Genomic DNA, 72,089 nt, shown 5'->3' with positions numbered 1-72,089 from the left:
ATCAGATCAATGTAACTGGAAGTTCTACATTTTGGGGGAAATAGGAAACATGATGATGATAAAAGCAGCAAAGAGTCTTGCGGCACCTTATAGACTAACAGACGTTTTGGAGCATGAGCTTTCGTGGCTGAATACCCACTTCATTGGATGCATGTCACTACTCACATGCATCCGACGAAGTGGGTATTCACCCACGAAAGCTCATGCTCCAAAACGTCTGTTAGTCTATAAGGTGCCACAAGACTCTTTGCTGCTTTTACAGTTCCAGACTAACATGGCTACCCCTCTGATACATGATGATGATAGGCTGTTCTTTTTAAAACGGCAGCTCTTTGGCCTGTTTGGATAAGTCCCAAAGGAGATGGATCAGTTGGTAAAGGGCTAGTGAGACAGTCAAGGGTGCAGGATAAATCACTTTATCAGATGGATCATATAGTTACCAACTCTGCATGGCCTTGATCTGGCATTAAGGTGCTGGTTCCCTCTGGCCCCAATCTAGCCAAGCACTGAGTAATCTTTGGGATTCCTCACTTGCTGAAGTGCTTGCTGGATTGGGGCCAGACTGTTCAGCGCTTTCCACACTCAGGCCCCACATGAGGCCTATATAAAAGTTTAGGGACTGATCCATCTCACACAGATTTTAATTGGCTTGGATCAGGCCCTTGAGAAGTAAAATAATCCACAGAGAATGTTTTATTCAGCACATGTAGCCTCTTTTTCTGCTCATTCAGTATCAGCAGCGGATAATGATTTCCTTAAATTAATTCAATCTTCAAAAGTATTAAGTCAATTTTTTAAATCGGGATTGATTGTGACCAGTTCTCCGTGACTACTCAACGTTCTAGCTACTCTATGTTGGCTAGTCGTGAATGGTTCGATTAGTCGCATGGTATTGTTTGTGTTCCCTGATGAGATAAATGCACATGCAATGCTGACATGAACACTTAGGCGTATGATCTGAACGTTTCGTCTCCATGAATCATGCAGCTTTGAAATTTGCTTTCTAACCTTCTGAGAATGCACAAAATGTTTGCAAAAAAACAAACTTCAAAGGAATGTGCATATAACCAAAGTAAAACTGAATTTAAAACTCAAGTGAATACTAATTGGGAAAATATAGGGGTGTGTGTGTGTGTGTATATATGTATAGTATATCTGAATGGATGAACATAGGAGTTAACATACTGCATCAGACTACTATAAATAAGCTATAGATGTGTGTGTACACAACTTATATATACACACACACCTATATATACACACACATATATAATTTGTGTACACACGTTTTATATATATATATATAAATATATAACATGACAAATATGATGAAAGAAAAATAAATCCTTGTGCAATAAAATAAGGAAGGAAGGAAGTCTGTGTGATAATGAAAGATGTGACCTGATCTAGCTGTCTTTGCTCCTTCAATAAGCGACACCAAAAATGAATTTAAATCTCATCAATGGCAACACTGATGCACACCTGGGGCCTAAACATCTGGGAAGTGCTGTATTAGTATTGCCATCCCTTAGCTTACAGAGGAGGCCGTGTGGATGAAAACCAAAAAGATACGCCACCTGGAATTTTAAATAGCTAATTTGGAAAGATGTGTTTGTGTCATCCAGTTTCAAAAGCAAAGTACAAGCTGTGTAGTTGTCATTACCGCTGTGAATCTAACATAGTCTCATCTCAATGTACAGGGATTTATGCACGTTCACTGACTCTCTGTCTTAAGATGAGGCACTACACCCCTCAGAATGCTCTTAATTCCTAGCCACTTGGGGTTATATTCTCCTCTTGATGTGCAAGGATTTATGGCCATAACTCCCTGGAATGCTCATGGGAATGCACGCATGAATCGCCACTCAATGAGATGAGTCCTTACAATGCTTAGATTCTTGAGTTTTATGTTTCTTTTTCTGCTTCTGTTATTTATGAACAAACCCACAATCTGTTCCCAAGTTGTCTACCTTGTTCTTGTTGATATTAATGATGCTCTGAGGTCAACTAAATACCTACAGATTCCTCAAGACAAAACTGGGTTCATGTGAAGTTCAGGTTGTAGGCACATGTCTGTGTTTTCAGCCGATATTACCTTTCATGTTTGTTAAAGGGTAAATAAAAAAGTGGCCCCTGTGACCATCTTGTCTGTCCTCCTGTATAACACAGGCCAGAGAACTTCCCTGAATTAATTCTTCCCAAGAAATTCAGTGTTAAAGTGACGCTTCCACAATAATCCATAGAGTCGTATTCAAATCACCACCACAACCTTAACTCTGCCCTAGAACAGAAAACAGAACCAAAACGCACGCTTGGGAAGCGGGTTGCGGGAGGGAAAACATCATTACATTGTCATAAAACATTGTCAGGAAGGGCAAGTTAAATGGCTGTAAGGGGGCAATCGGGACTGGACTGCTTGCAGAGTAGTTGGAATAGACTTAGTTCAAATGGCACTTCAGCACAGAGCCACTTTCCAGACACATATACAAACCTTTACATTTGCACGTAGGGGCTTTCCCTGTGTGTGTAACCCATCGAGGAGTGTGGGTGACAGGTTCTCCTCTGTGCCTGATCCACAGAGGATATGAGTCCGTGAGAGCCCCTACCTACAGTGCTCATGCAGCTCATGCTTTTAGCTCCGGAGGTCCCTAGTTTAATTTGCCACTTTGTTGGCCAAGATGGCACCATCACACACTCACTGAAGTCAATAACAGTACATTAGTGCCTGCAGGATTGAGCCATAGGGGTAAAGGTATTGAATCTTTAACCCAGACAGCCTTTCTCCCAAATGTTCATTAGACAGCAGAGATAAATAGGAATTTAAAGAAACAAACAAAAAAAGTGCTTTAAACAATCTCTCTCAACATCCCTTTTACTTGCTTTGCCTTCAGAAGCCAATTCTCAGTAGCACGAAGGCCCCTTTATGTTGGTCTGAGACTTTGGAACTCACTGCCAGATGAAATAAGAACGACCATTATCTGCACTATATTCCGAGCTGGATGCACAACCAGCTTCTTTGCACAACAGTTCTACAGCAAAGCGACTGTCCTCTTAAGGGTAGTAAGGACAAGTGGTCAGTCAACATATGTTCCATGGTGTGTCCCTTTAAGATTCCTGGGACTTATAACTTGGATGAAGATCTAAGGAAGGCCAGAAGTAGGTGTTGGGAGAGAGGAGAATGTTCCCAGGGGAATAGTTAATGCCTGGGGGAAACCCAGGCTACACTTTCTTTAAGGGCCATGGGACCAGGAGCCTTGTAGAGTGGGTGGGGCAAGGCTCCCCTCTCTTTCAGCCAATCAGGACGTGATTTGGGAAGAAGGCTGTATATATTCTGTCTCTTCCCTCAGAACAGAAGAGACAGGAGCAGAGGAAGGACTGCTACCTGTGCACCTCTTTGAGCTAAGGGAAAGAATGACAGCGAGACCTGCTGAAGGGTTCCTGAAGGAAGATGCTAAAAGTGATGCTGAGAGCCCAGAAACACAGGTCCAAAGAAAGGAGGATTGTGCATCCCTGAAACTGAAGGGAGAGACTACAGACCAGGGAGATTTTATGTTGAGTTTATTTGGACTTGTGAACCCCAGCGGGGGAATTCATTCTGATACCTTTTAGTCTGTGTGGAGTTCTTAAGGAGCTCTGAGAAAGAGGGAAACTGAGGCAGGTTGCCACAGAGCCATCCCAGGCCATGAAGCAGTGCTCAGGAGTGGTCAACCTTTTTACAAGTACCTTTCACTTTCATACTTACATGTATTGCTAATCAAAACCCAAGCCTGCCTCTTGTTATGGGGGAAGAGAGAAATACTGTAGTCACTTTTACTGGTAGGAAGCACTCAGATACTAAGAACAAGAACGTAAGAACAGCCATACTGAGTGAGAACAATGGTCCATCTAGCCCAGTATCCTGTCTTCCAACAGTGGCCAGTGCCAGGTGCTTCAGAGGGAATGAGCAGAACAGGTAATCATCAAATGACCCATCCCCTGATGTCCATTCCCAGCTTCTGGCAAACAGAGGCTAGGGACACTTCAGAACATGGGTTTGCATCCCTGCCCATCCTGGCTAATAGCCATCGATGGCCTCATCCTCCATGAACTTATCTTGTTCTTTTTTGAACCTTGTTATAATCTTGTCTTTCACAACCTCCTCTGGCAAAGAGTTCCACAGGTAGACTGTGCGTTGTGTGAAGAAATATTTTCTAGAGAGTTAAGTCACATTGCAGTGCTCTTATATCCTGATGAGACGAGTGCTCGAGCACTTTCAGAGCGAGTAACTGTGTGCGCAAATCTAAAATTTGGTTTTCGCAAGTACATCTTTTTAGGTCCTTATATTGGCATGCATCACTTGGCATGCATATCTAACTTTGAAATTTGCTCGGCCCCAATTCTTCTGTCAGTGGGGTGAGGCTGCATGAATACGCCCAGAAATAGAACACAAAAGACTGCAACAAATTCATTTAACAATTTGAGTGAATATTTAAATTTTGTCTTTGCAATATTAGACGTTGCCTTTCTACAGCTGTGCACTCTGATGCTGAGAGCATGTAAGTCACAAACCTGCAGGATTAACTGACCAGGTACCATGCCTTAAAACTTCAAATGATGCGCGTCCAAGTAGGGAGCCAGTAATAGGTAAAAATTCTGGGAACTAACCAAACCATGTCCATTTACTTTGGCAGGGGATTCACTTACCGTGTTTTCTTGTTTTCCCCCTGATATTCAAAACAAACCCATCAGGGATGGAGGTAAGGGAATTTGGAAACGACTGATGTTCAAAGGCCTTGTTTGAAATGGACCTATGCTAATGAGCAGTGTCTGTGTAAATTGGGACAACATCTTGCATATTCCTAAGGAAACAGCTTTATCAGGAAAGGCCGCATCTCACGGAAACGCCGATATAAATATTTCATTGGGCTTCAGCTTCTTTAAGTATTGTCAAAATCTTCAAAGTGAATTTGGCTATAACTAAGCCAGTCTTTGGCCAGAGGAACACATTCTTCCCAAGAGACTCATCCACTGTGTGTGTGTGGTCTCTCAGCCATGATCTGAGAGGTTATGTTCATTACAATGTAATTAAGTTTAATTGCTACCTCCCTGACTCTCTTCACACAGGGATGTTGTGTTTTAAAAACTAAGGGCCTGATTTGCCACAACTACTACTCCAGATTTATGCTGGTGTAACTCCATTGTATTCAACAGAATTGCACTGGTGTAAAACTGGATGAATTCGACACCTAACCTAGTTTTTACCTCTTGTCTGTTTTCTCCATGTATCCTAATGGGATACTGAAAACAACTTTCATTAAGAAATGACATGTGACTGTTACTACAGATGTGCAAAATAGTTGCGACGATATGTAAAATTAAAGGATTCTGTGACCCATTTCAAAATTCAGTTTTGCAGCAAATTGTACTGAGGTACATTCATTATTGAGACAAACCAGGCACTTTCCACTTTTTCAGAAGGGGGAATTGAAAATGACCTGTTTCTAACTGAAAGGAGGTAAAACAGGGCCTATTTTTTTAGGAAGGATGATTTTCTTTGGAAGCAAAAATACCCATTACTTTTAAAGTGCCAATAATGTAAAATTTGGGGGATTGTAAAGTGGTGGGAAATGGAAAATTGAGTATTTTCACATATAAGTCCATCACTCAAGCCTGGTGAATGCCACAGAGCTCTGAGGGTCCAATCCAAAGCCCGGTGGAGGACTCCCTTTGATTTCAATAAGCTTTGAATCAGGCCTTATACACTCTAGTTTGTTTATTTTGAGAAAAGGTCCCATCATTATAGAGGGAATGTCAGCTGGATCATCTTCCTGGAGAGTGATAGGTAATAATATGAGATATACCAATCTCCTAGAACTGGAAGGGACCTTGAAAGGTCATCTAAGTCCAGCCCCTTGCCTTCACTAGCAGGACCAATTTTTGCCCCAGATCCCTAAGCGGCCTCCTCAAGGATTGAACTCACAACTCTGGGTTTAGCAGGCCAATGCTCAAACCACTGAGCTATCCCTCCCCCCGTGATGGTGCATAGATACTATGGTGAAGGGTGCGTGAAGGCCAAGCACTTATAGTGAAGACTGGCAGAATTCGATCACTGATTTAATGACAGTAGATGTTGAGACTCCAAAAGTTAAAGCCCTATAACCATTAAAACACAAACGGTCCACGTCACATGTCAAAATATACCAAGTAAATATCCTTAAATCAACAAATTGTACTTGTTTTTACTATTCATTCACCAGTCTATTTGTAACAAGCATCATTCAAAAATCTAAATCACTGGAGTTGGACTCTAAGACGTTCTCAAGCAGCATTTTTCTGATCTGCCTATGTGTGCATTTTGATTATGATCGATGAAAATATTTTTTGTCGGTTTGTGTATATGGGGAAATCTACATTTACTGGCATTTACCGATAAAAATCTAATCCTTACAAGCCTTCTTATGGACGGATAGATGTAAAATTGACATGAGTGACGGCTTTGTTGCTGGTCATGAGCCATGGACTCAATTCAGATTATTTGCTACAGGGAGACACACTGTTATGGTGGGGGAGACAGGTCGTGGAATAACGTGCTAACTTCACAGTATACAGAAAGTGAATATAGCTCTGCGTACAAGGTGTGTACTTAACAGGGGAGCCCTTCAGCTTTGCACAAAACAAAACATACTCAAATAGGGAGTTGCTTTTCAGATTCATACAACTTAAAGTCTCTTTTGGTTCAGGGGTGAGACATAACTTGCAGACCAGTCAGTAGAGCAGTCTGATATTTTTCCATCCAAATGTAATTTTGATGGGAGAAAAAAATGATGAAAAAGCAGAAACCAAAAATCTTTACCAAAAATGTTTTTTTAATATTTTCAGCTTTTGTTTTATTTTTATTTTTTTAATTGAAAAGCAAACAAAAAAATGGTGGGACGTTTCACTTTAATTTTTTTTTTTCAAAATTACTGATGAAAACTAATTGACATTGTTTGACCAGTTCCGATAACCAGGCCCATCCACTTTCTTTGGGCCATTCTTTCCTCACAAAGTCATTGGAATTCACATTGGTGTCAGACTTTACAAAGAAGCAGTTCCTGGAGGAATCTGTTCAAAATGGCAGGTGGTAGCTCTGCTCAACCCTTCCCCCCGCTAGGTGGAACGAGAGAAAGCCAAGGGTCCCTCTTAAAGGACCAGTAAGAACTTTCCGAGTGAAATGGAATGATCGTGTAGTGGGCCCTCGCTCTCCTGCTTGGAGGGAGGCCACTCGTTCCAGTTGCCTTCAGGCTTGTCTGGCCAAGGTACCAAGCTGCAGAACAGTCTAGGGCTCTTGTCTCCACCCGAGGTGAAGCAAGACCCCTCAGGTCCTCTAGTTCCCAGCCCCCAATAGGGCCGGGCACCAGACAGTCATGGCCAGGCTTTAGCCTGGGCTTGGGGGAGGCTCAGGCTGCCAGCAATTAAACACTGGCTACAGGGGGCTGGTTTCGGCCAGGGTGGGGCTCCGGCCGCCAGCAAGGCAATCACAGTCTATGGAGCTGGGTCGGGCCTGGGCTTGAGGAGGCTCAGGCTGCCAGCAAAGCAACAGTCTATAAGGGAGGAGGGAAGGGAGGGTCCTTCTTCAGAGCAGGAGCTTCCCTGCACAATGTAGGGAGTCGGCCACCCCGGGGTGGGATGGCAGGGGGACACAGGCCCACCCTACTCAACCACGTCCTGGCCCAGGGCCCTGGCAGGGGCAGGATTGGCTGCCTCTGCGTCGGCGGGGATCCAGCCACAACATGCTGACTGAGCCATACCTGGCCCTGCAGCCGGCTGTTCCGTGGCTGCCCCTGGGCCACTTCCTGCCCCCCCGGGGTTTGGTACCTCTCGCTTCTGGAGCTCGTCGGGCTCCTCAGGGTACACCGCAGCCGGTAGTCCGGGCCACTCCTCGTCGGGGTCTCCCACTACCGTAGCTGTTGGACAGCCAGGGGTAGGTTCTCCTCCTGGGCACAGCAGTATGGCTGGAGCATCCTTCTCCAGGGATTCCACCACAACTGGGCTACAGAGCCTTCCTCTTATACTTCCGGCCCCGCCCCGACACTTCTGGTGAGGGGGCGGGGCAGGCTAGGCTCCGCCCACCAAGGGGAGTGTAGTGGACTCTCGCTCTCCCGCTCGGAGGGAGGCCACTCGGCCTCACTACAGATAGCTGGAAGAAAATAGATAAGTCCTGCGAAAAGCCCATCGAGCATCTTTAGTGCATGCTCTGTTTTCACTGTGCAATGAGAAGCTTCTCTATAAGACGTAGTTTGTCTGATTAATGTGTGCCCAGCATTGACTCGCACCTAAATTCTACAAACGAACTTCAAAGAAAAAAATGATTTTCTTTTTGATGAAGAGCAGTGCTGTTCTTTTAGCATATGCACTATAACGAGCACCACAACCCTGGCTTGCTAAGCTAATTGGTCTTTGTTTCAGAACGGATCAAAACAAGACAAAACCAAAATTTCTGATAAGGTTAGAAAATATTTTGTGTCTTTTCTGTTGTTTGTCTTGTTTTCTTCAGTTTCTCACAAGCAACAACAACGTCCTAATGTGTGTGAAGTAGAATTTGCACTACCAAAAACTTTTCTGCTGTGGCAAATAAGTGACCTTTTTTTACACTCAATTAACATCCTCAAATGACAATATTTGCAATTACTTGGGGCCCAAATCAGCAACCCTTATTCATTCCAAGAGTTGTTTTGAATCCACTGGTGAATAAGGGCATCACAGTATGGCCTGAGCCAGATGATATTGTGGTATTTCCTAGGAGTCCGAGTCATAGATCAGGACCACGTTGTGTTCAGTGCTGTGTAAACACAGAGCAAAAAGCCCCTGCCCCAAAGAACTTATAAACTAAGTATAAAATAAGACACTACAGGTGGATACTGACAGATATGTGGGGAGAAGGGACCACAAGGAAACAATGAGATGACATTGTCAGTATAATTAGCAGGGGTCTCAGTGCACCAGCAGCCTCACCCTTGTCAAGTGTTTGCACGGGATATGCCCAGTCGCTGCTGTCGTTTTAGAATCTGACAGTTCTATAATTTCTAGGGGAGGAGGGAACGAGAAGCGTTTGAGAGCCTTTGTGACGTTTAACTCGAGGTCAAGGATTGAACAAGGCTGGAGACTGAACTATCCTCTTGAGCGTGGGGGATGCATCCCACCCTTCCCGGTGAGTTGGGTCGTAGGAGACACCTTTGGAACACAGAATTAGGAGTGTGAAATCTTTGGGACAAGGACTGTCTGTTATATTTGTACAGTGCCAGGTATAACGGGATCGGGGCCTCTGGACAGTATCTCCATGCAAATGAATGGCCACTGCTCGCCGAGGGCTCTGCCAGCCCCAGAGCTGGGTCCCCCAACCTACGCGGCTGTTACTGGCTGCGAACAGTTGAAGGGCGGTGGGGAGCAGAGGAGCAACCACAGCCCGGGGCCCCAGGCACCAATAGCAGCAGCAGGAAGAGGAGAGGAGAAAATGCAGCAGCCGCCTCGCACTGCCCGGCTCCAGCTTCTGGCCTCCAACCTGGCCAGGGAGCGGAGCCTCGTGGGGGAGAGGAGGAGGTGTGGCCGGCACTTACCTGAGGAGGAGCAAGGGCGGGGCCACAGAGAGGGGGATGCAGTCACCCCCTCGCCCCCAGGTTTCTGTCTAGCCCACTTCATCCCTCCTCCCCCGCCGCTGGGAAGAGCCTGGCGCTGCCACTGTTGGTGAACGTGGACAGTGCTTGTCGTCTTGCAGGAGCAAGCCCTGAGCTGCAGAGAAGGCCTGTGCCGCAAGTGTTAGAAGGAGCTAACCTCAATTCTTCCTAATCTCTTGGGATCCGCACAGTTATCTCCCTGCTTACTGGAATGAATGGGAAATTAGATAAAACTTTGCAGAGCAAATCTTTTAGCAAATGTGATACCCAAGTAAAAAATGGGCTGCAGACTCTACATTGTCACAGCTGCTCCTTTGTTTTGCAGAAGTGTATTTTGAACGTAAGTCCTGCTTACACTCCATCCCTATTAATTCTACTGTACATATTAAATGTCCTCTTTTCAGTGTGTAAAACCAGAAGGGAGACTAAAAACAAATAGCATGTGTTTAAAATGTTTTATAGGAGATGGCACCAATATTTTCGGAACAGCTGCCTGGTTTCAGGGTGCAGCTTTATAACCCAGGTGTTATTGTTCAGGGCCAAACTTGGAACCTAAAATCAGGCAGGAAATGATGGAAGAGAAGAGAAAGAAATATGCTATTTGGCCCTGCAAGAGCCAAGAGAAGAAAAATACAGACAAAATAAGGAAAATGGATAGCTGACTTATCTATAGGACCACTTCCATCTGGGGCCACTGAAGGTCCCCAAATATCAACAACTGATGCATGGAACTCTTTTTTTTTTAACCTTTATCATAACAGATGGGAGTCGTGCCATTGACTTCAGTGAAGCCAGAATTTCACCCAATAGATCTAACACTGGGTAAATTTGCACTGTGGTCTGTGGACCAAAAATTTTCCAAGAGAGGTGGGTGCAACATCTGCCCACCTCTGTGCGCTACTATCTGCAGTAATGTTGGGTTTTGTGGGCCTAATGGGTCTGATCACAGTTTACACGGATGCCCTTGGCACCCACAGTTGAAAATTTGACCACGTAAGTGTGGGACCCATAATGACACTCAGGCTTCATCTACAAAGAGTCCTTCTGTAATAGCCTGCAAATGTGTCAACGTGCAATAGTGGTACAATTGAGCAACGCTCAGAGCTCGCTTTCTCCTCTGTCTCCTCCATGGAAGGGACTGATAAAAGGCAAAGGAAGTAGCTATGGAAGGTCTAACACACATCCACTTCTTTTAGGATTCTTTCTAACAAGTCTAGGTTCTTTGGTCTACATTCTCCTTGCATTAGAGCCACTCTGTGCTGAGCCACTGGAGCAAAGCAGTGCTAAAGCTGGCATACATGGCAATGGGAGAGTCATCCCGATGTAGAGGAACCTTCTGGTATCACAGTGCCAGTGTAATGGCTCCAGTGCTGCCCTCTCCCTGCAGCCTGCAGAAGAGCTATGGCCAATGGAAAGGGGACACACACCCCACTGATCCCTGGCTGCTATAACTTCCCTTTGGGGCCGTTAGTGTAATTTAAATCAGCTCTCAGGCTATTATATTCTGCACTGGGTGAACCAACAGGTGCACACAAGGTCAGAGGAGTGCACCGAAAGCAGCACCATGAGTTTCTAGAATGCAGCTGAGGATCTGGGCCTTTTCATTATTCCTCACATCCCAAATATTGCTTATCATTAGCTGGAGGATACTGAATCTAGATAACAAGACTGTAATGGAAGGGAGGGAACCACTGAGTGGGGGGAAGTTTGAGGTAGCCAGCCAGTGAGTGACTGACTCAGCACAGGAATCTGGGGCCTCATAGGGTAATGAATGTGGGACTTTACATAGACTCAGGATGGCAAGAGAGAGCAGGCACTTACTCAAAATGGCTGCCACCGCATAGCCAGTAATCAAATTACATTGGAGAAAGGGATTCACGCAAACACCAGCCTGCCGAATTCATGTACGGATCAGCTCCAAACTGGAGATGGGGCACCTCCCTCCTCCCTTTCTAATTACACCACTGCCCTGTTCTGAAAACAGGTACCAATACTGCTAATCTGTAAAGAAAGTAATTCTGTGGGTTAACCACAGAACCTGTACTGCGAGGAGAGAAGACCCCTTGCTGGTCTGTGAAACACCAGTGCTGTAATTCAAGCTGGTTGAGAAATAACAATTGTTTTTCATAGAAAATTTTAGAAAAATTTCCCACAGCTTATATTTTTTTTAAAAACTGAAACTGAAAAATGCTTTTCAAAAAATGAACGTGTTTCACTTTTGGTACTAATCTTCAGTTTTAGGAACTCCCCAGCACAAATTTTTACCACAAAATTACTGATTTTCAAAAATTTGAAATGTTTTCAGTTTTTGGTTTAGTGCTGGAAAATGTAAAAGGAAACATTTCCCCCCCACACACACAAATTGACAACTTTTAATACAGTGTCAATGAAACATTTTCAGCCAGCTCTAGTTGTGATTGATTCCCAGCATTCTTCCCACGCATACCCAAAAAACCTGACAGCTTCCCAAATCTGGAGTGAAACACCATCATGTGTGTTAATGATTCCCTGCATGTGCTACCAGTGAGGTTTGAACCTCTCCCTGTCCCTTGTAAAAGCATGAGCGTCTTCTAGAGCTAAAAAAGTAACTCCATGAACTGGTAGCTGTAGAAAACTCTTAACCTCTTGCATAGACCAGCCCCTAGAGGGAGACATTCAGCCAGTGGGAGTTACATATGCACAGCTGCACGTGTATCACTGCTGATGCATTTGCATTAAGTGCCAATTGTTTTTAGTGTGACTTAGTTCGGGCTGGGCTGAGAAGAGGGATCTATTGGGGAGAAGCTAAGCCACCAGGCCATCCAGGAACTTTTTTTCACAGTGACTCCAGACCTGTCTGTTTACAGCCCAAGCAACCCCCCTCCGCCATGGTGCCACCCACTCATTGCACGTTATATAGAATCCAATTGTGACATGGAGACAGGAGAAGTAACAGTAAGGTCTTAAGCACTGAACCTTTGAAGGGGGTTTTCACAGAGTCTAATAACAGAGAGCAGTCAGCAAAAGTGCTGGCTAATCAAGGTGAGCACTGCCGTGAGTAAGATTCAGTGTGATTGTTGCTATGAAGTGATTCTAAGCGTGCCTCAAGAATCAGTTTTGTGTATCTGCTTTCAGATGTCACCAGCCTTGATCAGAAGAAGGAGGTGGAAGAAGAAGAAGAGAAGGGACTCGTGAGTAATGTCATCATCTGTGTCACCACATCCATCAGTCAATGACATGTCTGTTACCCCACGATGGCCAAGCTTCCAGTCTGACCCATTTGTACGGCTCAGCTCCAGCAAATCTGCCAGAAGGAAACATTGCCTGATTCGTTTCTCAAAGGCAGAACTGAAACTGTATTTTCTCCTGTTGCAGATAGGGAGGCCATGCTCATAAACAAAGTGTTCCCAGCAATGTGGTTTTCTTTCAAATTCTCCTTCTCTCCAGCTCCCATGAGTAGGCCAAGAAAAAACTAAAGTGGCAACAAAAAGATATGGCAAGTCCTTTTGTTGAATTTGGGATGGAGGGCTTGGATATTAGAACAGCAGTTCCTGGCCAGTGGGAGCTGCGGAGCTGGCACTTGGGGCGGGGGCTCTGTGTGGAGCTAGAAGCTGAGGGAGGGACATGTTACCATTTCTGGGGAGCTGTGAGGAGCTGGGTAGGGAGCCTGCCAGCCCCGCCTGCCTCCCCTCCAGCACCAGTGGGGGTCCCGGGCTGCTCCCCCTGAGCACCTGTGGCACCCCCAGACTCTCCCCCCAAGCACCAGTAGCACCCCCTGGGCTGCCCCTCCCCGCCTCCCTGAGCACCAGGGGCACCCCCGGGCCACTCCTCCCCCCCACTGAGCACCAGCAGCACCCCTGCCCCTCCTGCCCGCCAAGATTTAGTCTGGGGTATATAGTAAACGTCATGGACAGGTCATGGGCCATGAATTTTTGTTTACTGCCCATGATCCGTCCATGACTTTTACTAAAAATACCCATGACTAAAAAGTAGCCTTAATTATGGGGCACAGAGAGCTGTGTTAATTGATTGTGGGTGGGGAAGCAGCACCAGTGTTAACTGTTGGGGAGATAGTGAGGCTAGTCTGGTGCTATGAATTGTGTGCGACGCAGGCAGGCAGTTTGTGGGGAGTGGGGTGGAGAGCATGAATTGTATGGTGGGCTTCACCAATTGTAGGGAGGCCAGCATAGACTGAATGTGAGGGCAGTCTGGGCAGAGAACACCCTACCCTTAAACCTGCCTCCCTCAGGCACCTCATAGAATCATAGATTATTAGGGTTGGAAGGGACCTCAGGAGATCATCTAGTCCAACCCGCTGCTCAAAGCAGGACCAATCTCCAAATGGCTCCCTCAAGGACTGAGCTCACAATCCTGGGTTTAGCAGGCCAATGCTCAAACCACTGAGCTATCCCTCCCCTCAGATGGCAGTGGAGCTCTGCGATCAGGCCCCCAAGGTGGCACTCCTGTGTTTGGGTGTATGTCACACTGTACTGTGGGCAATAGACTGTAATGTTACTTTCAGTATGAAGCCTGTTCTTCAGACTGTTTTCTCGGTCTGGGGTGCATGTCGGTGTGTATGTGAATCACATGAACCAGTTTTACAGTCTGTAGCAGGATAGCCACCCCAATGAATGCATCTCACATTGCCAAGGTCGTTCATTTGAGTCACATAATGTGAAAACATTCTTAAAAACAGGTTTGATGCTTTAAAAAAATCCCCCACCTTTACTATCCGTTACTTATGGCACGATGCACGACAAAATGGGGGTAGCCCACATTCTGGCCATTTTCAAACAGTTCAGTGGCCTGTGTTGCCAGTTTTGAAGGCTGGGAGTTATGTCAGGGCATCAATGAGGCATTTCTCTCTCGCTCTCCTCATCCCTCCTGCTGAACACCCCAGATTCCTTTTCTGAACATGTGCTGCCCACAACAGGACTGGCAGCCTATTCGCAGCTCGGTGCTTTCTCCCATGCCTGACAAAGGTCTCTTTCAGGGCTGTAGACGCCATTGGTGGCCATCGATTAAAATGAGCGACCCCCTCTCCATCTGCATTATCCCAGACTTCACGCCTTACCTTGGAGACAGCTGACGGAGGAGCCATGCAAATCCTCCAGTGACCTGCAAACCCCCAGGGGAGTTGGAAAATTTCTTTTCGAGAAGAAATCCTAGCGTCGCTGGGATACAATGTGTGTGGCGAGCAACCAGGCATTAAGAGTGACATGAGAGCCTAATAGGTGCGAAGAAACTTGGAGAGAACCACAGATTTCAAACACTGCAACGGAAAAGGAGGAAGGTGGTGAGAACTAGTGGAGAGGGGCCTGGTAGAAGCTACTCATTCCGGTCTCGTTAGCCGGCCCCCTAATAAGAGATCAAAGGGAATACTTGAATGGCAATACATTTAGAACCAATAAAAGAAAATACTCCTTTAAGCAGCGCAGGGAATCGCTGCGTTAACTGCTGCTGTCGGGCTATAAGAAAGACTGGATCTCTTTCATTAACTCTAACTACGATTATGTCATGGAGGTCACGGAAGTCATGGAATCCGTAACTTCCATTGACCTTCATGGCATTTTCTGCCCCAGGGCTGGAGCTCCCAGCCAGCCCTGCCCCTGCAGCTCCCAGCCCCTGCCCTGGTGGGGGGACCCCACATCTGCCCAGCCACGGCAGGTGGCAGGGGGCTGGCAGACCCCGCAGCTGCCAAGCCATGGCAGGGGGAAACCCTAAAGCTGCCCAGATGTGGCAAGCAGTGAGGACCCCTGGCAGCTGTCCAGCCACTGTGGGGAAACCCTGCAGCTGCAGCTGCCCCATGGGCAGGAGGACCCCAGAGCTCCCATGCATCGCAGTGGTGGGGGACCTGGGAGCCTTAGCAGCACTGGGTGCTGAACCCACCTACCCCTTTTGTCAGGGGTATTTTGAGTGAAAGTCAGGGACAGGTCATGGGGCTTCTGTGAATTTTTGCTTATTGCCCATGATCTGTCCATGACTTTCACTAACAATATCTGTGACCCAAACTTATCCTTAATTAACACTAATAAAGTTTGTGGCTATGCGGGGTGAAGTCACCACTATGATAACCAGAGGGTAAGTTTCAGGGCATAAAGAGTTTTCTGCAAAGATCAGGAAGGAATCCTGAAGGCCTGATTCACAGTCCCTTGAAGTCAATGGGAACCTTCTACTGGTTTCAGTGGACTTTGGCTTGATCCCTTAATTAGCTGCAATGCCACTTAAAATGATCACATGGCCCCATTTGACTGGATAGTCCATATGATATCCCAGGGCCGGGCCCTAAGAATGGCTTTCCAGACACCTTAAAATGTTCCAGTTTTTTATGTCCTCAGTCAAAACTTTCTGATAAGTACAAAACGTTTGTTCACATACCGGTGCACAAAGTAGAGTTTGCTCAGCGTATGCCAATGGAATGAGCGTTCAGTGTAATGAATGGTGCTTGGAGTGACGAGGGAAGCTGAACGAGCACAGACCCGCTCAAAGCCGCTCGCTTGCTCAGAGTGCATGTTAATGACACTCGCTCCGTGTTTCACAATAAATGCGTTCAGAATATTCATATGCTGGGACGAAGCCTCCCATTTGACTTGAGAAAGGTGCACTCATTGCTATTGAGTCAGAAGCCAGCAAGAGTGATGCCAGCTTGCCTCGTTAAAAGTACACACGTTTTTCTTTTGATCCAGTATTTCACAACCTTGAAAAAAAATCATTCCAAAAGTTTCTGTTGTTGAAAATAGGGTGAGCTTCATTGGGGAGGCAGTGTGGCCAAGTGGCTAGCGCACTGTGCTAGGCTGCAGGAAACCTGGGTTCCATTCGTGGTTTGGCCTAAGTAAGTCAGTTCACTGCCCTGTGCCTCAGTTTATCCCTCTGTAAAATGGGAATAATGACAGTTATTTTGTAAAACACTTTGAGATCTAGTAAGGAAAACCACAATAGAGGAACTAGGTAGTATTATTTAATCCTGTGTGTTTTCACCGTCCTCGTCTGAACATCTGCTCCTATTTGTGCTGTCACTGTGCTTTCAGGATTATGGCTTTTCTGTGGGGTTGGAGTGAAATCCTCCATATCTCTTGGGGAACTCTGAGGATCTTCCCCATTTCCATCCACTCCCCCTCCGCCCCCTGCCTGTTATTATGGCCTTTGGCCCCATGTGACAGCCACCGGCTTGACAAATGGAGACTGGACAGCGCTGACAGGCACTGGGCCACAGTTGAACATGCCTTCTGCCTCAGCACCTGAGCCCCAGGTATTCAGTGCTCCTACTTACTGACAGTTCAGGAAGGAAGAGGTCAGACTGGAATTTGAGTCCAGCTGTCCCTGAGCCACCCTGTGTGCCTTGTGCATTGAGAGAGAGAAGATAACCTGCCGGTGACATTTTGGCAGACCAAAATGCCTTGTTTGTTTATTTTTTTTAAAAGGTAAGTACCTCATTTCCTTGGAAATAATTCTGGGAACCTCCCACAAATTCTGCCCCTGCCCCTTTAGAAGCATTGTGGCGTGGGAGCAGGAGGCAAAGGGGATTGCTGCATTTTGCCGACCATGAATCCCTCTGCCCAGTTCTGTGAAGCGATTCTGGGTGATCTCCCAAAAAAAAAAATCATTCTGTCAGATGGCTAATTAGCTAATTTGAACAGAAACCTGAGTGCCAGGGATGCACAGCTGTGTGTGTGCACGCCACGCCTAATCCATCTGCAGAAAACGCCACATGCTAGGGGGTTTGACTTTAGGGTAAGTTGGGATGGGAGGAGGCCCCGCTAAGAAAAGAGAGTCCATCCTTACATAGAGAGCCTGGCTTTTTCTTCTTTCTCTCTTCTTCTCTTCTCATCATTCACACGGCTTCACTTATTTTCATAGAATCATAGAATCTTAGGGTTGGAAGGGACCTCAGGAGATCATCTAGTCCAACCCCCTGCTCAAAGCAGGACCCATCCCCAATTTTCTCCTCCTTTATGGCATGGTGATGGTGCTTAATGATGATGAGACACTGGTTTGGTCCAATTGTTTGTTTTCCCTGCTATGATCAAGGCATCATTTTGAAGGGTGACGATGATGCGAGAGGGTATTTTGGTGGCACATGTGGCCGAGTATGTAGCATCGTCACAGTTTGTCTCTGCTTTTGTCGGCATTGGGCAAGTCACTTAATTTCACCTCCGTTTCTCCCCTCTGAAAAGTAGGGACAATAATACACACACCCCTGAGGCATGGGAAGGATTAGTGGGTGCATGTTGATAAGATGGCAAAACGCTTTATAAAAGTGTTCAGTGCTATTATTTCATGTCTTGTTCCTTTCATTGCCACAAAGGACCGATTTCTGCATTGTATTGGGCTGGTTCTAATCTTTGTCGTGTGATTTTTGGCATCTGAATTCACAATAGCACTTTGATATTATTCTCTGCCATTTGTTGAGTTAGGGGCTAGGTCGTTCCTCCCTGGTTGCTGTAAGGCAGCCTGGTCACAAATGAATAAGGAGCCAGCCAAAAAACTAGCTGATGGAAAAAGGAGTAGTAACATATACAGCTATATTTTACTGAATGAATGGGACATTCCGATGTGAATACTTCTCTCTTTTGACAAAGCACTGGGAATGTTCAAATGTAACCTTTCTTCATTACAGCCTAAGACGGTAATCTTATGTCTCCCCTCAGATGGCGCACCAGGGTTCATTAATGCAAGTGGTGCCTGGGAAATCTCGTGATCACCCTCAACCTTTGGACAAAACTTTTGGTGTTATATCACAGGACCCAGTAATCTCTTGCATCCTGTGACTCTAAGACAGAGAAAGAACCTCCTCATAATATTTTACATATTCCTAACCTCATTAAAACACACACACACACACACACACACACACACACACACACACACACACACACACACACAGAGCAGTGAGTTTAACAGAGTGGGAACTGCTGACTGACAAAGTGTGCAGTGCAGTACAAAATTCTTTCTGGCACTCTAATTATCCTTTCCTTCTCGACTCCAGTATCACATGTAGCCATGTGTAGAATCATAAAATAATTATGCAGTGTACAAGCTTTCTGGGAGCATGTACCACTGTTTTCCTAATTCTTTATCGCTCCCATTGATCGTGGCGTGTGTGCATTGATCCAAGTCGGCCATCTGGTTGGGCAAGATAAGCGTGCGAGTGTCTTTGCATTGCACTGTCACTCAGGGAGGGGGTACATTTTGGCTGTAGGGAATTACAGGGGTAGGATTAGCCCTCTTCCTATGAGTAAACTGAATTTTAAATGCAATGTTGCAGCTGCATGGACCATGTTGCTAACTTCTGGTTTTGCCCATGGACTGGGTAGATTTCTCCCCCCCTCTTCCTGTTCAGACTGTATTCAAAGATAGAGAGGTGGCTTGCATTAAATGGAGCAGGGGGGCCCGGAATGTCCTTTTTAGCACATACTAGATTTGTGTATTATGGGATTTCTAAATGGCAAAACCAGTTTAAACACACACAAGGTCCCGCTGAACTGAATGCATTTTGAAATAAGAATCATTGGTCCAAAAAAATGAAGTTATCAGCCTATGACAGGAAATAAATATTGGCTATTAAGTGAAACTTTTAATTTTGTTTAAGCAAAAAAATCACACATTTATCATTGTGGGGGTGTGCGTACTGCCTTATCACGGCAATATAATTATTTTTTTTTGCTTGCCAGATTTAAATTTGCAGTGTTGTGTAGCTGTGTTGGTCCCAGGATATTAGAGAGAGCAGGCGGGTGAGGGAATATCTTTTATTGGACTAACTTCTGTTGGTGAAAGAGACCAGCTCTGGAGCGACACAAAGCTCTTCTTCAGCTTTTAATGTCGCCATTTCCAGGGTTAGCGATCATTTGAACTTAAGCGTCGTATTTTCTCTTTTTTTTGTGGGGGCGAGGGGCCCCACGGGTCATCCTCTTGTAAAATTTGATCACATCCATTGTTGGCTCATATTCTGCAAATGTATGGAGGGGTGGCTCTAAAGCCTTTCCTCCAAAATTGAACAATTCTGTCAAAAAAGATTAGTTCTATTTTGTCTGCCGCTTGCTGACTATTCATGAATGTAAAGAGAGAGGGCTGGGGTAAGTTGCTAAGGTGGCTGCATTTCAGCTATTGACTTGAGGATACCAAACGAGCGCCTACAAAAGAGCAGCCAGAAGGAGAGGAGAGAAATGGTCTGCCATGTGTTTCAGCTCTACCTTCTTGAGCGGCCTATTTATTTCTTTTGTCGCCACAACTTTTATTGTCATACAGTTGAAAAAAATGTCAGACACAGGCTTCAGGCAGCACCAAGCAGAAAAAAGGATTAGCTTATCACTGGGATCATCTTACACTGAACCAAATTCTTTTCAGGATCTATAATTAGTGAATACAGTTCTTTTTGGAGCCTATGGACAGAGAAAATTAGCTTAGATCTCGGGGTAGGATATTCAAAGAAAGGACAGAGAAAGCTGACCAGTTTGGAGGTGTTATTTTTAGCTATTTGCATTGCATAATATTATATTTATGCCTACGATTCAGTGCATCGCAAGCTGATGCCACATTTGTGAAATGGCAGGATTTGTCTGCTAGCGAAAAACATTCTAATGTGTTTATAACATTTATATACACAATCAGCCTTCAACTTTGTCTCCAGAAAAAAAAAACCACCCTGACCAAATAGAAGCTAGACAGAGGTGAATTGTTTTTTTAGAGTTGGACTCGTGACCTGAGCAGCTACAGATATGAAGTGTTCCTTTGTCCATCACCTCTGATAACTGTAATATGTTGCATTTTTTCTCTTCATTTGCTAGGGATAATGTGCAGTGCACAAGTGCAACTTCCCTCTGCCAGTCATGAGTTGAATGGTCACACTCGATTTTATTAAAATAAAAATGGATTGTGTTGTTCATTGTCGTATGTTCTGTCTACAGCTATATAATGTAGCTATAAAAACATGGATACTATTACACTGCTACTGGTAACTGCCTAATTCTTTAAAAAAAACAGGAAGATAACATTTTGATTTTGAAATGAAGGGACGTTTTGAAAGGATTTAGCCTGGTTTTCAATCATTACGAAATCGAGACTAAAAGGAGTATAGCTATACGATGTGTATTTTTGTACATTATATGCATCTGTATATAAGCGGTGGAGAGCACAGATGTGTAGGTTGTAGATTTAGCCTTTAAAATGTCCCTGTGCTGTTGCAACTACTGAATATTTGACTAAAATCCATTATTTAAACCAAATATGTGCCACAATATGCTTGCAATATCTGCAGATGAATTATTTTGAGTAGAAGTGCAGTTTTGTATGAAAATTAGAATAAAGAGGAGCTATTTGACCTGCATGTTGGTTTGAAATGCACAGACATCAAGATGTCCATAAATCCAAGTCCAAAAGTCTGTAGCATCATTGAACTGATGTATCTGAGCCCACAGTAAGAGGATATTTAAACTTAGTGTTCTCTGCTCAGTTCTGAGCAAATCTGAAAACAAAAATATACAGGGGGAAAATGCTGCTGCTTTTGCTACTCGCAGGTTATGATTTCATTGTATTTATTGTCTAGTCACATTTTACAGTATTCTCTTTTCAAATTGTTCGGGTCGATTATTCAGTCAAACTATCCACTGAATGTAAATGTTCAGAACCCTTGTTGCTTAGCTGAAATTGATCAGATAAATCACATGGTATTGTTCCCATTCTCTGATTGGAAGAGAAAATATTCTAGTATGGATCCTTATATGCCCAAATTTAAAATCTGATTTTACTGAAAATATTTTCATCAGTGAAATTCAGTCACTTGAATGTTTATGGTAGGAAAACACAAGAGAAGCATAAGAGAAGTAAAGTCAATTAAAAATGTGAAGACATTTCACAGAAAAATGTTGCTTTATTAACCCAGCTCAATTCTTGCTGTCTGATCAAGGTGGCTTGATTATGCTGGCATAAAAAGAGGCCACTGGCCACCTTTCTTTTGGTTGGCTGTAACACGATGCAATAGTCGTCAGCTGAAAGAGAAAAGTTATGGGCTCAGATCCCAACGCTGCAACTGGATTTGCATAGGTTTCGGATCTCCATTGATCTTATAGGGGCCCTGCACCAGCAGAGGGGTCTAGTTGCAGGATCGGGCTTAAGAGGGAAGGAATAATGGGTGAATCAAACAAATGAGCTCTCTTTTAGGTATTTATTACTCAATTGGTGCCTTATATAGCACTGGTTAAAAACAAAATGCTTGAAAACTAAGAAGTGTTGAGGGCGGGTGTGTGTGTGGGGGGGGGGGAATGTTGAAATTATTCTTGGATCATCTGCATTTGATAACATTATCCAAATAATTTTATGACCAGTATGTAGCAAATATAAGTCCCTGTTTTGCACCTTTTCTATATGCAGATCTGCCCTTTGACTGCAAGGAGAGTTTTGCTCAGGGAATGTCTGCAGAATGGGGTCCTTAATTTAAAGCAGGTGTGCTGGGCTACCTAGCATTATTTCCTTTTTTCCTAATGTTCTTACGCTTGGTACAGCTTGTGAAATTAGTAATGTGTGTACTATTTAGAACAGGTAGAAAATGTACTGCTTATTTAGAGTACAAAATAAAGGGCTTAATTTTATGCTCCTAACTCAGGAAAAATTCCCATTGAAATCAGTTTTTAGTAGGAACTGAAAGATAACCTGGAAAGAGCTGGGGAATCTACATATGTTGTCTTGAGGACAGATACCGGATGTTTGGCACGTCTGGGTAGTTCACTGTCACAAAATAAGAAGTACTGTAATGAATTAACTGCATGGGGTCTTGCTGCTGTTTTGCATATGTGCCAAAAAATATAAAGTAAAAACATCTGGATGATTGTAGTCTCTCTTCTATTAACTGGGCACTCAGATTTTTTAAAAATACATAATTGCTTGTAAACTACATATTTTAGTAATATACAGCATAGGATCCTTTGTTTGCGATAATACAAGCAAGGTTATATTGGTAACTTTGGAGTTTAGTTGTAACTTGTAACTGTGTGTGTACAAACGTGTCTCAGTGCTGGATCAGCTTGTATTTATGCCCCTCAGAAGCTCTGAGGATATATTTTCTGTAAATATATGCTGTTTAATAAGTATTCTGGGTGCATTTTGCCATGCAGCCCAAACCTGGCTTATAAATCTGTTAAAATGTTTGACCTTGTTTAAATAAAAACCTGAAGGTTAATTACAACAAGCATCCTATATACGCCCTCTCTATTTTAATCCTCATAATGATTTGTGTAAGGGAAAGGATAACAAATTATCATCTTTTAAAAATGACTTCGGTGTGAAAGAGTAAGAGTTTGGGGGGTTTCTCTTTTTCTTTATTTCCTCTACCTGTTCTATGTGACGTGTCGGGCAATGACCTCTCTTTTGGTAGATATAGTTGAAAATTCTATATTTTTGCTTTAACTACAGTAAGAAGTATTTGAGAATTGGAAAGTAGGCTGTTGGGAATGAAGAGTTCTATCTTTGCGCCTGGATAGGATGTCTCCATAATGAAATAAACAAAGGGTTTTTTTTAATTATTATTATATTCAAAACAAATTTCACAAAAATAAAAACCAATTTGAGTTTCTTATAAAAGAACTGGGAAATATTAAGGAAAGTTAATTGAAGCACATTTAAATTACAATAAACACACAGGGGCACAATTATCTTCTTTTGACTAGTGTGTGGCTTAGGGATGTTTTTATCTTTTGTTTATTGCACTATTAAAAATAAGGAGCTGCACCCAGAAAGGGTAGATAGCCACCATATGGAATTACATATTTTGCCTATTTGTATTTAAATAACTATCCATGCAAAAATATGCACACATCATGCTATAATTCCCAACTGAAATTACTGTTTAGAAAATAAAAATTCTGAGACCCAATATTCTTTTCATATTAAATTGCCCATTTTCCGTACATCATATACCTTTGCACAATACAAAAAAAAATGTTGCATTACAGCCCAGTACAATTTGTTCACAATGCTAATGAAGATGGATAGAGGACATTGCTTAAACATTATTATCATGTATTAAATTGTGGGAAAACAAGACAAACAGGCTCAGAAATCTGGAGCATATTTTTTTGTTTTCATTTTCAGAATGAATAATGATAATTTTAATAACCTGCTGGTTTGACAGATTTAATGGTGATGATTAACTTGTACTCCTCAATTCACGCCACTTACACATTTGGAGTGAATATTTGTGCTTGCAAAGTTTGAGTGGCTGGTGTTAAGCGAAAGGAGGATACTCCTATATCCCACCGAGAACTAGGCAAACCTGAAAATCTTGCATTTGTGATTTCATCCCTGCCCCGGAAGAAGCACATTTAGGGCCCTCTTCTATCCTCACAACTGAGCCTTTAGGGATGGCTGAATATAGCATCTGCCCACATGTAAACTCCTGGCCCTTTCAGAAGCACAAACGGCAGATCAGCTTGCAGGCAGAATTAATACTTGATTTCTTTTATTTGAATTTCTGACTAATCTTGACTAAGCTCTGCACACCAAGATCATGTTCACTTATGACAAAATAGACCAGACAAAGCTTCCCTGAGACCAAAAGATGGAGTATTTTTTCCACAAAACATCCAGCCTCCAATTCATGCCACTGTTGAAAGTGAGAGCTGTGAAACCTTTCAGATTTCGAAAATGGGAGTGAAAAATATCTCCCAAGTAAGCTAAATTGATGGAGTTACCTTGTAGAGCTTGTTTCAGATGCTTGAGACAGGTAAAGCTTTTTGTCTATGTAGCTGACGTACGATTGGAAGTTTTATAATTCATTAAACACTTCTTATCCAAATCCTTACATTAACAGGTTTGAATTGGGTTCCTTTGAGGTTTGGAAATCAAGGGGTTAGGAAGGTGAAGATAGAGAGAGAAAGAGAGCCACACACCACAATGAGCAATTCCTACCGTTAATGTGCAAAATGGCTAGCCTTTGGTTTAAAGAAAACGAAACCGTTCCAAAGGAAGTCGCTGTAGGCCTGGAGATGTTAATGCATGAAGATCTGTGGGCCTAGGAAACACTAATGCATGAAGATCTGTGGTATATGCTCTTCTCATGGTATTCAAGACAAATATTGCACGTACCTAATTAAGGCCCCTGATCTGGCCAATACAAGTATGGGGCTGATCCAAAGCCCATTGAAGTCAATAGAAAGACTCCTGTTGACCTCAGTGGGCTCTGGATTGGGGCTCACATGCATGACTTTACTCATGTGAGTAGTCTCACAGGCTTCCATGAGACTGTGCATACGGTTACAGTTTTATGCATCTGTTTACAGGGTAGGGCCCTTAGGTCCTGATTCTACAAGGGGCCCTCAACTCCCGCTGTAGTCAAAGAGAATGAAAGATGCTAAGCATCTTGTTGGACTTGGCCCTTACCAGGCCTATTTGTTTTGTCCGTATTTCAGTTCAATGGTTGCATGAAACAGGGAAGCACTGCCCCAGAACGCTTAGCACTTTGACTGCGGTTAAAGAGAACATCCGCACAAACACCACCAGCAACTTATCCCTGCCAGCAAGGCCCAAGTTTTCCAACCGGCAAACTAAAAAATACCCCACCCTCTGCACTCACACCAACCCTCCTTGTGCTCTGGCTTCTTCCCCCCAGAGCACACGAAGACAGGTTGGCTTTGCAACATGCCTTAGTTGTCAACAGCCCAAGGGTTGAGTTCCATTGCCGTTCCATTCTAAATGGAAGAGACTCTAGCTTGAGTGCCTTCCGAGCCTGATGCAAAACCTGCTGAAGTCAATGGGATTTTTTCTGTTTCCACTGATGGCATTATTGCCTAGGGAGAGATGTGCTCGCTCACATTGGTAGGTCATGGGCCATTTAGAGCTTGACAGTAGGTCCTGATTCTACAAGGGGCCCTCTTATAAATGAATGTCACTCTGGGATATACAAGATCAGTAATCATGTACACATTTCTCAATTAGATTTCATCCCCCCTCCCCCCGGGGCTTGGGGTATATTTTTCTTTTAAAGGAAACTCTTTTAACAAATATTCAGATCTGCTGTAAATAGGTAAACTTCAGTGGCCCAGAGTTGTCTTGGGTTTTATAGCTCACTTGAAGTCTTTCTTGTATATTTATTTAACCCTGTCCCTCAGTAAGTTTTTTTTGTAAAAGATGAAATAGTACATGATGGAAAATTCCATTTGGCTGATTACTGTGTCTTTTTCAACCCAGCATTCTTGATACACTCTACAGTCTTCAGTACAGTAGCACAGAAGTCTTGGTACAGTCATTTTCAGAGCACTAATCCAGTGGCTTTTTTACCATTCTTCTCAGTATTCTAACTGGTACAATTTAAGGTGTTTGGTTCAGCAGCACTGATGTTGCACAATTGTTTTGTTGCACTGTAGTTTTCTATTCAGTAGCACCAGTGGTCTTGATACAATAGATATTTTTCTGTGCTATCTGTTTGCTGCTATCTGGAGAATTAAACAAAACTGGTTCTGGTACTTGTTCACATAATATAATTCCAGCTGTAACTAATGTAATTAAAAGCCAGATTTTCCATTCACATACACTGGTGTAAATCTTTAATGAAGAAAAATGGTGATAATCGTTAGGAGCTGTTGTATACAGCTGCACTCAGGAAGTGATTTGCTGTGCATAGCTAGTTATATCCTATAAAACCCAGAAACTATGCTATATATTCTGGAGTGCCATCTACTGGCACCTTAATCTAATAATAATCTATTGACATATATACAGATTCAGAGGCACTCTTGTAACAATAATACTGAGATCCTTGAATGGATGGCGCCATAGAAGTGCAAAATGTTTTGCCAACTTTAATTAGGAAAATATTCTTATCCTGCACCAGTATCATGCCACTGGCTGCCTTCAAGTTGCTCCTGATTAACATCCTTGTATGTCTCTCAATCCCCCTTTCCCTCTGTACATATATCAGTATTGTTTTGCAGATGAGGAAACTGAGGCAGTACGGATAAGGTCACCCAGGGAAAACCTGAGATACAGCCCTGATCTTCTGGGTCCCAATCCTGTTCTTTATCCACAAGAGTATTTTGCATTTGATTTGTGTGTGTGTCTCAGGATAAAAGTACCGATGACAAATATATAGACCTCCCACCCCAAAAAGCTGGAATATTTTAAAAGGGCTGTTGTGCTGGCTGAGTCTTTGTGTGTGTGTGGAATATCCACAGACAGCCACTACAGGGCATGGCTCTTTCCAGAAGGGAAGGGCCCAGGAATTAACCACTGGCGCTTTGCAGCGCCGCAATTTGCAGTGCTGGAGAGGGTGTGTTTTCACACCCTGCTGCAGCGCTGCAAATTTGTAAGTGTAGCCAAGCCCTGAGAGGAAGGGCAGGGACATGGCTCCTTCCTGTCTGGGGAAAGTAAAAGTGTTTTGGAGTCAGCAGCAGGAGAGGAGCTGCCTCTGTCCTCTCTTCCAGTAACAAATACATGTTCTGTTGTTCCTGCATCATCATTCCAGGGACCCTGCTTGCTTGTGCTAACCCAGGAGTCCGCGTGGTCCCATGTGTGTATTTGTGTGTGATTTAGTTCATCAATTAGCAACTGATACGAGATTGAGTAATACAACCCAAAAGATTGATCTTTACAAAACAAAACCACAACCCGTTTCATTTCAAATGTGGCTGATTTCATGGGGATGAGAGAATGAGAGTCCATCAGGAGCTATTGTGTAGCCCTTTCGGCTGAGTGCTGCTGCACCAGAACAAACATGTTTGAAATAGCTACTCAGGCAACCAGCTTCTCTTGACATTTGGATTCCTATTGATTTTAACTAGAGCAGAAGTGCAGAGAGGGCCCAAGTTGCTGCCCAGCCCCACCCCAGTCAACGAACTTGGGTGTTTTTTCTGGTGGGACCATCCATTTCTACTGGCCCAGCACAGGTTTCATTAAAAATTAAAGTTATCAAAGGAAAAGCTGAAGAACTCAAAATTCAACCCAGTCAGGAAAAAAAATAAAAAGTTTGAAAACGTTTTCGTTGTTGGTATTTCAAGGTCAAACTGAAATTTTCCACGGGAAGCAGCCACTTTCCGTGAGAATTTTCAATTTGTTGCAACCACAATTTTCCATCAAGGAAACCTTTTAGACGGAATTTTTTGACCAGCTCTACTCCAAAGTTTGGGGCAAAATTCTCCAGGCCACCATTCCCTGATGGATCGTTTATCCATCAAGCAGATGTAGGTCATGGTCCAAAATCTTTCCATGTATGTATCTGGTGGTGACACCGATTGAAGTTCTATGTGCAGTAAGAGTGCAGAATGCACAAGAAAAGATCTGTGTCGTGGATAAAAGATCTGCCATGGAGACAGGTTGAGATTTGTGCCCAATTTTGCACTCCTGGCAGAGGCAACAATCTTTTCCCCCCATTGATGTTAATGGGGATGTTGCCTTTGCTCATTCTGAAGGATTCGGCTCCATTTGGAAGCAAACGTGAATGAGTCAAAGTATAGAACATCCCCGTATAAAATAGGACATTTGATCACTCCCTCTGCTTGTTGCTTTTCTCTTGTCTTCGTCTCTCAGTGTCTGTAATGTTTTCTGAAGGGGAAAGAAGTGAAAGAGTGGTTAGAGGTGCTACACAGGCGTCTGTTACCCTTTCCCAGACACAGGGACACTTCATGAAAAAACCTCCTTGCGCTTTAAGGGCTGGATCCTCAGCCTGTATAAATTGGTACAGCTCCTTTGACTTCAATAGACCTTGGATCAGGCCTAAAAGAGCTTGTTTTAAGGATCATTTCCTGCTTGCCTCAGCTTTCCCCTTCACGGCCTCTCGGATTCACACCAGTCCACCCTTCTGTAGCTGGAGAACACAACTCTACCATGCGTTCACACTGAGATTATGGGCTGATCTACACTGCTGCAGCAAGTCGACCCAAGTTATGCTACTTCAGTTACGTGAATAACGGAACTGAAATCGACGTAGCTTAGGTCGACTTACCGCGGTGTCTACGCTGCGCGCAATGTGAGACACTCTCCCGCCAACTTCCCTTACTCTTCTCGGGAGGTGGAGGACCTGAGTTCACTGGAAAGCGCTCTGTGATCGATTTAGCAGGTCTTCAACAGACCCACTAAATCAACACCGCTGCACCTATCTCAGCAGTGCCGATCTACCAGTAAGTGTAGACATGGCCTCAGATGCAATGTTTTCTCTCTCATTCCTCTTGATGAAGGAGAAGGGAGGGGTGGGGTGTGATAGTTGGTTGCCCATTTATTGCAAGCTACATGGGCAAGTCCAACCTCAAATTAAGAAATGAACCTAACAGGCAAATTCAGTGAGCCCATGAAATTTGAACGACTTATTCTCCAAAGGTCACAAATCCTGGTAAACAGCTGGCTGCAGTCTCCTTTTGATTGGGGTCAACCTCACTCACAGTAGGGTTACCAGATAGCAACTTTGAAAAAACGGGACAAGGGGTGGGAGGTACTAGGCGCCTATATAAGAAAAAGTCCCCAAAAATGGGACTGTCTTTTTAAAAACGGGACGGATGGTCACCCTAACTCATAGAATCATAGAGTTATAGAGTTTAAGGCCAGAAGGGCCCAACAGATCAGCCAGTCTGACCGCCTGCATGTCACAGGCTACCAACGCTGCCCACACTAAACCCAACAACCCAAATTAGACCGCTACAACTCTTTACTATTCATTCTCCACAGCAGTGCACTTCGCTATTTTTGAAGTGGGGGCCACCTTGGCAAAAAACCTTCAATGTGAGAGCCACATCAACCCGACACAGACGGTTGAACACTCTGAGTTCTTTGTTGGTTGATAGGGTAGTATTACCATTATTGGTCATATTGCTTTGGGTGCAGGAGGCGGTTATGGGGGGCTGGCTCTGAGAGGGGTCTCAGGGCTGGGGCAGGGGCTTGAAGGGCAGGGGGGTGAGTGGTGCGAGCTCTGGGAGTTTGGGGGCAGGAGGGGACTCCAGGCTTGGGTAGTGTGTTCGGGTGCAGGAGGAGGTATGGGGTGCAGGAGGGGGTATGGGGGTGTGGGCTCTGGAAGGGGGCTCAGGGCTGGGGCAGGGGCTTGGGGTGCAGGAGAGGGTATTGGGGGCTGACTCCGGAAGGCTGAAGGTTGGATGGTGGAAGAGCTATTCAGAACCTGCCCATTAAAGGGGGCAGCACTTACTTTGGGCAGCCTCACACCACTCTTGGAAGAGGCCAAGATGCCCCTGAGGCCCCCCGGGGGCACATCGCTCTGCGTGCTGCCCCTCTCTGCAGGCACTGCTCCCGCAACTCCCATTGGCCACAGTTCCCCATTCCTGGCCAATGGGAGCTGTGTGGGCGGTGCTGGCTGCTTCTGGGAGCAGCATGGGGCCAGGGCAGGCAGGGAGCCTGCCTTAGCTGCAGCCCCACTGCGCCGCCAGAAAGTGCGGTCAACAGGAAGCCGCACTCAGGGTCCATGGGAGCTGCCACTGGCTCGCAGGCCTTGAGGCGAAGAACACTGCTCCACTGGATGATAAAAATTCTGGCTGTAAACTCCCACAAGCAACGGGAGCAGACTATGCTAAAGGGAAATGCTTGCTTTATTAGCACCTGACAAAAGCAAGGCACTGAAAAACACCCACTGCATGGTCTTCACTTGATAATTGCCATTTATTTCTATACAAAAAAGTAGTTTCTTGGGTCTGCTACATTTGTCTGTTGCATTAGTTGATGCAGGAATCACTGGGTGAGATGTTATGGCCTGTGTAATATAGGTCAGGCTAGATGATCATAATGGTCCCATCTGGCCTTAAATCTAGAATCCGCAGGGACTGTCTTTTCATTGTTTGTTAGTACAGTGCCAAGCAGGGTGGAACCCTGGCCTCTAGGTGCTACGGCAGTGTAAATAATATTAATCATTTGCTGGATCCACACCTGCATAACTAAGCAGACTGCTGTAGAGTTGGAAAGACAAATAAACCACCTGTAATGCAACCCTTTGAGGGTGGAGGGGGAGCGAGCCCTGTGCTTTGAATTGCAGTAAGCAAAGGAAGAAAATCATTGGCGTATACACATTTCCCCACATCTAATGACAAAATGGTTTGTGGCTTAGCCATTGTTTAAAGGCCATTCCTCAAATTCCTTGTTTACTGTCAGCGGTGTGAGTTGTGGACTCTGTGACTTTAGCTGTTAATGGGCCTAAACACTTATGCCAACAGATTAAGCTTTGCTGAAACATTAAGAAAATTGGTCCAAACAGAGATAGGGAGGATCCTTGTTTAGCTGCTGTTGCATTTGCATGGGGATCATTGTCTCAAGACAATGGCTTTGAGATATCTCCAAAACTGAGGCAATTGGGCGAAACTCATTCTGTTTCTGTTAAATGATAGAAATTGTTGTTGTTTTTAAAAAAGAGACAGAAAATGCTCATTTGAACAGGCAGGGCAGCATCCGAATTGACATTAAACCCAACAAATACTCCGGTGCAGGTATTAGACCAATCCTTAATGAGTCACCCTGATGCTGAAAGAAAATACGAATATTAAAAATCATGACCAGTCTTACAAATAATGGGTTTCAGGTTAGGAAATAGTACACAGCTTGGAATGATCTAGGAATGTAGAAAGCAAGTTTCTTTAAAAAGAAACAACTTTTAGCTATAATTTTAGGTCTTAGTGTTTCGGAAACTTCAAACTTTACACAGGAATCCCTGTCCGTTTGTTGTTTCAGTGTAAAATTATGCAATAACAGCTGTTTCAGTAGGTTGAATATTGCATAGGTTCTGTATTCAGTAGACTATTAGTCTGATGCTAAGCCCACACATTCGCTTTCAATTTCCTCATCAGTTATTGAAGATAACAGCCCTGATCGCAAAATAATTATTTGAATTACAGTAGCACCTAGAATCTCCAGCCCCAAATAGCCAAAGGGTTTGAGGGGAACTGAGTCACAGAAAGGTGAAATGACTTGACCAAGGCCATGCAACAGTGGCAGAGCCAGAAATAGATGGTTGGTTTTGTAAGTCCAGGTCCATGCTGCAAACATCTCTGCATCGGGGGACCCCAGGTGAAATCAGTATGGCTCTGTAGTGTAGTCCACAAGGAGTCACCTGGGTGGGTCTGATTGCAAAATCAAGGCCAATGTTTATGGTTGTATTGCACTGGTGGCAAGTAGATAATGTCTTATTGAATATAATAAAAAGGAATGACACTATCTCTTGTCCCTGGTCCTCATTACTGATTTACATGACCAGATTTACTTACAGCACTGTTCACCATCACAGTATTACTAAGTTGCCGCCTTTATTTATTTTGTTGTAGTGCGTCTAATAATTCTGGGCACCTCTGCTGCTGCTGGCGGCTACCTGTGGCTGTGCTAAATGCTAAGATGTTTACATCGCTACAATTACATTGTCTTTGAACCGTTCTAAACTTGACTTTGATTAACCACACTAATAACAAGAGAGGTTCCTTTTTTTATTATTAATGTCACTTGCTCAAGTTGAAAAGACATGCTCCTAATACTTGCTTTTCATCTGAATCAAGAAAGCAACACTAAGCAAAAAAGTATTTAACTGTAGCATATAGGATTGTAAAGATGGTAATCAGGGACACTGGTAATTGAAGCTTTTGGGGGAGAACCTTTCTTCTGAATCCTTCAGTCTGTTTAATAGGATAAAATTAGCTTGAGTGGCTTGGTGTTTGAAGAGGTTATGATATAATTGGAACTGCCTCCTGGGTTTGCTGCTGGACAAGGCAATCAGGTGGAGACATGGGAGGGCATGGGAACCTCTGAAGTACAAGGCTCAGCTTCCGCCATACTAATTAGGCTAAATTAGCTATGCCAGTTTTATGCTTGCTTTTGAATTTCCCTGATAATGCTTTTATCGGGCGTGTAAGAAAAGAAATATGAAATGCGCGCAAAGTTCACCATATAATGGCAAGAACGGTGGGGACCGTAAATTTTAAGTACCAAGGCTTATTGCTACAAGCTTCAGAAATGATTGACTAGCATTAGGAAATAACAAATGGGTATCAAGTGCAACCCCATGGGATTTCAAAGTACTGTAGCTTGTTCTCTCTAACAAGAAAGTTTACAAAGCTTCTGGAGGAAATTGATTATCTTGAGGATTATATACATAGTACTTTGAGACCAAACCCGCAGCACTGCTATTGACTGTTTAACCCAAGGTAAACTAGACAGGTCCTCCTCCAGACAGGGCAAAGCTTGTCCTCCTTAGATTGCACAGTGTCGTCCTAAAGGCCCAGGAGAGGCTATATTTTGTAAGCTACTGTCATTTTTTAATTTTCACTTCCGACCCCAATTAATCAACTTTAACCATGCAAAGAGATTTGCAGTGCATTCAACGTAGCTTGCACAGATCTATTTTAATTGAAAATGTGTCTGGGCAAACAAAAATAAAAGATATTTCACCCCGGAAGCATCAGGCTTTTTGGTTGCCAGGAAATGAGAGAAAACAGCATGGAAAATATTTAGGAAATGGTTTTGTTACAAGCCCTTGCTCAGTCTGTAGCCAGGGTGGCAGTGCCCTTTGTAGAGATTTCTTGCAATCTGCTCCTGCTTCCTTCTTCCTCACTGCTCTGTGAAGGACTTTGAGTCTGTGGGCGTAATACTGACTTCCCACCAGGAGTATCGCTGGTGAAACCAGTAGCTCCTCCATTGGAGTGACATCCGTTAAGCAGAATCAGCCCTTCTCCCTCCCCCGTTTCTATTTTTTTGCATATATTGTAGCTCAGTCTGCTAACACTAAACCACAACAGACAACACACATGTAGAGAAATGAAAACCTTTGTATTTGCCAGTAAGAGAAACTGTCTCTGCTACCTGGCTTCAGCAATCTATTGGTATGGATATTCATAATCGATGTGTTTCCCATTCCTTTCCAGCAACAGGATGATCCATTGGCCTGCAGTATAATGCACAGAGCAATATTGGATATTGATTTAGTTGGGGATTGGTCCTGCTTTGAGCAGGAGGTTGGACTAGATGACTTCCTTAGGTTCCTTCCAACCCTGATATTCTATGATTCTATGGTTCAAGAGCTCCAAGGCTGGATTTTTTATGCTTCCTGCAAGAAACTATTACACCCACCTTTCTTCACTTCTCAATACGTGATTCGTACTGAGTGTATTTACAAAAAGAAAAGCTAGTTTCGCAGATGATACTGACACAATTTTAAGAGTAAGTGTGCAAGGGAAATTTCAAATATTTGCACAAGGGGACAAGGCCAGCTTTGAATGTGAGTCTTCCACACAAGAACCAAGTCTAATGCAAAAGAGCTGCAGGTGTTCAATCTAGGCCAATTCCTGTTGGCCTCATTCACACGAGAACTGCCACTGACGTGGTTTCTGGCATCAGTAAGGCCAGCAGAACTTGGTTTCCTAAGAGTTAACAGTAAGAAAGTTGCAGTACTGGTGATAGTGCGGCATGCCGCACTCCTACCTCTTCCATGAACACAGAAAACTCTGAGAACATCTTGCTTGTAAAGACCACCGTGTAGTTTATGTACAGTGTTTTAATCCCTCTGCCAATACATATCCGTGTCTCCATACCTTTACACAGCATCTGAACTTTCTAACCCCTTCTCCAAAAAGTGGGGGAGGGAAGGTAGGTGTGTCTACTCAGCGAACTGCCTTTGTCAGGCTCTCTAGCCTTCTGCTTCACTCCTTCTCTTTCCCCACTTCTTCTCAAGCACTTTCTTCCTGGGCTCCTTTTAAACTACTGGCCTGTCAATGAGCTAATTAACTCATTAATTACCTAGCCCCCATTTGGCCTAGTAATCAGGTCTGCCCCTTCCAACTGGGCCTTCTCCAGAGGAACCTGCTAATAGTGGCCAGAGTCCATCTCTCAGCACTCCGCCACATACCTCTCCCCTTTTCTAACGGATGGGCGGTTCTTCCCCCTTGCTCTCCCTCCTTTACGGGAGGTTTTATTAGGGAAATGTCTTGCCTCGATCTCAGGCTGGTCATCTTGGATCCTCCCAGAAGCTCCATTCATTCCTCGCCTGCACAAATCACATTTTGTGGATGTCCCCATAGTTCTGTCTCTGCCCACAGGTCCTCACACCAAGGGCAGCTTGTTGAGTTGTTCTCCCTGCTTCTGTTCTCTTTATTTGGTGTCATGGTTTGCTCTTGTCCTTTGGGCTCCCGGGTACCCTGGGTCTCTGTTTCGTTCAACCATCCAAAGTGCTCCAGAGGTGCCTCCTTCCGCCACTCTAGAGGTCAGGGCTCCATTAACTGCTTGACCTCATTAACACCTGTGCACAATAAACATTTAAATACTGACACATGGGCTTTGTATAAGTCTAGTGCCTACATACATGCAAGTGTAAGACTTTACAGCTGCAAAACCCATTACCCTCACCCTGCACCCCATGCATGTTGGTCAGAGGTTTACCTACTTGTTTACTGCATATATAGAATTGTTGGAGGGCCTGATCTGACAAACACACCCGTGAGTAACTTTACTCACATGAGTCACCCCGGGAGCACCTGTTTAAATGGGCCCCTTGGTTGATATTGATCACTTCTGTATGTTTACATTTAGATGCTTTTCTTTTATATGGATTATTGATTGTGTTAATTATAAAATCAATAAACTTAATTAAAATCCAAACCAAGTTAACCCATGAAATGGAGGCTCTAGGCAGAATTACTTATGCTAACAAAATGTTCCCGCATAGTTTTAAGCACCCTGTCTTCTTATCTTAACTTGCGGAGTTTGGGTCTTTGGCCCAAATTTGGACTTTGCATTTAAAGCAATTCCCCTCCCAGAAACTGAAGCCAGGAGCTCTTGTTTTTCAGCAGGTTTCTCCTCCTTTGGAGCTGTACATTGGCTGTGTCTCTGGAGGGTCCTGGCTAGCAATCATCGTCAGGCTAGCTCCAGCTGCTGAAGAATGGACCTAACACAGCTCCCCTTGAAATCAACTTTCATGGGTGCAAGACCGGGCCCCAAATACTTATAGTCCACAATGGATCTAGTTTACTGTAAGAAAATGAAATTCTGACTCTGATCAGAAGCAGCAGCAGGTAACAAAAACTTTTATACGTCAAGAGCTGGATCTTAACTCCAATTGTAGTCAAGAAGAAATGTTCTGTTGCCTTCAGTGGCACGTGCGTCGGCCACTAAATCCCCACTGTATTCCTTACAATATCCTACCACTTTTGCTCCCTCTGAAGCAGAGATGAACCCAAGCTTCAAAATTCAGATCTGGATTTTGAAGACCCCAAAGTTTGGGGTAGGCAGATCCAGAGTTTTAGCTTAAGCCTCACTAATGGTAGCTGCCATTTTGAGAATCTAGACGAAGGTCTGGGTTTGGAATTCCACTGCCACTCCTCCAACATTAGGAACAAGAGATTTTAGCTCAGACTCTGACATGAATAGTTCAGTGCTGCCTTACTCTCTGCTTGGGCAAAGCTGCCAGGGAAGTCACAAGCAGCAGGATTTGAACCAGATTTACCGAAGTGCTCGGCACCTGTTTAGGCATCTGTGGGACTGGAAAGGCACTTCTGTTGTGATTCAAAGCTGCGCTTCTTGATTTCTCTTGTGAAGAGGCCATAACTTTTGCAAATCAAAGTACTGCCTCTGTTCAGAAAACAAGAAATATTACATGGGCTGTAAAAGCAGCAAAGAGTCCTGTGGCACCTCATAGACTAAAAGACATATTGGAGCCTGAGCTTTCGTGGGTGAATACCCACTTCGAAAGCTCATGCTCCAATACGTCTGTTAGTCTATAAGGTGCCACAGGATTCTTTGCTGCTTTTACAGATCCAGACTAACACGGCTACCCCTCTGATACTTGACTACCTGGGCTGTGATGACATTAATCCAGTACAGCTGTTATCTCCCATTAAATAACTTGTTGAAGAGAGAACTTTTCTTGCCTTTTAGTCAGTAGTTTGGTTTTTACAGTACACTCACTGGAAGGGAAAGCATGCACCTAAAGCATATTCTGTCTTCAAGTCTTAGAGTTTATGGCTAAAAGGGACCACCAGGTCCTTTATCCAAGGCCTCCAACACTGCCCAGCGCCTGCTCATTAAACTTAAGGCCCAACTCTCCGGACTATGGAGCTATGGAACTGGACCTAATTCATTGCCGAAAGGGCTTTTGCTGGAGTGGAGGAGGAGGCAAGTATTTTTTAATGTATATTACTTGTTGCTTGGCATTTTAGGATGAAAAGATTGCAGCCTCTCGGTGAAAAGCCCACTGAAGTAAATGGAAAGCCTGGCCTTGGCTTTTCTGGGTTTGGGATCAGCGTCTATGTGCATATAAGGAGAAGTAGCTGGAATGGTACCTAGATAACTTGCTGTTTTCTGGAGACTTTCAGCTCAGCTGTAGCAACAGGAAGGGCAATTTCAAAAAGCACCAATGCTGAGGAGCTTCTCTGTGGATTCATCAGACAATATCAGAAACATGTCTGTTGGGAGAGGAAAAAATCTATTTTAAAACTCTCCATCTTTTCTTGGTGGGGGCTTATCTTTGGTCACTGCTGTTAAATATGTAGGGACGTCTCAGCGGCAGGCATTTTTAAGAGGGAAGGCTGTCTAAAATTAGATGCCAGTTTAAAATAAGAGATTATATGATTCTGCACAGAAGAGTGTTCATTCTCAGAAGGAAACTGTTAAGGATTGTTCTGGATTATTCTCCAGCTGTTCAGAGCTGATGCATCCTTTTAAAATTATAACTTCGGTGTGTCTCAAATAATATTTAATGACAATGTCTAATTTCTTTCCTATGAAAAAACAGAAAAAAGAAAAAACAAAATCACCAACAAAACAATATCCACAAACAGATACATGCCGGATTTCAGAGACCAGATAACCGTAGTAAGTTACTGCGGTACAGTAATTGCTCGCTTTCATTTTCCAGCAGGCCTCTGAAATCTAGAAGCAGCATGTTATCTTTTCCAGGCTGTTGCTCAAAAGAATGTGTCACAGTATGTCCAATGGCAAAGGATATGGTGGATTCTTCAGCACTTAGAGTGTTTACATGAAGACAGGGTCTCTCTCTAAGTGGTATGTCTAGTTCCTTAAAGTTATTGGGTTTGATGCAGGAATTACTGAGTGAAATTCTATGGCCTTTGTTGTGCAGGTCTGACTAGATGATCATAATAGCCATTTCTGACCTTAAAATCTAAAATTATACTAATAGCATCAAGTAAGCCCATCAAATGCAGAGTTTACAGAGGGGGCTTTTCCACTTCCCAAATAGTATGTGATTCAAATATGCCTATAGGAGTTTAAATGTACCTATTTTTATAGCCAGGCAATGGAGTGGAAGATGGCAGCCTTCACAGGGCCCACTCTGTTAATTGAGACTTCACTAAGAATGCCATCAACTCAGTGACCGAACGTCGCTCAGCGATCTTCCAGTCATCAGAGCAGCAACTCAGCAAATCCTAAAGTTCCTCCTCAGGGCCATACAATGTGCCAAATAGACCCTGGAATAAGAATCCTGCAACTTAATGTTGAAAGACTTTCATGGGCAAAATGCAAGTACCTTGGAAACTTGCTGAAGGCTTAACATCATCAATATCCTCATGTTGAAAAAGACCCTGTTGGCAACGACCAACAGGTTAGGCACTACCGGATCAATAGATACAACCTAACGACTAACCATTATCATCCTAAATATGGCTTGGCAATATACATCAAGGACACAATCTCAGGTTTTAATGTTATTCCATCAACCAAAGAGGAGACCACAACTATCAATAAAGGGGAGCTCCACATTACCAATGTTTCAGGCACACACGACTTGTGGATACCCAGCTGAATACTGTGATGTGTTGCATCATCGGAGCCCTTAAGTCAACTCCAGCACCATGGCTATCTGTCCTGTGTAACATCGCTCCCCTGCTGATACGCCGAACTGCTGCAACATTCCTCAAAGCTCAGCAAATCCAGGAAAACAGATGCCTTCCTATTCACCAGGACCTTGACAACGCCTCCCCCCTCCAATGTCTTAAGTCCCGCAAGCCTTTCTGGGAAAATTCGTTTAGCCTCATGCAATCAGGCTATCGGAAAGCAGATTGGACTAAAGACTTAAAAAATATGCACCTTGTGCCAGATCCCATGCAGAAGGTTCCTAGGTTTGACCTTCCATAGTCATCTTGGTTAACTCTGAACTGAATTCAAACCAACCATGGTAGATGCGGATATCTAATGCATAAATGGAAAATCAAGGACTCCGCGGTGTGCGAGTGTGGTTCCCCATGGCAGACCATTGAACATATCACTCTACTGCCCAGTTTATAAATATGAAGGAGGCATCACTGCAATAAGTTCTGCTACGCCTGATGTTGCCATTTGGTGCGATCAACTTCAGGTGAAATTGTAATTACTGTTCTACACCAGCCATATGAAAGAGGAAGAAGAACCAGGCGGTATTGCAGGCTGTTAATATGACTGAACTTAAAAGCTAAGCACAACATAAATGAGCAAATGTGTCTCACACTTTAATGCTCAGATTTCATTTGGTGCAGTTCATTTTGCAGGCTGAGTATTAAAAACCCCACCTAGCATGTTTTACATTCCCTTGCAATAGGAAATTATTTTGATAACACCTTACAAATGATCCATATTGATATTAACTTTTTTTTTTCTGGTAAACTTAATTTGAATTTAGAAAGTCTCTAAATGATAATTGAATCACAAGTCTGGATTAGAATTCTAGCAGCAATACTTGACATGGTCAAAATCACTGTTATGTAGAGAGACAATTTTTACACAGTACTTCACATTGATTAAGTAATGTGCGAAAATGGAAAAAAAAGTATTTGAATCTTAATCATAGTAATTTGCATGAAATAAAAGTCTCTGTCAGGGGAATGCACATTGTAATAACTCCTGGGTGTTTTGGTTGCATCAGTGAGCAAAGAAGTTGGATGCATTTTTTGTCCTGATAGATGAGGCTTTCTCTATTTTTAGCGTATCTGTGATCGTACGAGAATTTAGCAATGTCGGGTTTTAATCAGGGGGAGATTGCAACTGATTAGCGACTTCAGCAAAGGCTGAAGTTGAGACAGGTGACTGATAAAGTATTTGAACAAAACTTGAAAACATTAAAGAAAAAAATATTTAAAAAATGGGAATTTAATATGAACCAAATACCGACTCATCCAGTTCTGACTTGCATCAAAAGATACCACTAAACGAGATCTCTGGATAAATTTACCAAGCTAAGAGCCTGATCTGAAACCCACTGAAATCCATGGGAAGACTCAATGGGCTGTGCATTGGGCCCTAAAAACTTTTCCCTTTAATTATACAACCATGTGTTTGTCAGGCGTCCTTTCAGATCCATTGCATTTGCCGACGCCAGCACAATTCAGTCTCGCTAAACGCTGTGACAGTGTCAATGTTATCAGCTACTAAACCTGACATGAGAGTTCAGGCACGTCTCCTTGGGCCAGAGTGCATCCTACTCTTATTTTTAAAGAGCTAGTGTTTCAAAAATCAATGTCATCAACTGTTAATTACAGAAAATCTATGACTTGTCCCTTTAGCAGGTTTTCCATTTTTCCCCCTTATTGTGGAGCCATGCTGCTGAATCCATAGTTAATGTTGTAATTCACGTCCATTACAAGCACTTTCTGAGCTCTCTCTTCTTCAAAATCAACCTTTCCATCTGGAGTTCCTCCTAGGTGGTCTCAAGGAGATTTCCCCCCCTCGAGTTTGAGGTGGATTGGACACAGGATTTTTCTGAAGGATGAGCATTTGAAAAATGAGCCATTTCTTTCATGTTTTGAAAACTCTTCTAACATATAGGAGTTCCTGGTTTGTCTTATTCATTTGGCCTCAGTGGGTATGTCTACACAGCAAAAATTCCACACGACCAAAGGAAGCTACTGGAACCAAGAAGAATTATTTTGGGGAAGTTCTAGTGGCCCGTGTTATGCCAGTGGTCAGACAAGATTGGTCCCTTCTCGCCTTAAAAGCTCTGGATCTTTGACTGTTTCATGCTGCAGAGCTTTGTAGCTCCACAGACTCCCTGGCTCTGAGGCTCCCCTGGTCCTGCCAAATATCTCAGATTTGCAGGCCCCAACTGAGCTGCTGGAGCTGGGGAACATGTGAAGCTTCAGCTCTGCAGGATCCAAGACTATCACTAGTCCTGGAGTCTGTGGAGTTATAAGTTCCACAGGAGCAGAGAGAAACATCAGGGCCAGGACTCGGAGGCCTTTTGAATTTATATGCTTCACAAAGTACTAGAGAGAATGACTGGGACAGATTCTCCTACAAGGTTTATAAGCTCCCCAGGAGAAGGTTGGGTTTGGAGCTTTTGATGATGGCTTCTTATGATCTCTGGCTAGGAGCTGGGCTTTCTGGGCAGGGCTTTTTGTTGCTCTCTGGCTCTTTCATCACTCCAGTATACGCTTGTAGAAGAGTGGCGGGCTCCAGGATCTCGCAGTGGAATGAAGGAAAGCCTTAGGAACAGCCAGGCTTGAAAGAAAACGTAGGCAGCAATTTATCTTGTGGTGTTGAAGTTACTAGCAAAGCCAGGCCACAGAAAGGGATACAGACAGTTAGACTAATACAGCCACAGTGTATACTGTCTTCAGAGTGAGACAGGAACAATACTTGTTTACTATACTTGCTTTATATGCAGGGCAGGGCATTGTTACATCAAAATAAAGGTGCAGACAAGGCTCCACTTATGAGGGAGTCAGTATAGCCACAGGCATAGAGGGTAATAAAGCTTCTATTCTTTTAGAAAATAACCTATGCAGTGAAATGCAAACTCAAGGACAATATCAGTTACCGAAACGACCTTTATTTTGGAAGGGCTGGGTTAGAATGATGGTAGGATGAAGAGATTCCAAGGCTTGAGTGAGAGTTGAGGGTACTGAGCACCTCTGAGGTTTGGGCCATAACTGTTTGTGTGGGGAAACGTCAAGTGTGACAAAGTCCTGGGTTTGAAGAAGCCAATATTTGTCAGCGGGGAAAACCTTTCCACACACATAATTCTTCCATCCAGTGCTAATACACGTACCCTTTCCACACTTTCCCCAGGGGTGCTCAACCCCCGCTTAGCCCCAAGCCCCGCCCTCACTCCTCCTCTTCCCCCCCAAACCCCCACCCCTTCCCCACCTCTTCCCACCCTGTCCCGTCCCCGCTCCTCCTCTCCCTCCCGCCCCAGCGCCTCCTGCACGCCAAGGAACAGCTGATCATGGTGGGCGGGAGGTGCTGGGAGGGAGAGAAGGAGTTGATCGACGGGGCCATCAGCGGGCAGGAGGTGCTATGGGGCACGGAGGAGCTGGCTGCTGGTGGGTGCTAAGGACCTGTTAATTTTTTTACCTGGGTGCTCCAGCCCTGGTGCCTATGTCTGGATGGCTAGCTGTATGTAAACCACATGGCATCTTGTGGAAGGGAAATAAAGCACACAGCCTTTATACGACATATCATCTAAAATAGAACAAGGAATTTAGAGGAAATAATCCCATTAATTACTGCCCAAATCCTGGTCCCTGTGCAGAGTCTGAGTAAACTGGCCGTGCATGGGGACTTTGACAGAAACCAGGCAGGGGAGGGGTAGGTTCTGGCAGCTATTGATATCTCATAGTACAGTAGCATCCATAGTTACTGCACCGCCCTCCCAGGTCTGGCCACAGTCCTGTCTTCCCCTGCAATCCTACTGTGTATCAACAAAGATGGAGTGCCACAGCCCCCAGACCCCCTGTAGCCTGTATCTCATTCTGCACAGCAGAACCTCCCCAGTTCCACTAGCAACTGGGTCCTTCTGACTTTTGTCTAAGCAACTTAGCAATGAAGGCGGTGGAAGTTTAGGAAGAGTGCCACCCTCATGTGCTATTCGCAAAGCTGCTTGAAATATCTAGGACAAAACTTGAGAGCAATGTAAAACTGATATGGGTTTGGTACAAACGGAGAGCGGGTCCATCAGAACCTCTGTTGAGTTTCGAGAAAGGTAGACATCTTATCTATTAAGTACAGTCTCTGGTAATCTAATGGCAAAGCACCGGGGGATAGGAGAGAGATTCTGGAGCAAACTCTGCACTCCTGAGATTGTTAAGCACGTTGTAAAGGAGAAATACTGTGTTTGTTTCCCAGGGAAATGCTGAGTTACGGAGCAGCTTTGGGCCACACCCATAGGGTTGCCCGGTGTCCGTTTTTGACTGGAAAGTCCAGTCGAAAAGGGGACCTGGCAGATATACTGACCAGACACCAAATGTCCGGTTACCGTGGGTGGGTGGGGAAGTGCCGGATCATCAACCTGCCAGCCCCTGCTCAGTTGGGGCTGCCTCCTACCTGCATCATGTGGACAGGCAGGCAGCAAGCTCTGTGTCAGGCTGCAGCCCCAGAGCAGAGGGAGTCTATCTGGGCAGGGAAGGAGGTGGAGGGGATGGAGCGACAAGGAAGGGGGAGCGGGGAGAGGAGCAAGCAGGGTCAGGGCCTCAGGGGAAGAGGTAGAGTCGGGGATATCCAGTTTTCAGAAAGTTGGCAACCCTACCTCCTGGTCAAAGATTACATGATCTCATGGGTGGCCCATATTTACATGATCCAGAGGTCACTGCTGGAAAGACAAGTTCCTGGACTTGCTACATTTGTTCTGCAGCAGCCAGTCACATGTCGTGACTTCCAAACTTTAGGAACATATATACTCAGCCCTAAGAACAGCGATAACCAAGCAAGAGGTAAGTTCTTGGTCAATAACGTAATAGCATAATGTGCATGCTCCATTTTCCTTTCTAAACCCTTCTACCACTTAGAAAGGATTCTGACTGCTGGATGCAAAAGTGAACTTCTCCCCTTCACTGATGCCTACTCCAATACAGAGGTAGTGACGATAAGCAAGATGTGTGTCACAGGATGGCATGGTGAAGAAATTCTACCCAATGTGCATGATTCACAGTATGTCTATTTTTCATGTAAACTGAGGTTGGCTGAAATTTTTTCAGCGGCATTTTTATTTTGGATGGAAAAAATGGCTTTGGGGAACATTTACATGGAAAAAAATTTGTCGCTAGAACTTTGACGAAACGATTTGAAACAAAAAGTTTCGCTTGGTATCAATTTGGAATGGAAAAAATGTGCTTTAATTCTAACAGTCTAAAATGAAAGATGTGAGGTCTTCACTTTTTGGGGAGCTTTTCCCACATTCTCCCCCTTTTTGGGGGTGTAAAAAGTACTGGGGCCATGGTGCATTGTCTCTTGCCATCTGCCTCTGGGGAGGGGAGACAGCTGACTAAATATGAGGAAAGGATTTTGAATTCCTCATTCCACCCCTAAAACTTGACAGCAACTAGCTGCCACCCAGCCCCATCCCAATCCACTACCATTGGGCAGCACATTCGCAGTGGAGAGTCCTTGGCTCTGGAACTCAAGTCCTTCTCTGGCCCATCAGAGCCCACGTCTGGCCACAATTTAGGCGATGATACAAGATGCGTCTTTTTTGGTTTGCCTTCTCCTTAATGTGGGGTTTTCCCCCTATAGGTTCTGTTGGTAATCAAGTTGGCTGATATAAAGCAGAATCACTTCATTGCCTGTTTATGGTTAATAGGAAGCGTGTGGGGTTTTTTTTTTATTACTTAGTTTTGTAATGCTGCCCAGGCACCACAGTGAGGGGCAGTTAAGCTAGCTACATAATGAACATCTAAATCAATTCACCAGGGAATTAAAGAACCTGGCAGTTTGTGACGGAGTGAGGAGACCCCATCCAGTGCGGGGTGAGTACACCCCAGCCTTTGAAATGCCCTCCATCACTAGGACACAAGACTTAAGGGCTTAATGTAAATGAGGGGGTTAGGTTCCAGGGAAATTTTTTTCACCAGACAAAAGACCATATTATATATATATATATATATATATATATATATATATATATATATATATATATATATATATATGTACACACACAGTATAAGTTTTAAACAAACAATTTAATACTGGTACACAGTGATGATGATTGTGAAGCTTGGTTGAGGTGGAGGAGTCAGAGGGTGGGATATTTCCCTTACTGCTAAATGATGAACTAGCAATTGGCTGAGCCCTCAAGGGTTAACTCTCTCACTCTGCAAGGCAGCAGGAATGGAGGGAGATATGCACATTTCCCTTAAGTACACTGCCTTGTTAATTAGATCAGCTTGCTGAGACCTCAGATGCTGCAACAACCCTCCGTCCTGAGCCCTGGCGTGTGCCCCTTGCTCTATGGAAGATGGGGTAAGTGGGGTGTAGGAGCAGGGGGGACGGGGACACCCTGACATTGTTTTTACCATCATGTCATCCAAACCTATTTGTGTTGCTTCCGTTTTACATAATTTTGCTCCCGGTCTTTAGATATTCCAAAGCATCGTTAGCTCCATGTATGGAGTCTTTAGATGTGCTGAAGCAGGCCAAACATCTGGAACGAACAGGTGGAATTCAGCGACAGTTACCATACATTTCTATTTTTAATGGTGTTTGGCTTCTCTTTAATTGCACACTGATTTTTCCTGGAGACCCAAATGTCACTCCGTGCATGTATGAATTTAATTTAATTGGTAATGAGTTAAAACTGATTGTTTCAGAAGAATTTTTGATGTTAACTAACGAGGCATCATATTCCCTATATATTCTTTTCTTTCTTCTTTTTTTTTCTCTTCTGCATCTTTTAAAGTGGTGACAGCCTCATGCCCTCCTAAAGCACTTGGGCTTTGTCTGAATTATAAACCCGGGTCTGTGGGGCCTGGGAATTGTGAACCTGCTGTTTCTAAGCCCACTCTTGAACGTCCACAGGGCATTGTAAACCTGGGCTTAAAATTGCTGGACCCGGGCCTCACACTGTGCCCCCAGGTCCATGTTGTGCTACGCTGACTTTCTGACGGAACTGCAGCTGGAGCGGTGTCCACACTGCAAAGTGACAGGGCTTGGACATGAGTCACCGCATTCCCTTTGCACCATCCTAACACACAGGCCCTGAGTGCTTGCTGGTCCTTGCCAGACTGATTTGTGTGCGGATGGAAGGAGGGCTTGGGCTCAAGCTCGAGTCGGAGCCCAGGATCCGGGTCAGCATACATGGCCCGCAGCAGCAAGCTTCTGAGCCCAGGCTGACAGACCCAGGCTCACGCTCCCCTACTAAAAATAGCTGTGGAGACAGAGCTCTTAGGTTGTGGCTCGGGCTGGATCTCAGGCTCTGACGCCTCGGGAGGGGAATGGGCTTCAGAGCCTGGGTTCCAGCCCAAGTTGCTCCCTGGCTCTTTGTAGGGCCAGCTGAGATCGGGGCCTCATTGTGCTAGGTGCTGTACAAACACATACTAAGAGACAGTCCCTGCCACAAAAAAAAAAACCCTTGTAAATGAGCTGGCCACCTCCTTGAACCCCTCATGACTGGGATTCCCCCGCACTGCCCTGCTCTTTATTCTCCCTCCTCCAGGCCCTTTTATGCAGACCCCACATGCTTGCGCATCGAATCACCACCCTTACTGGGGCTGGGTTTATTCAGATGCCATCAGCTCAGAAGTGAAACGCCAATGTTCCAGGGCATGGCTCTTACCTCAGCACCTGGGTGGGCGAAAGGTGCCTTCCCAGGGTCCTTTTCTCAGTCCTTGGGGAGTGAGCCCTTCCGGGGGCCAGCTTGCAGCTGCCCTGCTCCGCGTGATGCCCTTACAGCCTTCCCAGAGTCAGCCTCCCTTCGAGGGCTGCTTCAGCTATAAGCAACCAGCTGCTTGAGGCGCCCTCCTGCGCCAGGTGTCTCTGGCTGGCTCATTTAGCGAGCCTAGGCCTCTGGCAGGCCGTTCCCTCTGCTCTCTCACAACCCTACAATCCAAAGAGACAAAGGGTAGGAGAAAGGGAATTGAATTATCCCCCTCTTACAGCCAGGAGGCCAAGGCACAGGGAGAGTCAATGACTTGCCCAATGTCACACGGGAAGACTGTGGTAGAGCCAAGAACTGAGGCCTGTCCTCCCACAGGACAGCCTTGCAGATTTTTCAAATGCTCCTGCTACAGTCGCTTGCCCTGCCTCTGGTCCCCTTCTGAGGTATATTCATTTTCTGATCCCACACCCGTAAAACAGTTGGGAAACATATTTCCTTCCACCACAATTCTTCCACCCCCAGTTCTCTATTAGCGTTTGCATTGAGGTAGCACATAGGAGCCTGAGGCATGGACCAGGACCTCATTGTGCAAGGTGCTGTACAAAGAGCTTAGAATCTAAGTTCTCTAAGTGACCATGCTTAGCGGACTAGCATTATAAACCCAATATCACCTATTGACATCCTTGGGGATATGCATTTTCATATTCTATCCTCATATTGTGTTCTCCCTTCAGGACGCTTTTGCTAGCATTCTCACCTGCTATGATTCAGGTAGGTGTTTTCCCACACAACGTGTATTTTTGTGTTTGCCCAAGAAGATGAACAATCACCAGTACGCACCCCTACCTAGAAGTGCTCATGCCTCTAAGGTGGCCAAAGCTCCCAAGTGCCAGATTCCCAAGATCACTCTTGCACAGAAGAGTTTCAGCACACTGCCACCCTTCACTTTCATTTACCTGATGTCAGTGGAGCTAGGCTGTTATATACATAATGAAGGATCTGCCCTATTATTCACACAATTGTTATCTTGTTTCTGAAGAACATCTCTACTTGGAAAGCTACTAACTAATAGGGATTTTTGTGTCTTTTCATTGTGCTGGGTTCCTTCTGGTTTTTTATCCATCTTGGGCTAAATCAAACAGGACAACTTTGCTAGTAATAGGGAGTGGAATCTGGTTTTCCATCTCTCTGAACCCAGTAGTGCTGCTGCTTGAAGACTCAGCTGGTTGGAAACACATCTACTCGAAACATTTACATTCAGCATGTCTAGAACAGCAGCCACATCTGGGACTTAAACCCACAGCATTGGTGATGCACAGAGCTAGATATTTAGTCACATCAAAGCTATTTGCTAATTGCAGATACTTCATTCTTGTCTAATGTTTCATGCATAAGATTAGTTGGTTGATTTAATTGGTTCAGAAATACTTATGTGTAAAGGCAAAGCATTAGTTAACTCAGGACTTATTCCCTTATGGAAAAATCCTATAAAATTGAATACATATAAACCCAATTGTGTACTACTGAAATTACTCTAAAAGCCTTTCGAATTTAAAAGAAAATGATATTTGTTCTACAGGAATTTTTTTAACTGCCTTTGGAATTTTATAGCTAGTATATTAAAGGTATTAAATCCTATAGGGTCAATAAACCAGTACAAAAGATATTATTTTCTGTTATAGTCTATCAGAGTCTTCCATTAGGGTTTGCAAGTGAAATTAGTGCAGAACATAAAACAATAAGCGATGAATGTAATACTGAATTGTGAGGTGAAATGTATATATTTTGTGTCAGTCCAGTGTGTACATGTCTGTGTGTGATAGGGTGACCAGATGTCCTGATTTTATAGGAACAGTCCCAATTTTGGGGTCTTTTTCTTATATAGGCTCCTATTACCCCCCACCTCCTGTCCTGATTTTTCACATTTGCTGTCTGGTCACCCTAGTGTGTGATGTGTGACAAATATATATATATATATATATATACACACACACGCACACAGTGTATCTGTTGTATATATGTATAGTACTGTGTATATATATGTGTGTATGTGTAACATTGCAATAATTTATAATGTGTGTGTGTGTGGGAGAGAGAGAGAGAAAAAATGTCTGTAGACAATTTAAACTGTAACTATCTGGAACCCAGAGAAGTTAAAATACCCAGCTTGTTTGGGTGTGTATGTATATTTATTGAAGTCTAGAGTTCATGGACCACGAAAAAATTGTTTAGCTTGACGCTGGGATTTATTTTGCTTACAGTATATTCTCTTGATATTTGGCTCATCTCTTTGTACTGTCTTTTATCTTAATTGCTTTTCAAACTATAATTATAGCGCCACCATTCACACCGCTATAACACTACTATAGTTAAAGCCGACAGTGTTTCTATTATAACTTCTATTTTTAGTTGTTGTTTTTAAATTCAGCCGTCAAATGTACATATTGCAGGCCTGTAATTTAGCAAAGTCTAAGCCTGGAAGAAAAATCCTTTTTCACAATATCTGAGAAAATCAAATGATGGGCTGCGTATTAAATTACAGGTGAAAAATAATTTAATTAGTCATCTCAAATTCTGCAATTGCTAAAGAAGAAAAATGCTCAATTTAAATATTCATCTGAAATTTTGCATGTCAATAACCCATAAATACAGACTAGTGCATTTGGGTATTTTACTGTGCATATGCTAAAGACATATTGACACAGCAGACTATAATTACTCCTTAAGGAAATGCTATAGGTTTTAGTCTCTTATGTAAGTGAGCTATGAATTTTGAATGTTTTCACTGAATTGGCTTTAATAACGTATTGGTCAGCTATTCTTATTTTAGCACTTTGCTAAATATCTATTTGCAGAATAGACTATGCCAATCCACTAAGCCAGTAACACAGTCGAATTTTTAAAAAGTTTATATAGAACTGTTAACACTGTGTCCTATCATCTCTAATCCATCTCTCTGAGGGAATATTTGTTCTTTTTCTTTTATCTGAAACTAACATATGAGGGAAAAGACGATACAAGCAACTGTTTCATAGCACCCCCTCGCCCTGTGCAAACATACGTAACATAAGAATTGGGACACAAAGTGATGAAAGAAGGAAAGTCCAAATTTCACCTAGCACTCCATTCTACAGAATTCATCCCAGTGGCTGCGCCCCTCAGGAGATAACATGCAATTTCCACTGATGTCTTGAGGTAACCTGTGGATCCACCTTTAGGCACATCTCTAGCCCTGGGTTATCTCATGTCTCTGCTGTATGTAGGGTGACCAGACAGCAAGTGTAAAAAATTGGGACGGGGTGGGGGGTAATAGGAGCCTATAGAAGAAAAAGACCCAAAAATCAGGACTGTCCCTATAAAATCGGGACATCTGGTCACCCTAGCTGTATGGTTGGCACATCAGTGCATAATGTGACCCACACAGCAGTATATGTTGTAGTACCGAGCTTCAAGAGGACGACTTAAAGACAGTTAGTCTTAATGTTGAATTTCCTTGGGTGAGTGTGCTTGTGTCACAACCTTAAAGAGCAAGGAAGGATTGTGGTGCTAATGCTGTCAGGATACTTTGATAAGGGTCAGTCTTGGAACAGTCAAAAGCTATTTTTTATGCCTTTCACGTCACTATTTGTAAGCAGCCTCTTTCAGGTTCAGAGGTACAACTGAAGACCTATTTCTTGGTAGGCCATATTTCATCGAAAAGCAAATAATAAGGGTGCTAAATGCTGCCGACCATAAAAGAGAATGACAAACCATGAATGCACAGATTGCAACAGGAACAAAAATACTGTCTCTTTTCTCCATCCGAAATTACTCTGAGCTTCCACTCAACCTCCCAGCTACACTTACTGTGGCCTGTTTGTTTTTGTGTCTCTAATGTGACTTTCTGAAGGGAGGCCTGGAGCACCCAACCCTGCTGAACACTCGCAGGAGCAGCAGCTTCTCAGCACCACCTCACCGAAGGTCACTTCTTCCAATTGCGCTCATTGCCAGAATGGCAGATTATGAAGATCTGAAACCTCGACGATAAAATATTTTTTGAAAGGACTGTAGCTTCACCACTCTCCCAGCCATTTCCAGCTCCACGATATTCCCCCCTCCCCCCTCCTTTGTGTTCCATTCAAGGTTTTCTGAAGTGAGGCAATCTTTTACATTTTTTCTTCTTGTCTGCATCAAAGTTAGGACTTTGTTAGGGATGCTTGCTATCGGCATCTGTTACCTCTTTTTCTCAGGGGCTAAGGAGGAGGCTGCTGTATGGCTGAAAAAGACTCTCATTCAGTTTGGAATTGCTTCTCTTTGCTTTCCTGTCACACTGTCAAGCTCAATCAGAACGCAATGAAAGTGATACAGAAGCAAAGCTTTGCGGGCTAGTCTTAGAACAAAGGGCGCTCCATAGTCTAGTACAGATTTCACATCCAATTTAACTCTTTGGAAAAGGATTTCAGGAAATACATAGTCAAGAGTTGAAAAAATGGAGTTGGGTCTACTATAAAGGCTAAAAGTATTATCCTGGCTTAGATAAGCTACAAAGATAGGTTGATACTATTTTCTAGCATAAACCACATTAGCTGGCATTACACATTGAGCTTTCTTTACTCGTTAAGTTGCAAGGAGATTTGAGAGGAATTTAGCAGCTACATAAAATGACTCTTTCATGATTCTAGCTTTAACAGTCATTTTAGTTGTACAAGGTGCATGAATAGCGAGGACCTAAATCATGTTGTTTAACAAATCTGGTATTAGAGGGTTAGTCTCAGTTTACTTATTAAGAATTTAGTTGAGTAAAGGATTTTAGGACTCAGTTCTTTGTGTAGATAACAATGAAACAGGCCAATACTGGTATTTTGGGGAACATAAATCAGATACACATGTTTGAACTGTGCTCTTGGGCCCATAACGAATGTTTTGCATTGAGTGTATTTTTCTGTTTGGGCTCACAGTAAAATAAGGAACATTGGGAAAGACAGCGACCGACGGTTATTTCACTGCGGTACTCCTCAGCAATATTTCTCAGATTGACTATAAGCGTAACGTGCTTCTGCTTCACTTTGCATAAGTCTTAGTGTTACAACCATAAACTTTTTTGATACTGATCCCACTGGGAAAAAGGATAAAAAAAAATTAGATCGACGCATCTTTTTTTCCCCATCATTAAAACCACTCTTTCTTTATAGATATAAGGTCCGTTCTAAATACTGAATTGCACCAATTTAATCAATGGCAATTCTTTATCACGCAACTCAGATCGATAGATTAGATCATAAACACCGATAGTGGCATAGCCCCGTACAACTTTAAATTAACGTATAGTTTAAAAACTTCCCCAACTAACGACATATTTTCTGTGCAAAAAGGAGGGAAAAAAATCCAGTGTTTATATTTCAGTATAAAAATGGGGTTTGGGTTTTGCAGATTTGCAAAAAGTCAAATATTTTTAAGGCTGTTGGCATTTTATAGACACTCTCTGTATGATTGAGATGGGTTTCATATATTATGCTATTGAGAGAAACGCCTCTTAAATAGCTTATAAAAGTCATCTTGCTCATAGAGAACATCTCTCTTTAGAAATTCCACACGAACAAGAGATGATTACAAGGAAGCAGTATGACAGACACCAACATTTCATCTCTGCATACAATTATGGTTCAAATTAGAAATGCTATTATGTTAGTGCTCCATAATTAAGTAAGCAATTAAAAACAAAACCAGTTCATTAACAAATTGTCATAGCTATGCAGACAAGTGACCAGCAAGGTCATGGGAGGCAATTGCATGAGACAACTGAATGTTGGGAGTATCAGAAAACCAAACAGAGTAACACGCTTGCGGTTTATAATTTGTATATTTTGCCAACAATTATTTTGAAGGCAAGACATAGATAGATAGATAGATAGATCCAAGTGGGATTTGATTTTTAAAAATAATCTTTCAGAAAATTAGTAGAGTAACGGGCAACCAAACAAGGATTTGGGTCATCCATGGAGAGGGGAAAAAATCTTTCATAAATATAAGTCAGTTCCTTGTGTATCTTCTTGTAGTTATTTTGATGACTGAATAGGTTTGTCTGTTTCACTTTATTAAAACACACACTAAATTAAACATTAAATTCAGACTCTGACTGAGCGTTGTTGATGGGTTGCAGGCTCTAAATGTTTATTGACTGTCTCTCCAATGACGTCAGTGTGACATTTCCTCTCCTCAGCATCAGATTTGTTCCCAAATATTTTTAAAAATATTTTTAGCCATATCAACAAAGAGACTAAAAGAGCCCTATCTCTGTTAAACAGATTTGGTAAATAAGGACAATGAAACAGTGAAACAGTTAATCGCCATGCTAATGATTTGTCCTATTTTTGTTAATACAAATTAAATGTTTCACTTGGTTAATGACAAGTTTGATCAAACAGTTTCATAAACTGATGGATTGACTTTGAAATGAATTCACGGGGAAAAAAATGACATGATGCAGATTTGGCAGAGGGCCGTCTCTAGTGGGAACAGATGCCCAACAAATTTGGCGTCTAGTTTTGTTCTCTTCTATCTGTTGCAGTTCACAATCCTAATGAATGTTATGTTTAAATAACATGAATAAAGATAAAGTGAAAATGAATTCAACTCCAGTTTGAGCAGCAGAATAGAAATGAGCAAACTGTATTATCTTCTGCCACCTAATCTGGGTTGAATTTCCTCTGTATCTTTTTTTGTTTGTTGAAGAATCCTTTTCTTGAGTCTCCTTGGCCATTGACAAGGTCTTTTGAGATGAATATGAAAAGATAGATTTAAAGGTTAAGGCCAGGGTCAGATGGTTGCAGATGTTTTGTGAGAGATTGTTCGGTTCAGTTGTGGTACTTCTTCTGACTAAGGTATTTCAAACAGGCAGAGTCATGGCCAGCAACTGTCAATGAATTTTGTTTGTTGCACAACTGATCTATGCAAACACAAACACAGATGAGATGAAGTGTTTGGGTTTTTTTTTCTGAAGGCAGGCGAATTCTCTCCCCCCCCCCCACCCTGTTGCCAAAGAATTGCTTGAATCCAGAGCCATTGCCTGGGTTTTGTTTCTGGGAAGAAGAGGAGGGGCAAAGTCCTGGTCCATACATGCACATCTATGAAGATGTGTTTAAAATATGATCCTGGCTTTTAAATAAACTTCTCTGAGATGCAGAGCAGCTCAAGCCAATGTGTTTTCAGGGATTTGGGAAGAGGAGCGCAGAAAGGACAACGAAAGGTCCTACCTTTCAACCCTTTACTCATCTAAGTAATGCCATTAGGGTCAAGGGGCCTACCTGCATGAGTAAAAGTTTGCAGGGTTAGGTCCGATATGTCTGATTTGATATGAACCCTGTTCTGGGATTCATATGTTGGGATGTTGGAACCAATTCACCACTGTGGAGAATCAGGCCCACTGGGTCAAGATCTTCCCCTCATAGACATTAGAAAGAGAGAGGATCCAAGGAGAAACATGGATTTCTACTGTTAACCCGGCACAAAGAAAAACGCCTGTAAATGACTTCATTCTATAAACTTTGGCAGATAGTTTCATAGTAGACGAGACTCTGCAGTCCTGACTAGAACCCCCAAACAACCTATAAAATGAAGAACTCACCCTACAGCGGCAGCTCCTGAGGCTCCTCTCCTACAGGGTTGTGTCTGGCTTACTGCTGCAGGTGTTGCGGCCTGTTGCACAGGCCTCTCAGGTTTGGGCGAGGCGCCCCTCTGTTATAACCATATCCCCCTCCTCCAGGACCTCCCATCCCCCACAGGGGGCAGGACCTGACACTCCTTCCAGGGCTTCCCACGAGAAAAGGAAATAAAACAAAATCCCACCCCCCAAATAAAATGAAACATTATTTTAAAATAAAAAGCTTTTCACAGGGCTCTAGTCCTTACTCTGGCAAATCTCCCACTGACGTTAAGGGAGCTGTGCCGGGGGGGTCCAGATCCAGTCTGAGAATGTTCAAATATCACAGAAATAGGTGCATTTTCCCAACTTGCGCTACCTCACAGTCTGCCCGAGATCTATGCAAGGGCTTTGGTTTTTAAAGTATGAGTTGGAAAAATCATATGTAGGATCTTGCATAATACTTAAAAATCTAGCAATCCCCCAGGCAAAATCTAGATAGCAAACCTCTAGAGTTCAAACTTCACGCCTCAGTTTAGCAACAGTCACTCTTTACTTCACATTCTTCTGAATTTTACCCTGCCTAACGTCACCAGCATGACTTGGTTAGTCTGACATGATTCTTTGTAAAATGGGGGCATTATTAAAAAAATAAATCTAAAATGCTTATCCCCTCGGTTGCATCCGACGAAGTGGGTATTCACCCAAGAAAGCTCATGCTCCAAAACGTCTGTTAGTCTATAAGGTGCCACAAGACTCTTTGCTGCTTTTACAGATCCAGACTAACACGACTACCCCTCTGATACTATCCCCTCAAAGTTCTTCTAAAGGGACAAAGCTAGCGGTCCATTCTCCTACCATAGGCAAAATTATGGTTTTTTTGTTTTAATCCGTTCTCTGACACACAGAAGAAAACCACGTGATATTGCCAGTGAATGGCAACTTTCATTCTTGATTCTTATTGTATCTCTGATTGCTTTTAAGCCCAAATGCTGAATGTTCTGCTTGCACACGTCAGAGAAGCTAGGGCACCCCTTGAAAACATGTGTCGCTATACCAGACAGCTATTATGGTTTTTGGTGTAATGCTATGAAAGCTTGAATGGGTAGAAAAATATTTAAGTTGTTCTCAATACATTGTGTGTTAGATACCCATACCATCTGCCCGCTCTATGTATATACACAGCCAGGAAAATGTATTTCTAACATAACTCCTGCTAATGGGATCCAGGAAATATTTCTAGTTTTGTAGATTGTCCATTGAGATGATGTTGGTTCTACATAACATTTCCTTTTTCATTCAGACATAGGCCCACCTGGGATATGGAACCTCAGGATTTCAGCTTGGGATTTTAGTTGATTAAATACTATTACCATAGCTAATGTGAGCCCAAGGAATGTCATTTGAAGTAGTGATGATCACTTGTTTTTTTCTTTGCTATCCTACATATATAAAATGTACTTTTTTTTTTAATCTATAGCTCAAGCAGTCAACTGCTTGAAAAAAATGTAACTGACAGTTGTGGGTTTTATGCAAGTGCTAGCATTAAACAGCATTATTTAAATTTGCTTCTAAATACTTGTTTGATAAGTAGGGATATGTATGATTTATTCATATCACAATTTACTAAAGGATGTTAGCTAGTTCTTTTCTAATTCATACCCTACTGTCACTCTGTTTTTATATATGTTCGTTTTAAAAGATTTGCCCAACGTAAATAAGAACAATTACAGAATTACAGAGCAGGATTACTTCTGAGAGAGAAAAAAAACCCTGAGTTGTATTCTCAGTGGCTATTCTATTTGACTTCATCATTAAGGAAAGTATTCAGAATGTCTAAAGGGTGAAGAGTGGAGGAGTGTGTTTTCTTTTCGATATGATAGCTGCATTCAAGTTATTCTTTCCTTTATAATAGATTTTACCTAGCTTTATCTTCATAGGAAGCTGCTTTCAGTTGAAAAGCAGGCGTGAATAGGAGTGTCATGACATCGGATTAACAGTACAACTGGATAGTAAATCAAATGTTTGAGATGAAAAAATGTAGAATGTGACATGCATCAGTAGAATGAACTGGCAGCATTTCCTGGAGACAAGTGAAAAGATAATATAGAATTATCTGTTCAGGTTCTTGAGACCTGTACTTTAATTCAACTTTCAGAAACACATGGCCTATGTTAACCAGTCAATCTCTGTAATGACTCTAATCACAATGTAAAACATTCCTCAGGACTGTGGGCCTTATTGCGTGCTAATTATATATGAAACTGGCCCAAGCCTTTATTAAAAAAAGAAATCCAATGTTTTAGATGGACCCCGAAATTCCATTTCAGGGCAAATAATGCAAATGAAGGGGACGGCCAACAAGTGCCAAAAAAATAAAGGGTGAACAAAATGCAGATATAAAGTCTTAGATATTTGTTACCATGCAAGAAAATGCTTATTAGTCTTACAACAAACTACATGTTTGGGACAGAAATGACAACCTCTTGTTATCATTCATATTAGGAAATACTCTTTTCTCATCAGATTTTTTTTAATGCTTGGCACTATTATCACATTAAAATGAAACACTGAAGATAATTTCATTCTGGATTTTGAATTTTGCTGTATGATTTTAATGCATTTACTGTTCCATAGTTATGATTTAAAATATATTGCAGAGAGCAACTTGCAATACTTTTAACTAGGTATAATCTGTCTGGTTTTAGTCTGAGACCGCGAGACATTTCATATGATCAGCAATGGATTTATGTTGCCTGCTTAGAAAATAGAAATGGATTTCCATTAGCTTTAAATTTATCACTATCTAGTCTTTATAAGGAACATTAGTTTGCACAGGAAAGGGGGTTAAAAGAAGGTTTGAATTCTGTCTCTAATATTTCCTAAAAACTTCGTACAAAAATATTCTATGCCACAAAAGCTCATTAAATATTCAAACTTTAATATATGTTCCTCAGTAACAAATGTACAGTTAGATAACACATAAAGAATTATGAATGACTAATTATATTTTGCATATTTACAGCAAAGACAATTAGCAAATAGCTTTTATATGCAAAATAAATGAAAAAGTAATTAAGATGCACTAACTAGAGCAGCAATATCAAGTCTGTTGTCTTGCGATTCATTCTTAACAAACATAATAATTATGCATTCATTGTCATATAATTAAAACAGCTCTGTCCTTTAGAAAACTGGTTATTTACTGTATAATAACCTGAAGAGTGGCAGAAGTTCCTCATAATGGTGAGAAGGATAATTAAATATTTCTTCTTGGAGTCTACTCACCCAGTTCAGTTTATTATCTGAAACTTGTACAAGAAAACATTTTGTCTGGAATTCTAAAACATCTTCCTAGTCCTTCTGTTCAATAGTGTGAAAGTTCTGCCTTTCTGTCTTTATATTGCATGAAATAATGATGCCTTTGGCCACTGTTCACCTCTTCCAGACCATCCAGCTGACCAAACCATTCACCAAGAAGCTATTCGAGTCCAAATAGCAAGGAAAAATTGCCCTGTGCTTAACATTCTACAGTCTAGAAGCAGGATGACCTTGCGGTTAAGGCACAGAACGGAGGAGATCTAGGTTCAACTCCTACCTTGCCATGGGCTCCCTGTGTGACCTTCGGTAAATCACTTAGGCCCCAACCCTCTAAAGACACGCTGGATCAAAGAAAGAGAGCACTTGCTCTGGTTCCAGCTGCCTCCATTGCTCACCTCCATGCTGGCAAATGCCAAACCTTTTGGGGTAAGAAAAAGTAGCGCCCTGGTGCTCACTGGCTTCCCCGAATAACTGCTCTGCCTGTACTCCTTTCCCTCCAACATGCACCTGAAAGTGGTTTCCAGGCAGCTAGATGTGGTACTACATCTTCTATCCAGCTTCTCGTTGGAGCCAGATGTACAACAGATAAAGCAGTTCCAAATATGTCTTTGCATTTTATGAGTCAGCGAAAGGCGGGATTCGCCGTGGCATGGAGGGGCCTACACAAGGAGGACCCAGCTTATCCCCAAGGTAGGATTACCTGGGGGAGAGATGCAGGGGAATCCACTGCACAGGTCCATCTCTGTGTCACAGATGGGATTTCTGCAAAGGCCAGTGTGTGTAGATGGACATAGGGCATCACTATCGGGGGTTACTGGACTTGTGCAAGTAGCACAAAGGGCTGCAGCTTCTATTGCAGATCATAGGCTAGAGAAGCAGCCGCAGAGGCCATCTCCATTCTTTGAGGCCAGGTTGTAGGGTAGATTTCATTGTCTTCAGACCCAATTCTCTGCATCTGCAAAGAACCCGATTACTAGGGCTGTAGGTTGGGGATCTGAACTTCACCCAGAAGGAATGAATAAACCAGACCTTTCTAACAACTCTGGTAAGTGATCAGTTCTCCTAAATAAAATTGACTAATTCTGCAAATATGCGAGGGAAAGCCGACTGAGACCACACCACAGATTTCATAGATTCCAAGGCCAGAAGAGACCACTGTGATCATCTAGTCTGGCCTCCTGTATGACACGGGCCAGGGAACTTCCCCAGAATAATTCCTAAAGCAGATCTTTTACAAAAAGAGCCCATCTTGATTTAAAAAATATCAGTGATGGAAAATCCACCACAACCCTGGATAAATTGTTCCAATGACTAATCTCACTCCCTGTTAAACATGTGCACCTTATTTCCAGTCTGAATTAGTCTAGCTTCAACTTCCAGCCAGTGGATCTTGCTATATCTTTGTCTGCTAGATTAATAAATGTTCGCTCTGCATGTAGGTATTTTTAGACTGTAATCAAGTCACCCCCTTAACCTTCTCTTTGTTAAGCCGAGCAGATTGAGAAAGATTCATGTGCAACGTCTCAGTGGATAAGTAAATTCTGCGGTGAAAATGGAGGAGTAACTTTACAGTCTGGACTAAATAATTTACTCAGGCTAACATTGCAAGTACGATCTAAGGGCCAGATTCACCACTGCATTATTCCAGCCACGGAATGTTTCAACTCTCTATCCATCGTCTATATAGCAAGGTCCTTATATTGACAAGCACCACTGTAGTACATAGGCATTTAATGGGCCTGATCCCGCGCATACTGAAGTCAGTGGGACAACCCTTTATAAACAATGTTTCACTAACACCTCAGGACCAAATTCTGCCATTGGATGGGGGAGGGCAACCCCCTTTGAGCCAAACGGGCCCAAGCGTGCAGGGGTGTGAGCTGCTGCAACTGCACTGAGTTCCACCTGCTAGCCCTATAGTGAGATTGACCCACTGGGAGTCAAGTGTTGCAATCTGAGAGCAGACGTTGGTCCTGGGCCGACAGCATTATTACAGTCTCAGAAAATGTCCTGCAGACTGTTGCTTTCTCCTTCTAAAGTAACAGACAATGTGGAGCCTTTTTCTGGTCAGTAAGACTTGTTTGTTTTACCCAGATTCTGTGTTGTCTGCATCAAAGAGCTGATGGCTACCGTTTGTTTTGGCATGGCTGTTTCAGTGTCAAATCGTACAGATTAGATGGGTAAGAAATATAGAGTCCAACCCCGCAACCCCCCACTCAGGGGGCGTGGTGCCATTGAAATCACAGGGCCTGCTTGCGTGAGCAAGGGTTTGCAGGGCTGCAGACGTGGTTTGCGGCCTGCTCAAAGCGTGGGCTCGGTCCTGCTCCCGTTGAAGCAATGGCCAATCTCATTGATTTCAGCGGAAGTGGATTATCTCCGTCTGTCTCAGTAGGTACTGAGCTCTTTGTTTTCTAAATAGCTTTGAATAAAAAACGAGAGAGAATCGATTCATTATTCCCGTCTCGCTATCCCGTCACAGAACTCTGAGGGCCCAGTCGGCCTTCTGCAATGCTCCGCACTCCACTGGGATCCAGGCCTGGGTATAACCGGGCGCGGGCTTTGACTCATTCTGTGGGGAGACCCGCTCGCCGACCATTTTTGCTTGATGCGTTTCAATGGCTCAGGCCAGAGAGTGGCGTGTTCCTGTTCGGGCGAGGAAGAAGGGAGGCTACCAGGAGCCTCTTCCCCGCTCCCTGCAGTCACTCTGTTCTGCTGCTGAGGGCAAGGCTGTGTCCGGCTGGCTCCACTCGCAGTCCGAGCCGCTCCACAGAGGACACCGTCCATGCTGACACGCTAGAGAGCAGCTCTATGCTCTAACTCCGAGTGCACCCTCCCAGCCGGCCGCACTGGCCACACGCGCGCAGAGAGCAGAGGATGGGTGCACCGCAGTGGGTCGGTTCTCTCTGCCAAACAAACCCAAGGGGTTGGATGCTTATCAAAGTATTCTGAACTTATCCAGGCTGATGTCTTTCCCATTCCCTCCACTCCTCTCCCCCTTCACTGTCTCCCATCTTTTACGCTTCCACTAGGGTTACCAGACAGCAACTGTGGAAAAAATGGGATGGGGGGAGGGTAATAAGCGCCTATATAAGAAAAAGTCCCAAAAAAACAGGACATCTGGTCACCCTATCTTCCACCATCCAGCCTAGTTCAACCAGATACTTCCCCCTCCCCACCCCCAATCTAATCTCCTTCCTTCTTCCCAGCACAATCCGCTCTCTGGGTGTTACACCCAGGTTAGACCCAGCGACTCCCATTCTTTATTCTCTCCCTCAGGGTTCTTTTTCCTTCCTCACTTGCTGCCTCACCCCCCTAGTTTTGCTGCTGTTTCCAAGAAGAGATCTGAGTCTGCTTGGTAGCCTCTGCTACACCCCCGCTGGGCGCTCTCTTAAGACCTTATGATCTCTTGCCCCCGCCAGGCCAAATGTTAACGAAGGTGGGGTGCAGTTCAAGCTTTGGGTTAGTCCTCCAAGCCGTTGTTTTCTTTATCCAGGGCCCAAAGCTTCCTTCCCACGTAAAATGGACTGAATGGGAAATGATGCATTTCAGAGAGATCCTCTGTGAGCCGCAGTTCCAACATCTTATCCCCTCCATTAGGACAAGTCAACGACAGCATGTAAGTAACATGATCTCCAAGTACTGCACAGACCCAGGATCTGCAGAAACGGCCTGGGAATACCCCTGGGCAGGGTCCCCCATTGGAGCCATGCTGTGCCTTCCTCCCTGTTCCCCACATGTTCCCCACACTGGCATGTCTTATAACAGTGGCATGCTGCATTGACTGGCCTACCACCAGCCCATGCTCAGGCTACTTCCATGGTCTGCCAGAGCGCTGGGGGGGATGAGTGGGACGCTGGGCAGCAGTAATATACTATGCGTATTCCAGCCATCATTATTTATCCTGCTCTGATGGGATATGCGGCACAGATTGGCTCTTTTCCCACACTTCCCCCTTCTGGTGGCCATCTTGAGGCGATACCATAGCACACCCTCTTCCTCCTCTCCTGCCCCTCCAAAGCATTGAGGACCCTCCCGCTCCTCTTCATGCTGTGAAAGCAATGGGGGCGCAGTGAGCCCTTATAGTGCTGTCTAGTAGTTAGAGCATGAAATTTGGAAGCAGGATTCCTGGGTTCCAGTTCCAGCTCTGCGGGTCACTGTCTGTCCTTAGGTAAGCGTCCTGACTTCTCTCTGCCCCAGGTTACCCAAACAGGGATACTGAGAAGCGGAATTAGTATTTGTAAAGTGCTTTGAGATCCTGATATAATAGGCACTATGTGACGTACTATAATTATTATGACACCCATCATAGGAGAATTTTATTATCTAATTAGACTATATTCATTTCAACGCAGCAGGCAGAAGTGCCCAATTTCCATTTTAACTTCTTATTTTACTTGCATACAAAAAATAAAAGTTTCTTAAAATAAAACCAGGTCGAAAGAACAACACCCCCAACCTCTGTTGAATATTGAATCGTTAACTGTTACTTTATACATAGTCTTGCAGGGATTCGATTTTTATCAGTAAACATTGATTTCACCATACGCCCACAACCTGACAAAAAATATTTCCATCAATAATAATCGAAATTTACAGGGAAGCAAAGAAAGAAAAATGCGGCTTGAGAACTTATTAGAGTTTGACTTAAGGCTATTTACTGCGTAGATTTTGACATGTGATGTTGACAATTTGCGCTTAAACAAAGCTTTAACTTTCTGAATCGCAACACCGACAGTCATTAAGTCATTATTGTTTGACCCGACCCCGTTCTCTGACCTTACCCCAAATTTAAATAGATAAAAGTAGGGAGGGAAATGCATAAAAATAAACATTGATATTATCTGCTGAAATTATTTTAAAAAAAAATTCTGCCAACCCGATTTACACAAAATTAGTCATCAGTTGGAACTTTGAACGCATGTAATGAAAAACAAGCAATACATATATGATAAGACACGCTAAACACAGCATGCAATTGCAGTGACAAATAATGCATACATTCATTTCTGACGAGTTATCCTGGTCTTTTTGAAAAGCTGATTTTGATTTCCAGCATATCTGTTTTCTGTGTCCTTATGAAATACCCAGGATCTCAGTTCGGCGTACAATTAGAGGAGTGAAGACTTGTGTAGGAAGTTTGATATTTGACCATACAAGTGCTGACTGTTTAAGTGAAAATAGGAGTTTCTCCTTGATCTCAGATGAAATCAGTGTGAAAATGTGTGTCTCCCTAGAAGTTGCAACACATTTTAAAAATGGGGAAAGCAGAATACTGGGTAAAATATACGCAGAACAGGCTATATCAGGGTTGTTATTTAAGAAGAATAGATCAAACTAGACCTGGGAGTGAGTTATCATTAATTTAACACTGCAATAAAATCTAGAGGCAGCAGTAAGTTTTAAGAAGGATGGCCTCCCTTTTACACTTGCAAAATGAATTGTGGATGCCGAACTGAGGGCTTCTGCCTCTGTCACCTGATTCTGGCCCTGGTTCAGGAAGGCGATTAACCAGACGTATAACTTTAAGCATGTGGGTAGTCTCACTGAAGTCTCTGTACATAAGAACAGCCATACTGGGTCAGGACAATGGTCCATCTAAGCCAATATCCTGACTTTCGATACTGGCCAATGCCAGATGCTTCAGAGGGAATGAGCAGAACAGGGCAATTGTGAATGACCAATCCCCTGTCATCCAGTCCCAGCTTCTGGCATTCGGAGGTTTAGGGATACCTGGAGCACGGGGTTGTGTCCCTAAGCATCTTGGCTAATAGCAGTGCAGTTCATAGTTAGAGGCATAAATACTCAGATTTTCCCTCCCAAGCTGAGCCTCAACCCTCATGAAAATGTCCATTAAAATTCAGAAGATGATTTTGTTTTGGCTGCCATTCTCTTTGGAACCATAGAGTTCGTAAAGAGTGTGCAGCAAGGCCAGCTCCATAAACGGGTCTTTTCTTTACTTTGGAGTTTCAAGGCAAAAGACCAATGATTTCCTTTCCCTTTCCAGGGTGCAGTTCCCATGCAGTTTCTCTTTCTGTCGCAGAAGTGGTCCGTTGTTGCATTTCCCCTAAGCTCAGTGGTCAGAACACTGCACTAGGCCAGCAATTGGGGTTTCATAAAGCAACGTTCAAAGAGTCGCGGAAAGGTGCAGTTATGTTATGAGAAAGAATATGCTTGGTTAGGGATAAGAGGCCTTTAAAAAAATCTCTCTATATATTAAAAAGAGCCTTGAAATTAGAGAAAATAAAATTCTACTCACTACAAGCCAGCCACATTCTCCTGTAATAATCCAGAAATGAACGTTGATTCTGAAGAAGTCGCTTCTTCAAACTTTAATGCAACAATTAAGTATTCCATTGTCATGGCTCAATTAAATGGTATGGCCTGAGAAAATTGGGGATTGTAAAGTGAGGATGGAATGTGCTTTGATCCTCTTTCCAGGGTTATTGTTTCATTAATAAATGAACATGTCATTTGTCTCACCAGAGGGAGCTCATGCCCTCCAGGCTTTTTCCCTTTTTTGTTCAGGTTTTATAAAGATGAATTTCCAGTGCTCTGAAATACCATGGATTAGTAGTTAAGCCTGACAGCACTTCGGGGAGTAGTGGGCTTAAAGTGCCTCACACAGGTCTCCAAAGCACTTGTTTACTAATAGAGGAAATCAGCGACCGTCTGCAGCTGCTGATATCGCATTACCATTTGGAAAGACAGTAGCTGAGATAACAAATCACACAGTTTTAATAATTACTCCTGCATTCCAGTTTTTTGTTTCCTGCATAACTGCAAAGGCTGGATTTCTTCCAAATAAACAGATAAAAACAGTATGGAACTTTTATCTTTTAATGATAATGACAACACATCATGTTTCACTAAAAGTTTCCTGCTGAATTTTTTTCTGATTTCTAGAGTTTCAATAAAATGTAATTATACTTTATAATTCAACTCTTTTAATCTTCACTTCAAAAACTATTCACAGTTAGCAAGTTTGCTAGGCATGGAGGGCGGGTGACAACGGCAACGGACTTCCCCCATATTGGGCTCTTCATAAATTCTGTCTTGGGGTAAATCTGTCATTGAAACTATATACACAAACTGAGCTACTTTGCATTCAAATTAATACCTCGTTTAATTTGAATGTAAAATAGCTCCATTGATGCGGTTATTGAAAAAAAAATAACTAAGGCATCTGGCAATCAATGGATGTTTAAGATATGATACATTTTACAACATATTTCTTATTTTTAATCCCAGATTGAACCTACATGAGACGAACCTTATAAAATCTGGGTGGTTCATGTGTGTTCTGGGAATCAAAATGTGCCCATTATACAAATACTGGATTTGACTTCATGTGGTTTGTTCAAACAACTCTACACATTGTTGTTTTAGTATAGAAGAAGAAGGGCAACTTTATTTGCTAAATAATTACAGAGACTTGTTTTGGGAGGATGGAGGGAAAAAAGAGAAGATACCTAAATGGTATCTTCCTCTCTCACCCTGAAATGTACAAACTCGAAGGTAACCAAAACTTTTCTCATAGCTTTTAGTTTGCTTACGATCAACCCATGTTCCACTGGGTGATTAAAGAAAGCCTTTTTTAAAGCATTACTTCAGAATGATCTTAATTGGTGCAAGGTTGAGCCCTTTCTAGGGGGGCAGGGAAAAGGTTGAATAGCCTTTTCAAGTCACATGAAAGTTTCTAGGATGAATGTACGATAATTAGATTAATAAGTAGCTTAATTTATCACAGCTGAGGATTTCAACAGCCACACATTAGAGCAAGAAAAAAAAAGATTAGTGTGATTCCAGTTTGTAAAAAATTGTACTGAAACTTGATTAACCTTAAACACAAAGTGCCTTTCTTTTTGTGTGTAAATTTGGTGGTTAAAGAAAAAAGCACTAAAATAATCAGGAAAGTCCTGTTCTGTTCCTTTGTGTTTTCCACTAATGAGAGGTATCAGGATTGTTCACAACAACTTTTCCCTATGACGTTATTCTTCCTAACATGTTGGATTTGAACTGAAATCTGCAGAATTGGATTTTCCCGTTCTCAAGGATGTTCTTCTGATGTGGTGTCTATTCTAGTTATAAACAGCTCTGGTCTTAGCCATTTTAATAAGAATTTAATGAAAGTATCAAGAAGAAAAAAGACCCTATAGATATATAATATTGTAATGCTAAATGTAAACACCTTTATGCCACTGACAAAAAAGTGGGGGTAAAATGAGTACTGCATGCTATTCAGATATGGAAAACGACTTGAACTGAAGACAATGCAGGTTGTTCAATTATTGACACTGATCAGCTATGAGATATCATTTAGTGCAATGTACAATTTGTAAAACAAGGATTCTTTTTATAGCAGAGGAATTACTCTGTTGACCTGAACATCTCTTTGAAACCAAATGTAGCAAGTCTAAAAGCAGGCCAACAATTCCACGTAAACAATAGACTTGAGTAAAATCATTCTAGAACTTCTAGCTGTCCCTGAGTCTCCTTCTCTTTTTTCCTTCCAGAACAATCCCTTCACAGAAAGACTGTGCTTTTTGATGGTCCCATCCACGCCGAGGTAGCTGTGTGTGTTGTCATTATTTATCAGCGCTCACATCAGATTGCATTAACCTAACCCCCTTAACTCTTGTAGCGCTATAAACAAAATGTCCCAGTGCTTTGATTAAGCCTGTTGGCACCAGAGTTAGCAACACCCACTGAAGACTCTGAGTACAGTGGTAAGGTACCTGTCAACACTCAACAGCCATCATCATGTTGAGCAGACCTAGTGCAAACCCAGCAGTGCACAGATGTGTTTCCTCCGAGTGTGTGATTCCCTGTACAAACCACCTCTTTGAAACAGGATGATAGAGGAAGGTTTGTTAATACTCTTCGGCAACTGCAACCAGGTACTCGCAGCCTAAAAATATAATACTTTAATGAAATTTAAAAAAGGCCGTTTCTTTTAATTTTATCTGGCACTTAAGAGATGACTAGGAGTGCTAATGAAAGGGAAAGAGTTGAGAGTGTAATTATAGCCTAGAGTGCATACTGCAAATTCTGTAATGGCTGAAAGGTTAACACAGGCAAAGAGAGATCATACAAATGAAAGTGGTTAAGGGCACTCATGCATTGGCCCGTTTGATAAGATTGATAACTGTAACCACTAGCTTAGGAGAATCGATTTCCACTGTAGGAGAGCTCTCCGGATGCTCACATCTTTTCTTCTGTTTATATGAAAGTGAAGCTTTAAAGATATTTTATCATCTAATGGCAAATATGACACACAGTTACAAACAGAATCTTTTTTTAATCTTGGAAAGAAAAATTTAAGCAGGCCAGTGGTTCACTTTAATTATGTATATTGAACAAATTTAAAGAGATGAGAAGAAACTTGTTTTTCAGCCCACTGAACCCAAGTGCCTGCCTGTAATCTAAAATGGGTATCTAATTATTGTTTAACATTATTTATTTAGGAGGAGTTTACGACCTCTAATTTGCCTTTAAATGATTAATTTAGTGTTTAAATAAAGCTCCTTTTATTTAATAATGTTTTCTTTAACCAATCTTCACTAATGTCAATAAACTCTTTGTTTAACCTTCTTAAAGGAAACATTTTCTCAGCTCTGAGACAATTATGAATTACCAGACCCATATAGAAAAATGAGCTAAGTAATTATCTAATTTTATTGCAATGTGGTTAAGAATAGAATATTTCAAATCAGTAACAAAGTAGGAAACAGGAAACGATTTCCTTAATACAGTGCATTTTAAACCACATGCAATCTCTTTTGAGATGGTAATGCAATGCAGGAGTACTACAAAATATTAATAATTTGGCTAAATGAACAGACCCACTTTTATTATAATTCTGAAGTGGTGCTCGGATTAGAATTTTCAGACACAAATTGAGCAGCAGTAATTTACATCTACAGATGTGGATGGATGGTTAGATTCGGAATAGTGGCCTAGACCCTCAGGTCCAGCCAAACTGTGATAAGCACAAGACCCAAACTGAAGGCAAAGGTGGCTTTATGCCACTTCTTTGGTTCCTCAGGGTACGTCTACACTACCTGCCAGATCAGCAGATAGTGATCGATCCCCGATCGCTCTGCTGTCGACTCCGGAACATCACCATGGTGAGAGGGGGAAGCGGAGTAGACAGGGGAGCGGCAGCGGTCAACTTGCCGCTGTCCTCACGGCCAGGTAAATCGACCTAAGATACGCCGACTTCAGCTACGCTATATGCCATTCGCTATTCGCGTAGCTGAAGTTGCGTATCTTAGGTCAACCCCCCCCACCCGCCCAGTGTAGACCTAGCCTCAGTCTGGAGCCAGAATGGTGCTGTTTCAGATACTGGTGCTGGTTAAAGCAGTCCAGTATCTCTAGCGTGAACTGGGTAGCTTTCAGATTATACCTGATATAGTGTGTGTGTGTGTATGTGTGCACACCCCTATATATATATATATATATATATTTGCCAACATATTCAAAAGTGGGTGCTTAAAGTTTGCCACTCTACACTCACTTAGGGTGACCAGATAGCAAGTGTGAAAAATCAGGAGAGGGCTGGGAGGTGGGGGTTATAGGGTCCTATATAAGACAAAACCCCTAATATTGGATGGTCCCAATAATATCTGGATGTCTGGTCACCCTAATACACTTATTTAGGCTCTAAATATGGATTTATGTGCCTATCATTAGGAACTTACTTTTGAATATGGTTGGCATCATGGATATAGTATTATATATGCTTTATTTATCTTATGTATATGCTCTACATTGTGCCACGTTCCCTGGCCTGAGAAGACTACAAGATGCAATTAGACGAGACAAAAGAAGACAAGACCCGTTGCTGGGCAGGAAACTTCAGGAAAGGGAAGTGGTGGAAAGTTACCCAGCGGCGCCGAGAAACCAAGTCAGGCTTCTTTTAAAAAGGGGAGGTGGAGGAGGAGAGAAAGAGGTTGCTTCGCTCCGGGGGAGGCCACGAAGAACAGCAGCAGGACTCAAACCACAAAGCCAAGCATGGGAGAAAGTGACGAAGAGAACAGCAAGGAGAGAGGATTGGAAAGCGTGTGGAGAAAGAGAGGAGGAAATGAGAGCAGAGTCTCAAACGTGAGGATGAGGAGCTTGAGGATAAAGTGCACTGAGAGGCTGGAAGCCAATGAAAGGGTGCTGTGGCTGGAGCAGCAGGAGCTGGCTTAGCAGCTGCCCTTTGAATAGCCTGGAGGAAGGAGAGAAAGTAATCAGTATGCATCACATCCTTAGATTGCCAGGTTCAATCCAGTTGGCTCAGACTTGACCATGTGATTTAACACAGACATGAAATATTTCTCTTTTGGGTGGCTGGTGAGTAGACTTCTGAATGACTGATGGGCTCCCCTTGGTTGAGACAGGTCAGATGACCATGGGAGGGAAAACAGAGAAACCTCTGCCCCAGGTGACTGCTGCTGCTGCAGAGGAGAGGGCAAAACCTCCCTGAGCTGCTTGAGACATTAAAATGTAGCCCATGCTAAGTGCAGCAGCTGAGGCTAGAGCACATTTCTTTGTCCTCTCTTACCTTTAGGCTTGTCACCTGCATTGTAGTGGACAGGGGGCTAGTTACATGCTGTTTGTGAGAGCCTAGGCGAGGCCAGTGCAACCCAAGGTGCTGGAGGAGGTGCTGTTATAGCTGCACAAAATCCTGAATCCTTTAGGGATGGGTGGGAGAAGGTCAGCTGCTTACCTGTTGCCCCAGGGAGTTCCCTCTAAAGGGGGTTCATCACCCTAGAGGGTGCTCTTTGATCTCCCCTGGCTGCAGCAGGGAGTGTGGGAGGGAGGGGAGAAACAGGGCCTGTGAGGGAGGAGAGGGTGGGCCATGAGCTCTGGTGGAGGGCACCTCATATTGCCCCACCCTGCACCCAAAGGTCAGGGAGCTTCTTGAAAGTGAAGAACCAGGGCGGTCTCAGCCTCTAGATCCATGTAGCCCAGGAGTAGGGACAGAGACAGAGGAAGGAATGCAGAGGAATCTCATTGAGTTTCCTGACCTCAGATAATTAATCCTGTAGCTCAAGTGGCAGAGGGCTGGGCTGGGGACCTGAAGGTGCATGGTTCAGAAAACGTGCTGATGGATAACATGTGGTATCTTTATTACGGGCAAGACTGGCAGCTCCCCCTGTCATTAAGGTTGCCCAACATTTCCCATTACAAGACCCTTTTTTTCAGTTGCTTATACCTTCACCAAACTGTAGCTGTTGAGGTGGAAATTCTCCACACTGGGGGTCTACCTTGGGCTGAAAGTTTATGGAAGTTTCACTCATAATGTTTGAGGAATTTCTAAGAACAAGCTTGGGGGCGGGAGAGGAAAACATCATTTTTGCAACCACTTTGATGAGAAGCTCTAGCACCCTGATACTTTGCAGCAGGGCCAGGAAACATACTGGGGGTAAGTGGGTTCCCCTAGTGTCAAGGGCGTGTTTTTGGCTATCTCTGTGAAAAAAAATTCAAATTTGGCCAAGTTACAAGCCTCCAAACAATCTCACTTTGCACATGCTCAGTAGAGGCTCATTTGAGCTTGGTAGCGAAATTCTCCAAAGAGTTTGTCCTCACTGAGCATGCACCATCCCCACTGACAAGCTGCAGCCAAGGCTGGTCGCAGCTGAGCAGAAGTATCTCTGCAGTTTGCACTGGACAGCAGAGCTGAGAGCAGAGAGACTGTCTCTCCTGTGTACGTGCCCAGGCAGGGGGAAGGAGAAGGTGGAGGCAGCCTGAATGGAATGCAGAGGGCTGAAGAATAGAGGAGAGGAGGCTGCAGGCGTTCTGCCATTTCCTGACTTTTGAGTGCTTGACTTTGCAACCTTAAAATCGTTCTTTTAAATTTTCCCCAGGTGGGGTGGGGATGTTTGTTTGGTTTTGGATGTAAAAGAATAAACAGAAAACTCCGTGCTTAGGGCTCTGAACCTGGGTTCAGGTCCCACCTCCACCACAGACACCCTGTGTGCTCCTTGAACAAGTCATGTAGGGTGAGATTCACAAAAGTATTTAGGCACCCAAATCCCTGGGCGTTAAGTATCTAACTATCTTTGTGAAGCATCTTGGTGATGAGGGCCATATGAGTCACTAGATAGATGTAGATATTTCACAACCAGACTACTCGGGTAAAATTCCAGTTGAAATCAATGGGTTACACCTGAGGAGCTGCCTTGGATTTGGTGGGAGTTGCAGATACCCAGGTACTTCTCAGCATTTAGCCCAAGAGAGTTTTGCTCGAGTAAATGCTTTAGGATTTGGCTCAGTTTCCAGCAATTCAGTTATTAATTGTCCTTCCTCTGAGGATCCAACAAGGGTCCAATACGTGCAGGTGCTGAGCACATCCTGTCAGGTGCTGAGCTCCATCAACACCCATTGAAGTGGTAGAACATCCTGAGACTTTAAAAAATAATAATTAGTGGGCTCTTTTTATCTACCCTCTGGTTTCTGAGCCTTTCGATGCACTCAGGTCATGGTTTTAAGCTTTTCCTCACAACCTCGATGAAAGCTGAGATTCTCACATATTCACATGACTTCAGGAGCCAGGATTTGAAGAAATACATCAAATATCATGAAAAAAGTTGAGCAGAGAGCTGAGCCTCCAGTCCAAAGCCAGCAGCAAAGTTGAGGATGGAAGCTAGAGATTGGACCAAGCGGAGGAGACTGGAACCAGGTACCTTCCCATTAGGTGCTACCACATGACGTTTTTCACCATTGGCGGGGACCACTTGTGCTGCAGGAGACTGCCAAGACAGAGCTGCCTGAAAGCACTTGTGTGCACAATATGGAAGTTCCATCTTCTCCCTAGGAAGCACTTCCTTGCCCTGCGGTTTGGGTTTTTCTCCCATCCATAGTTGGGTGAGATACAGGAAAATGTGTGTTCTGTGGAGAGCAGTTTGTTTAATGGTACCTGTACTGCTGTTGCATTGGGGGTCAATGCAAGGTAAATGGGAAATCATCATCATGCAGGGATCAATTCCTAGCCCTACACTTCTTAGCCTTTTTATCAATGACCCGGAAGAAAATATAAAATCATCACTGGTAAAGTTCCATGGCCTGTGTTCTACAGGAAGTCAGACTAGATGATCGCAATGGTCCCTTCTGGCCTTGGAATCCATGCCTGAGCACTCTGTATCGCTGAGGGCCGCCTGTCCCCTTTTGCAGCTGGCCCAAATACGCCACAGCACCGATGTAGATAATTAAAGACCTTTGGCCACCACTTTATCAGCAGATTGAATTTAGCTGGAAAGTAGGATGTTGCTCAGCAGCATCCCAGGTCATAGAATCATAGAATATCAGGGTTGGAAGGGACCTCAGGAGGTCATCTAGTCCAACCCCCAGCTCAAAGCAGGACCAATCCCCAACTAAAACATCCCAGACAGGGCTTTGTCAAGCCTGACCTTAAAAACCTCTAAGGAAGGAGATTCGACCACCTCCCTAGGTAACCCATTCCAGTGCTTCACCACCCTCCAGGTTAAATAGTTTTTCCTAATATCCAACCTAGATCTCCCCACTGCAGCTTGAGACCATTACTTCCTGTTCTGTCCAAGTGGTCCTATGAACCCCACATAGACCCCAACTGCCATGGGGCACAACTATACTCTACTTTTCAGAAGTGGACAATGGCAAGACAACCCCACTCTTCATCCCTTCCCTGTGGAAGGAAGTAGGCCCTTTGCCATGCCTGTACTGGGTACTAAGCCCTGTCCCCATCACCAGAGTCACCAACAGCAGCCCTAGCCAGTCCGAACCTGCATTTGGTGTACTAGCAAGGCCAATTAGCCAGGGATTCTACAACAGGAACATCAGTGTTGAACATGTTCATTCCCCATTACCTAATACTAATATTTGTAATATTCCATCCTCACCTAGCTCTTTATGGGAGTATTTGAGACCACACAACAACAGGGTCTGGATAATGCCATTTTGACAACCAGATGTCCCTTTTAACCCTAACCCGCAAACTAACCTCTTTGTAAGTAATGCGATCGGTGCCCACAAAGTGAATGATAAGGACTTGTGGTGCCCAGAAGTCCCTTCCAAGGCTAGCGATGATGGGATGAGCAGCTTCCATAGCAACCCT

This window comes from Mauremys mutica, chromosome 4 (genome assembly GCF_020497125.1).
Source record: "Mauremys mutica isolate MM-2020 ecotype Southern chromosome 4, ASM2049712v1, whole genome shotgun sequence".
NCBI classification, from domain to species: Eukaryota; Metazoa; Chordata; order Testudines; family Geoemydidae; genus Mauremys; species Mauremys mutica.
Note: the sequence above shows the minus strand (reverse complement) of the source record.